The 66,895-nt window shown below is 48.3% G+C and overlaps 1 protein-coding gene and 1 pseudogene across 1 annotated transcript; both read right to left on the bottom strand.

The window, feature by feature from the left end:
• Positions 1-33,586: 33,586 nt before the first annotated feature.
• Positions 33,587-34,584, bottom strand: LOC130866583 (calcium-binding protein 39-like; annotated as a pseudogene).
• Positions 34,585-36,490: 1,906 nt separating this feature from the next.
• Positions 36,491-44,786, bottom strand: Ckap4 (cytoskeleton associated protein 4). Its single transcript, XM_057758236.1, has 2 exons — positions 44,086-44,786; positions 36,491-39,108 (listed from the first exon to the last, which is right to left on the bottom strand). Exons 1-2 carry the CDS (start codon positions 44,515-44,517, stop codon positions 37,807-37,809), a joined length of 1,734 nt encoding a protein of 577 aa, XP_057614219.1. The 5' UTR covers positions 44,518-44,786; the 3' UTR covers positions 36,491-37,806.
• Between the last annotated feature and the right edge of the window lie 22,109 nt (positions 44,787-66,895).

Below are 66,895 nucleotides of genomic sequence, written 5' to 3'. Positions count from 1 at the left end.
GGGTGGATGGGAGGATGGATGGTTGGATGGGAGGATGGATGGATGGATGGTTAGATGGGAGGATGGATGGATGGATGGTTGGATGGGAGGATGGATGGATGGATGGATGGTTGGATGGGTGGATGGATGGGTGGATGGGTGGATGGGAGGGATGTATATAGACTGGTAGATTGATGAGTTGACAAATAGAAAGATGAAGTAAGTGATTTTTTTCCTCCCTATATCATTACTCTATTTTCTATCCTGGAAATGCATAACCCAAGAAAAGATGTGAAGATGAACCCTGAGAAAGATGAATCCATAGAAATCTTCATTGGGAGCCGGGCAGTGGTGGCTCACGCCTTTAATCCCAGCACTTGGAAGGCAGAGCCAAGTGGATCTCTGTGAGTTCAAGGCCAGCCTGGTCTACAGAGTGAGCTCCAGGACAGCCAGGGCTACACAGAGAAAACCTGCTTCCAAAAAAAGAAAGAAACCTTCATTGGGTTGTAACCTGACCACTTGGCCCCCTGGGGAGTTAATCAACAGCTGGGTTCTGCCCTCTGATCCACTGGGCTCAGCAACCTAGCCTTCCCAGATGCCACCTTCTGTTCCTTCCTACCCAAGATCACGTGCCCACCCTCTCTTTCCACCATCCCCACATCCTCCCTCCCTCCCTCCCTCCCTCCCATTCTTTGTCCCTCACTACTGCACTTCCTACCCTGTTCTCCATCGCTCCCTTTGCTTATCTGCCCTCCTGTCTGCCGGGAGCGGGGGTGGGGTTGCCCACGACTCTGCACTCTCACTCTCCCTGGCGGCTGGTACATGGTACAAACTCAATAATTTGTGGAATGAGCAGGTGGACAAATGGACAGTTTGAGTTCCAGTCGCTGGTTCTATGACCCAGGAAGTGGCTGAACTTCCAGTTTACTATCCATAAAGCAGCTACTGTAGGAGCAGGCCCCCAGGGGGACCTGAGAGAGCCTGTAAGGTTCATAAGGGTTGTGGACTAATTAAGATAATGCCTAGGAAGTGCATAATAGCTGTGTGGCGAGCACTGACAAAACAGTAGTTGTCCCTACGACTGTTTACATAACAAACTTGTTATTATATTCATCTGCCGAATTCATGACCACCATGTGAAGCGGTGACGATTTCCCAAGGAATATTGTTCCAAACAAACAAACAAAACTAGGTCAGGAAAAAACAGGCTCAGACGTGGCTTTGCGCCAGGCTTGCCTGTGTTGATTTACCTGTGTTGTTTCTGTTTGTATTTGTTAACCATGGGAGACGGGTCACTCGGCCCAACCCGCTCAGGTTCAGGGTGTCTCCGTTTCAGGTCCTGCGTCCACTGTGTTTACCGTCACTAAGGAACTAAGGCCTTCAAAGTGGGTAAGAAAAGGAGGACATTCCAGGCCGGTCAGCAGAGCAAAACCCTAGGTCCACCTGCTCTGAGAGAGGTCACTCCGGCCTGAGATGGCCTGAGCCTGGCAACTGGGCTTGAGCAGAGCCAGGCTACCCAGAGGCCAGCTGGCTGGGGATGTGAGATGCCTTCCCAGAAGACGGAGGCGCATGCCCCCAGATTCCTCTTAAGGGCCTGCTTCTCCGGCTCCCTCCCCCAGCCTCATCCTTTGGAGCCCGTCATGTGTGAGCCACATCCCCAGTCTGTCCCCTGCTGCATCATCAAACATAGTGAGTATCTTGTGATGACAGGCATGGTGTCGGACCTGGGGTAAGAAGACATAGAATGGCTCTCTGCCCTCCTGGGGTTTCTGACACCGCCGCTGAAGTCAGATTTTACAGTTTACAGGACGCCTTACTACCAGTGATCTTTTAATACTCGTAATGGCATTCGACAGGGGACTTGATGTGTTTATCTCCCCCACTCCTTATAGATATGCAAAGAGATTGAGAGACCACCCTGAGGTCTGGCAGCTTAGAGATGAGGAGCCAAGACTCAGTTCTTTCTCTATTGCCTGGCATTTAAACATGACATCGCTCTTACATAGAAGAGTGTTCAAACTCAACTTGCAGGAAGATAAGGGCCATTGAAATGTATAACAGTGACCCCAAAAGAAAATGCAGGTTATACATGGTGAGGAGAAAAGTTCCCTCCAGGACAGGTGGGGACAGGTGAGGATCTTCCAGAAGTGGGGTGGATGGAGACCCTTGTTCCAACCATCTGGCTTTCTGTCTCCTTCAGTACAAGCGCCCTCCTTAAGATTCCTGAAACATCTGACATCAGTGAGCACGGACTGCCAAAATTAGCAAGTTGTACAAAGAACTGAGAGACACACTAGACTGGATGACATGTGCCTGCCTACATGGCCACCACAGTCTCCCCAGCCTGCACGGGTTCTGAGCCTACACCTCTTCAAATCCAAATTCTGAGTGTTGAAATTCCTTTACCAGGGCAAATGTCTTCCCACAGCGCCACCCAGTGGCCAGGCCTTTTTATACCACAAATTCCCGATTACATGGGAGGCCATGGCTGGTTCACCTCTCACGACTGAGTCCAGGCACAAAACTGACAAAAGAAAGCAGTCGGCAGAAGAAAAATGGGTGGTAATTCAGGGGAACCCCAGAAGCGTGATGTCCTCAAGGTGGGGGTAGGTAAGATTAGCTCCCCAGATTTACAACTGAAGGAAGGCTCACTGCCTAGCTGTGCTTGAAAATCTACTCGGTGGCTGGGGAAAAAAATCAAATAAGAACAATCTTTGATGATTTCAATACAGATTTCAGAGGCAGGAGCAAAAGTGTATAGGAATCCAGCCCTGTCCACTTACTTAGGAACGTCCGTGAATTCTTCCAAGCTCCGGAAGCAGAAACACACAGGCTTGGAGAGCCTGCACACGTGTCTGTCACGGTCAGAAGTGTCCATCCTGTGATGGGGACCGAGAGCTTGTGTGTTGAGATGGGGAGAACGATATGAAGTGAGGGGGCCATATCCATCACTAACTGATCTTCAGGGTCAGACAGAGTCCTAACCACCTCATTCATTGAGTGGTAATAATAATAGTAAAATAGACTCAAAACATTCCACCAACAATGTAGGACTCTATGCCCCATGTCCACTATTAGATTAGAGCCAAGTTAGAGTTACATTCTCCTAACGCTTGTCAATAACACAGTTTCTTTGGGCCTCAGTTTCCCCTTCTAGAAGCAGGGATAACAATAACCCCTTGTGAGAGCAGTCTAGTTTCAGTCTCCAGTGTCCTTTTGACCTTGAAGTGGAATACGATGGATGCTCAACCTGTAGGATAGAAGACCACAACCCGGGAAAAAAGGACAGGGCAGAAGGCTCAGCCTGGCTCCTACTTTTGGAAACAGAACCTCTGCCTTATCCCATTGCTCTTCTTGCAAAGAGATTGATTGGATTCTTGAGACCCTGGCTTTCCTGGAAGGGCGCTTTAGGAAATCGAAGTTTCCAAGGGCACGTCCACTCAGCACACCCGTTTTCCTTGCTCCACGGCTCTCAGCCCTGACTTCAGGTTAACTTGTGCTCAATCTTCTGGTTCAGTATCAGCCACACCTATCAGACACATGGCAGGTAATGACAGGACTCTAGCCCCAAGGATCAAATCCCCATGCCAAGCAAGAGGGGCCATGGGCACGTCCCCAGGGGGTCCAAGAGATGAGGTCAGAATCTGCTGCTGAGGCAAGAGACTAAGCAGCCCCTTCCATCCATGCTAACCACAGCACAGATCCAGCAGGGATTCACAGGGATCTCGGTACCTTAACCTTGATGTCCCAGAAGGGCTCACCAGATGTGCCTGGGTCACAGCTGGACCTGTGCATCCACCCAAAGGACTTCTGGTCAGTACATCACAAATCCTGTACATCCATGTTATTGCTGCACTGTTCGCATCGGTCGAGATATAGAACCAACTAGCTTCCAGCAACGGAGGAACGGGTAAAGAAGGTGCAGTGTGTAAGGTCAGAGGGATGGCTCAGGGGTCAAGAGCGCTTGCTTTTGTGGAGGACTTGGGATCAGTTAACAACGCCCACATGGTGGCTCTTAAACATCCCTAACTCCCGTTTCAAGGGATCTGATGCCCTCCTCTGACTTCTGTGGCCACCAAGCATGAACGTGGTGCACATACATACATCCAGGGAAACCCTCGTACACATAAAAACTAAGTGATGGTTTGTGTAAAGAAAATGTGGGGTTCTTTTTTTCAGCCATAAAGGCAAATGAAATTATGTTCTTTGAAAGAAAATGGATGCAAAGGGAGACAATCACATTAGGCCAGCCTCAGAAAGACAAATACATTTTCTTCTGTCATTTGTGGTTCCTAGATTTGATAGAGTCACATGAAGTCATGTGTGTATATTCAAAGTGAAAACAGTCATCTGGAGGAACAAAAGGCACGTATGGGAGTGGGGAGAGGAGAGGAAAAGCAGTGAAGCAGTGTGGAGAGAATGGGACAATGGCAAAATGTGCTGCATATACAATATATTCTTTAAGAATTTTTAATATTTAATGTGTTGAATGCCAGGGTTATTGACCTAGCTTCATCTCAGACCATTGCATGGCTGTATTGCGCCTGAGCCTGAAGCTGCAGCGGTGGAAAGTTGAGATAATCACAGGAAAATTCCAGTGTGGAGGAGACTGTCGAGTAAATCCAGCCCCTCCGTGTCTACTTGCGTGGCCTTGGACAAATCGCTTAACTTCTTTGGGCCTCAGTCTCTGCCCCTGCCAAATGGGAATGACAGGTCGGTGAGATGGCTTGGCCGTTCAAGAGCCTGGCAGTTCCTTGTACTTCAAATCAAGCCTTCAAAGAACCCCTTGGTAAATATGAATGAAGGAATGTGTCCATGAATGGAGGGATGCACAGATGCATGGATGGATAGATTAGCAAAAAAATAAAGATAAACTTTAGGAGAACTGTACATTCTTGTGTCCAACTTAAAGATGAGCAAAGTGGAGGCCAGAGAGCTTACATCATCCATAACAATGTGGAATTCAAGCCAAGGGCTTGCATCTTAGTTTATTTGGAGGCCTCTGTTTGCCCAGCAATAATTAAGTATAATCATCAGAGACAGGAAGGGGGTGCAGAAACATCCCTTTCCTGCTTCCGTGTGAAAGCACACTCTGCAGATGGGAATGTATTTTAATGCTTTTTAAAAGTCTTATTTGTTATTTGTGTGTTGTGTGTAATATATATATATATATATGGCAGCATGTTTGTTATAGCACACACATGCAAGTCACAGGATGTAGTGGGCAGTGACTGTGGTCTCGTGACTGATACCTGCAGACAATGATACACACCCCAGAATCCATCCTATTTTAGCAGAAGCATCTGGCAGGGCCCCTTTACAAAGCACCCAGTCAAAGTCACAGGGATCTGAGGTACCTAACAATCATGCTCCTTGTAAGCTCTGAGGCTGGTATCTATCGGATAAAATCTCTCCAATCTTCCTTTCTTTCAGTCTCCCTCTCTCTCTTTCACGCACACACGCAAGCACGCACGCGCGCACACACACATCTTCAAACCTTAGAAAAAAATCATCCAATATAAAAATTGCCTAGGGTGCTGGGCGATGGTGGCGCACGCCTTTAATCCCAGCACTCGGGAGGAGGCAGAGGCAGGCGGATCTCTGTGAGTTCGAGACCAGCCTGGTCTACAAGAACTAGTTCCAGGACAGGCTCCAAAGCCACAGAGAAACCCTGTCTCGAAAAAACCAAAAAAAAAAAATTGCCTAGGGTGTCTAAAGCCTTCTCGTTAATATGCACAGACACACAAATGTCCCTCGGTTTTCTCCAGGGTTCCAGGACCTCCTACAGAGAACAAAGTCCCCTCAGGCATTCTCCAATGACCTGTGAAAAAGGCATCGTCTGCATTTAGTCTACATCCATTCTCCAAATACTTGAAGCCATCTGCCAGTTACTTCCTGAAGCTTGATCAGACTGTAGTCGTTCTACTACAGTGTTTAGAGACTGGAAACAAGAGAGCTGGTTGGGTAGATCATTTTAGACATTTGCAGTCTAAGGTCAGTTGACTCTGCAGATGCACAACCCACAGATTGAGGACTGACTATATTCCTTTAGGATTCAAAGGCTTTATTAGCCCATTAATATCTAGGAAGGTCCTAGCAAGAACCCTGCACTCTAGGATCTTAGCAGAGCAGAAGCGGAGCCCCTCATCCCTAAGGGAAAGTAGATGAAGGGTGTGCATAGACCTTGCCCCTGCCCTCCAATCAGATGCTATTGTAGGGTCTTGCTCTATAGTAAAGATTTTCTCTTCCATGATTGACTTCCAGATGGTTCTCCCTCATGTTCCGATTGGCCATATGCAAATAAGGAAGTCCTACTATGCTGTTCCTAGACAGCTTATCTAATACCCAAGCTATCTCTGTCTCCCTGCCCATTTCTTGCTTGTAGAGCCTTATAATGTGAGGGCTGAGAAGATAGCAGTGGTCCTTGGGAGGCATCAGGGAACTCTCTGATGATGAACTAGGACTTCAAGTTGAAATAGTATGTCCACCCAAACTGTTCAGCCCAGAGTGGGCAATAAATATTCTTTTTCCTCAGTTGACTTGGATCATATTTCTACATCACCTCCATACTTCCACATACCCTGTCCTTTCCTGATTTTGCTGGGGTTACCTGCCCAGCTGCGTGTCCTTCTAAATGCTGAGCCTTTGAAGCCATCATATCTACACCTCTGGTGCTATGGAAGCCATTGGCCAGGTTGGTACTGAGTAAATATGAATTAAGCTAAGTAGCCCACCAGAAGTGTAATTACACACACACACACACACACACACACGTGCAAGAGAGCGGGGAGGGCGGAGCTAAAGACCAAATTTTATTTTAGAACAAACACACCAGAATGCAGAAATCCAAAACCAACATGTCCAGTTCTAACTAGCCAGCAGGAAAGGGGTACATGGGAGGGACCTTTGGGGTAAAGTCTTTTCAGTGTTGAGACTGTTTGACAGTCTGTGGGGGGTGCCTTTTCCTTGAATGGGGGAGGAATTACGGAAGAATGTTTTCAACCTCGAGGAACTGAATGCACAGGTGGAAGGCTGTTACCGTAGAAGGAGAGAAGCCTGGAGGTAAATTGTTTTGCAGTTACATCAAAGATACAGGAGTCTTCCTCTTTTTCTTAGCTTTTTTAGGTTTTTGCTGTTTTTTGGTTTTAAAGCATTTAGATTATTTCCTCATGGGCACAGATAGCTGTCATGGTTCTGGATATCAAGCTCTCATTCTATCAGTTTAAAGAGAAGGGCCACAGATAGGCCAGAGGAACAAGGGCTCATAAACACTTTCCATATGGACAGATCGGAATCTGGCCACACAGCTGCCCAGCAAAGGAAGCTGGGAATCTGGCTTACTCTGGCTGTATAAGACGGGAAAGAAGAAACAAAGGCTGAAGGACAGCTGCTACGGAAGTAACAAAGTTTCTCTGAGTTATCTTTCTGTTAGAAATCAAAATTCAGCTTGAGGTGGAGTAGGGAAGCAGTCAGTGAATCCCATAAATAACAACAGCATACTGGGTACCAACTATTTACACGCTTTCTAGTAAATCTCTGGTATGCCCTGCTATCATCCATCTCAACATCACTGGACAGCAGCACTGTGAGCCTCCTTTTCCCCCACTTTGAGAAAGCTGAGATCCGGAATGGTTAAATTTTACTCACTCCAGGTGAAACCCTTCACGAGTTTAAAGGAAGCTCCTTAACCCCAGGGAGAAGCTATGGAGAATTCAGAGAGGACTCTCAGCCCTGGCTCATATCCAAGGCAGAGGTGAACCGTCATATTCTGCTCTCCTGTTTCCTGTGCCCGGAGCCACTGGAGTGTTCGAACAGCTTGTAGGGCCGGCGCCATGGCTCAGTGATGGCTTAGCCAGTAAAGGCACTTGTTACCAAGTCTGCTGACCTGGGTGGGATCCCTAGAACCTCCACTGTGTTAGGAGAGAGCTGATCCCAGCAAGTTGTTCTCTGGCCTGGGCATATAGGCAGTGGGACATGCGAGTGCATACACACAAATAAATACAATAATTGTAACAATTGGAGAAAGATTAGACTCCCAAGGGACTTCCATCTACCCCACACCTACTGCCCCCTTCTCTCTGCTGTGGGGCTAATAGAGCCAGAGCTGGGACTCTGACCACTCTAACGCTAGGCTGGGCCTCCTGTCTTCAACACACCAATAAAATAGACCAGAAATGGTAAAATCATAGAAAGGGGGGTTTATTCCGTGTAGCCACTTGGGAAGAACAAATCAAGAGGCCCAGAGAACCACGCGAGTCTGTCTTCCTGGCTGAGACCTAGGTGTAATTAGAGGACATGATGCAGGTCTCCCTGAGCAATCCTGTCCAGGTGCGGCCCCACCCATCACTGACCCATCATTGTCTTAACTCCACTCTAGCCTGCAGGACATGATGACTGGTCAGGACTGTGTGAAATTCCTTCCTGGGGGACGAGCTCCCCTTGAGCTGGCACTAGGCTTCAGCATCCACACCACTCCCACCCCCACCGCCGCCATGAGATTCCTGGGGAAAATTCCCAGTTCCTCGGGATCCATTGTTCCTCAGGATCAATAGTCCCCTAGCAGAAAGAAGAGGCACAAATGAGTCTCTTCAGAAAAGGACAATTACAATAGTAACTACTCGGTACCCTCGTCATAGTTAATCTTGATACCATTGGGTAGCCGTTATTGTCAGCCCTTTGTCCCATCCCCCACTTTGAGGAAGCTGAGGTTCTAAAAGGTTTTCACAAATAAATATATGACTTTTTCTCTGTATCAATTTTCTTCTTGTTTTGTTTGTGTTGTGCTGTTGGTTGCTGTTGTTTATGAGACAGGCAGGACCTCACTGTGTAACCCTGGATGGCCTGTAACTCCCTACATAGACTCACAGAGATCCCCCTGCCTCTGCCTCCCCGAGCACGGAGATTAAAGGCATGTGCTACCATGCTGGGTCTTTTCTCTATATGAACAGAAGCCTTGATTTTTACCTGTGTGAATGCCAACTCAGAGAAGACTAACTTCCCAGGCCCTCCTGAAGCTGCTGGGTAGCCCTGTGGCTAGATAAACAATGGGGAGAATTCCAATTCCAGGACTGTGGACTTGGGGATAGGAGTAAACCATCAGCCCAGCCCAGGCCTCTGGTTGTAGTGGCATTTCGCTTGTATTTTAATAAATAAAGCTTTCCTGAAGATCACAGAGTAAAACAGCCCCACTGGCCAGCCTTACAGACCAGGCGGTGGTGACACACACCTTTAATCCCAGTAGCCACACTAGTTGCCATAGAAACCGGGTGGTGCAAGCCTTTAATCCCAGCCTATAAGGGAATATAGAACAGGAGGAGACAGCACTCAAACTCAGTCTCATTCTGAGATTCCTGGAGGCAGGATCTCCATTACAAACTGAAGTCAAGGTAAGAGCCAATGGCTAGCTGCTTTGCTCTTTAGATCTTCAGGTTGAACCCCAATTTCTGTCTCTGGGTTTTTAATTAATAATGCTACACCTGGTGCCGTGGCTTTATCCTCTCCACTCTCATCATAACGGAAGCTGAAATGGCCGATGTGATGGCTCAAACTCACAATCCGAGAGCTGGGGAGTCAGAGACGGGCAGATCCCAGTGGCTCACTGGCCTGCCCACCTACCCTTAGGAAACAAGCCCCAGACAAATGAGATACCCTGTCTCATAAAACCAAGTTCACACACTGCCTGAAGAAAGACAGCCAAGTCTGTCCTCTGACCTCCACACACGTGTGATGCACCTGCACAAGCATGAACATGCATCCACATGCATAAATATAGATTGATGATGCTTCATAAGAAAATAAGCTCACTTAAACCACTGTACCTGTGGTCCTGGTCAACCCTGTGAACTTCTATTCTAGAATATCCCTCGGGTACACTTGGGGGTAGCTACCCAATGCTTTTGACTGTCTACTTCACCCATAAATATTTGAATGTGTGCTCCATGAACTTGACCTGGCAGACGTGTGAGTAGACAATCAAGTCTGTGAATGAGTCAGCATCGAAGCTGATCATTTGGGTCGGCTGGTAGCTGACCTCGGATACAAGGCCAGAGGGTTGAAGGTCCACCTCACCCAGATATCGGAAACCAACAACACAGCCTTGTACGCTAAATGGACAGCTGTGAATTTTAGCAGCCATGTCTGAAAATCCTTTGTTTCAAGCTCACAAAACTCTGGTTTGTACACAGTGGTGAGGGCAGCGAGGAGGGGGGCGGTGGAGGACAGACCCTTGCAGGGATGAAGAAGAGAGACAGCCCACCTACCGCCCCCACCAAAGAAGCTACAGAGCCCAGTCCTGCTCCTTCCCCTCTGCCCTTATTCTAGAGGTCAGTCACTTGACCACAAAGAAAGGATCGACCATGGCCCCGACACTGAAAATAAGCCCCACACGTGAGCAGGACTCTCATTCCAGTCCCCAAAAGTATTGACACATCAAACCACCAACCTGAGACCCGGCTGGCTTTACCAGGAAGTGACTATTGTGTAGCCCAGAATTAGAACACGGCAAAGGAATGTTCGGTGAAGAAAACAGTACCAGGAAGGCTCTTGAGTCATTCCAAAGGAACGAAGCCAGTCTGTCCAGAGTGGCAGGACCTTGGTGAGGACACTGGTCTGCTTTTCTGTTTAGAGATTAGCACTTTTCAGCCGCCACAATCCTCTCAAACCAAACCCCGCCCTCTGCCCAAAGCTTCTGCTTTCCCTGCGGGTCATTCCCTTAAGCTAAAGAGAACTTCTGGTGGCCCTGGAAAGAGAAACAGTTTATCCAGTCAGCCTCTTCAAGGCCTTCTTCACAGCTGCTGACACACACCGCAGTCAGTAGCCCCCAGGTGCACGTCCTGGAGTCTGCAGGGCAGACAAGCCTTATCTTTGTTAGAACCCTTTCTTTATTCATTCTCTGAAAGACTTCTAGCAAGCTGGCCTACTGGAAGACTCCAGAAATAAAATGATGAAGAGATACAGGATGTAACCTCCAGAAAGACAGACAGACACACACACACCCCGCCGCACCGAGGGGCAGAGAATCTTCCTAAACCTGGGCTTGGGACTTGGGCGGCTGGGATTTGAGCTTTCATATGTGAAGAGCCCAACATAAAGCTGAGCTCAGGAACATCCATAAATGGGATCTTCTTCAGAAAGATGAGACTCACTAATAACTAATAACAATGTCGTAATACTTTGCTTTATTTTTTCTATCACCTTTCGGTGATAAAAATCTGTGCAGCAAAATTTACCGTCTTAGCCGTTATAAGTGCACAGTTCAGGGACAGTGTTCGTTCATATCGCTGGATGCCCTTCATCACCTTCCATCCCTCTTCCCCTGGTCCCCGGCAACCACCATTATGCTCAAGTCTCTGTGGTCTAACTGCCCTACATATCTGAGATAAGTGGCCTCGGTCACTATCTGTGCTTTTGTGCCTAGTTAACTTCGACAAAATCCCCTTCCTGTTGACGATGGCACCTGTATAGACCACATCTTGTTTGTCCATCCACCCATCCGTCTGTCTGTCTGTCCATCTGTCAGCATTTAGGCGATGTCTATGCTGTAGCTACTGTGAGCCATGCTGCTGTGTAGACATGTGTGCCCACACCTCTTGTGGCTCCTGCTGTTGGCTCTGAGATACATCCATACCCAAAAGTCAAATTTCTGGGTCATGTGGAAATTCTGTTTTAATTTTTTTCTTTTGAGACCCAAAGCCCCATTTTCTACAGTGGCTACATGATTTTACCAGCCCACCTGGCAGCACAGAGAGGGTGTGATTCCTCTGTGTCTTCATTAACGCTTTTTTATCCTCTGATTTTTGCTATTGCTGTTGTTGTAATAATGAGTATCCTAATGGGTTTGAAATGGGAGTCCATAGAGTTTTATTTTTCATTCTGCACTTGACTAGTTATGTCTGGGTTATTAATAGTCCTACCCCTATGGCTTTAGTTCTTCATTCTGCACATGATTAGTTATGTCTGGATTATTGTCCTTTCCATTATTGGCCACTTGTAGACGTGGCCCTTTCTCTGAGGAGAAACATCTGTCTGGGTTCCTTGGTTTGGCCTGTGGTGACCACATACTGTTCCCGTATTTCCTGTCAGGCTCTTCCACAGTCCCACGGGGTCATTAGTCACTTAAATTTGCTAGAAGCAAGTGAGAAATGTCAGTCTAATGTTTCGGCTGATGAAGTTGAGTCTTTTTAAATGATTTGTCCCAGTGTGCACCTGGCGGGGGGGGGGGCAGAGAAGGATCTGAGGCAGGCTTGGCTGGTCTAAGCGACCCAGCAGTTCAGACCACAGGTTCTCGGAGAAGGGGAGTGGGGGAGCTAGGCTGTGTGATGTTTGTGAGCTCCTAGACCTCTCTGGGCCTTGTGCCATGATTAGCGACAGGGAAGGTTGGAAGAGACAGATAAAGAGTCTCTCCCAACCCGATCTTGCTAGGACCCCCTCATTTACTTCTCCCTCTCCTCCACTCCACTCCACCCCCGTTACCCCCTCCCCTCCCAAAGACACATCAAGACAAAGACTGGGAGTTAGTCCAGCTCAGCCCGGGTACTTCTGGGAAGGACCGTAAGCCTGCCTCTTGCATGTGGTCTATTGTGGCCAGCTATATTGGGTACTGGACGGCTACCTCCTCCCAGGTCATCCAAAGGTTCAAGCAGGGATAAGAGGCCTGCCCTGCACTCTGCCTGTTCAGTCTCTCAGCCCTGCATCTAGGATTAGTCCAGGCTCTTCACTGGCTCTCTGGTTTCAAAACAAAACTTTGAAAGAAAGCTGCATTCAGGGGAAAATCCCTGGTTAAGAGGCCCCTGGGAGCGTTTGGGTAGCACCGTCCCTCAAGCCTCAGCTGTGCATGACCTGGGACCAAAACAGCCTTTTAATGTCAAACGCAATCACGGTAAGGACACCTGGGTTTGGACTGCTTTATTAACCTCTCTAAGGTTCTCATCTGGGCTTGATTCAGCCTCAGTCAACTTTATAAAACGGGCAGAACAAGGGGACTTCAGATAACCTTGTGATTGGTTACAGATGTTGAGATTGACAGCCAGAGGCAGGAAGGAAGGACACAGAACTGAACTGAGGTCTGAGTCAAAGTTCAATCCACTCCATAGCACCAGTGCCCCCGGATGCCAACTGCATGCCAGCCTCAGAGCCTGTAACACCACCTCCCAACTTGTGGGTAAAATCCCCACGTACACGTTTTAGGGATATGCAGACAGACTTGGGGTGGGATGTGAGTCATCCTGGCTGCCTAGGATAGCTGAACTCCCTGAGACTCAGTTTCCCTTTCCAACAAGATAACACATGACTTGTCAATAAGTAAGTACGGTCCGGTGTGTGCCATGATTGGCACCCAGTGAGCACTCACTCTTTGAGTGCTTTACCTCCACAGTGCCTGCTGTGACACACTTAGCTTTTATCTCCTTCTTTTTTTAAATCTTAAACACCTTACCAGTTCACATTCAAAGCAGTAAAGATTCCAAATACTTTAAGATTCATAAGATTTAAGAGTTTTTCTTCTTTTTTAGTTAAGTCTTCCCTTTAAAAATATCAGAACTGAATGGATTTGGGGGGATGGCTCATCGGTTCAGAGCACTGGCCGCTCTTCCAGGGGACCGGAGTTCAATTCCCAACACTCCCATGGACTCTAATAACCATCAGTAACCCCATTTCCAAGGGATCTGATGCCTTCACACAAATATGGAGGAAAGATACAAAAGATAAAAATAAATCTGTCTTTAGGACTGGAGAGTGGCTCAGTGGATAAGAACACTGGCTGCTCTTCCAGAAGTCCTGAGTTCCATTCCCAGCAACGACATGGTGGCTCACAACCATCTATAGTGGGATCTGATGCCCTCTTCTGGCCTGCAGACATCCATGCAGGCAGAACTCTGTATAAGTAACAAATAAATATCGTTTTTTAAAAGATCAGAATTGATAATCCCAAGACTTGGAAACAGAGTTTGATGGCACAGAAACTGAGGGAGCTGAGAAGTCGCGCAGAAAGAAGTCTGTATCCTCTGCTTAGGTACCTTTTCCCCACACGGTTTTGATAAGTGGGGTCCATTAGCTCTCGGAGAATCTTATTTAACAGACTTCTGGAGCTGTTCGTTTTCTAGGAATAGTCACAGCAGTCTCCTGTTGTTCCTAGGTGCTTCAGCAAGCCCGTGTCTGCTCACACACACACAAGAACCATTTAATCCTCAGGAAGAAGGGGCATAGGGCAGACCGCACACAGGCACTCGTGCACACACGCATGCACGCACATACGCATGCACGCATGCGCGGTGGCACATGAGGAGCCCATGGCTTACCCCCTCCAAATCAGCCCCCTCTCCCCACCCCTCACTTCCTCCTTGACTATACCTTTCTCACTCCTCAGCAGCCAGCCTGTCTCTCCCTGTGAGAGCCACTGAATCCAACACGAGGCAGGGTTCACTCTTAGGAAATCTGCACGGAGACTCCACCAGCCTTATTCCCTCAAGGCTTCTCACCCACGTTTGTGACATGCTGTAGACAACGCTGACCGGAAGGTTTCGCTGGCAGTCATGTGACCCAGACGGTCTCACCTGGAGGAGAAGCTGCCTTCTCATTCCTGTATCTACAAGCTGGTGTCTCCTTGAACAAATCCTCAGCATGTCTCTACTTTCAGACGTCAACGAGGAATTGAGCAAGCTGTACCCAAGGGCTAACTAAGCACAGGGGTGCCCACCATTCCTCCACAACAAAACAATCAGACTTCATCATTTCCTGAAGATGGAGGTTTGGAAGTCCAACTGGCTTGCTAAGAATTCTGGCTCTCCCACTTCCTGTGTGATGATAAAATATTACCTGACCTCCCTGTTCTCCAGTTCCCTCATCTGTCAAACAAAGATTAAGTCATAAAGGTTATTTTGAATGATGAAGTGATTTAAATAATACCTGGCACACTCTAGACTTGCTAAATGTTAGTTATCAACATTCCAGACAGAGATGGCCCCTCCCCCACAACGCCTCTTCCTGCCTCCATCCTCCCATCCCTCCTCACTCTCCCTTCTGGCCTCAGAGTTCGAGTCCTTCAAAGAGGGGTCTTCATAGAGTGTGGATGCAGGCAGGAGAGGCTGACCTCACCAAGCCGGACAGGCTTATATGACCCACTGAATCCACGAAAGGTCGAAGGCCACATGGGGTCACCAGAGCCATTCAGGGACACCTGGCACTGTGCTTGCCCCAGGCTTTTGTGACTCTGAGCCTGTGTGAAGGAGGGGGTCTGTCTGCTTCGCTGGATCGGCCCCCACCCCGGGCCCCACAAAGACTGAAGCTGTCCAGAGCTGCCCCACGGGGCCTCAGAGACCATGGATCTCCTTCTCACATCTGGCCAGAAAGGAGCTGCAGACATGGCAAGCTACAACTGCTAAGCTGGGATTCTACCCATTGCAGGACCAAAAGCGAACAGTGGGGAAGGAAGCTGCTCCGAAGGGTCTCCACCGTCAGGACTGTCAATTCCCCCCCCCCCCCGTGTGTGTGTGTGTGTGTATTTTTTGCTATTACACAGTTCTAGCTGAGGCCATGCTTATCCTCCCTCTCGCGTGTTTGTAATTATTTTCTCTTTAAACTGTTTTCTTATCCAATCCTACCCCCACTTATACTGGAATCATGGACACTGTTCATTAATTTTCTAGTCCTCAAGGCAACATTTCACTGGCACCGCCTCCCCTGTTCCTGAAATGAAGTCTTGGACAGGCACTAGTGTTTGAGGAGAGCTCTCTGTGAGTTGCAGAACAAGGAAAACAAGGACCTGAGGTGGTAGGTCTCCATGTTTCTGCGGTCAAGGCCACGGGCAGAAGGATGCTGACCTGGGTCACACTCAGCATCCTGACTGGTTCCCATTGCATCTTGACTTGGCCAAAGCTAAAAAGTCGGTACTGGGCCAGCAGTTGTGAAATCTTCAACAGATCTCAGTGGTATTTTGTTCATCTATTTTTAGAAGTGTGTCCTTGAGGCTACCAAGAACTGGGTGTGTGTGTGTGGGGGGGGGTTCTGTGGTATTTTGCCGCCTCTTGTGGGTCTTGCCGTCAGGGAGTTGACCTTGTTTTTACTCTCCCTCAATAACTGACTACAGAACCATGTCTGGGTTTCTCTGAGACCATCTCGGAGTCCTTCTCCTGTGTGTTCCCATGACTGAACTGCAGACAGTGACACTCAGAAGAAATGGAGCCTGGCCTCAGGCACTGCTGTAGACTAGCTGAACATTTCTCTACATCCCCAAAGGAGATGCTGTAGACCAGCGAGCGCATCCTAACCCCCCACAGGTCTCTGCTTTCCCCAAGCTGTCAGGTAAGGGGGAAAGCCAACCTGGTGAGGGTTTTTCTCATCTGATACAAGATAACTATTGAAAATGTGGCTTGCATTCCCCACCTGTTCTCAGCTCTCCTTTTCTAACCACCATCATGAGACTTGGCCATTGGAACTCTCCGTTCCACGTGAGCTTGTGTTAGCTAGCTCGTGACACAGATCACTGTGGTTCAGGAACATGAGGAGAGTACCCATAGCTTGTGCTGAGTGAATTCTGAGAGTGACTTGGGTAGCTACAGAAGCATCTATGAGCCCTGAAATTTCCAAGGTTCATAAGACAGAGCAGCTTGGAAGAGATACTTCATAAGTTTCGTTCAATGACATGTCAAAGCATAGTTCTCTCTCTCTCTCTCTTCTCTCTCTCTCTCATTTGTGTATATGTGTGTGCATGTGTGCATGCATGTGTGTGTGTGTGTGTGCTGAACTAAGAATGAAATCCAGGGTTTTGCACACACTAGGCAAGTGTGCAAACCTTGAGTCCCATTCCCAGCCTTTGATTGGTTTTTTGTTTGTTTTGCTTTCTGTTTTTCATGGGGTCTCTCTGTGTACTCCAGATTAATCAAAAACCCATGGTCCTTCTGCATCCATCTCCTGAGGGTTCGGGGTTGCGATGTGCACTGCTACACCCAAATAAATCTCCAATCTTTTCATCCAATGAGAAAGTTCTTTCTCCTTCAGGATCGCAGGGTATAGTGGAAGGGGAGTTGTCTGGATTTCTCACTTTTCCCCATCCACACTCACTTGTTTCTTTAGGCTCCTCTAAGGCCAGGGCTAGGGACCCACCGAGCAGAGCAGAGAGAGAGAGAAGAGAGAGAGAGAGAGAGAGAGAGAGAGAGAGAGAGAGAGAGAGAGAGAAAGAATGGGAGAGGATCTTCAGAACCAAGGTCATCCATGCTGACAGTAATCCTCAGTCATGCCAGTTATCTAAATGCTGGCTTTCTCCCAAAAGACAGAGCAGCAGAACCCCATCCTCCCACGGGGTTTTAATTTGGATGAGGATTAAGTATTGCTAGCAAAAGTTCCCAGGTGGAGACAGGAGAGAATGCTTATTCCATGCCAGATCTTTGTACCAAGCACCGCTTAAGGCTTTGTTTTGTTCCTGTTGAACAATTAAAACTGAGACTGGGGAGATGGCTTCATCAGCAGAACACCAGCTGTGCACTCATGAGGACAGGAGTTCAGATTCCCAGCGGTCATATAACAGCTGAACACAGCGGCATGCATCTACAGCCCCAGTGCTGGGGCCATCAGGGAGAGGTAGATTCCTGAAGCTCATTGGCCAGCCCACCTAGCCAATCTGTAAACTCCAGGTCCAGTCTGGGATACTGAGGGATGAGTGGGGGCTTGTACCTTTAATCCCAGCACTTGGGAGGCAGTTACAGGTGGATCCTTGAGTTCAAGACCAGCCTGGTCTACATAGAGATAATTCCAGGACAGCCTGGGCAACATAGACTCTTTTGTCTCAAGAAAAGAAAAGAGGGGCAGGTGGAAATGGTGGAGAAAGAAATCAGCTTTGACTTCTGCCCCCTATGTGCAGGTGTCATAGATGCAAGCTTGACGGACAACTGTCACAGCCTTCCCCACACCCAGCCAAAGCTGCCTCTTCCCAGGAACTTGACTGGGTGACTAATTGTGTTTAGCAGAAGGCCAGATTGTATTAGGACAGCTGCTATTTGCTCCTTGATCCCCGGGTCGTAACTTGCAACTGTAAACAGTATCGCTGCTCTTCCTGGAGGTTCATTCCGGTGGCACTATGCTCACCTTTTCTTTTTAAGTCCCCAGTACGACTTTTTAAAAAATTTCTTTATCGTGTATACAGTGTTCTGCCTGCAAGGATGCCTGCAGGTCACTAGAGGGCACCAGATCTCATTACAGATGGTTGAGAGCCACCAAGTGGTCGCTGGGAATGGAACTCAGGACCTCTGGAAGAGCAGCCAGTGTGCTTAACCTCTGAGCCATCTCTCCAGCCCCACCATTCTCATCTTAGGAGTTATTTTTCTCATCACTGGGACTAAGTACCTGCCCAAGACAGCTCAAGAAATGGAAGGGTTGTGTTCGCTCACAGTGAAAGGTGTGGGCGCAGGAACACAAGCAGCTGGGTCACATGGCACCCATGGTCAAGAGGCAGAGAGCAATGGTGTCCAGATTTTTCTTTTTGTTCAGTCCAGGATTGGAGGGTACTGCCTGCATTTAGGGTTTCAGTCTTCGCACCTAAATAGACTCGGTCTCGAAACTCTCTCACAGACATGTCCTGTCGTGTAGATTCCATCAGGTTGACAGCCAGTATTGCCCATCATTCCATCAACCCTGCCGTTTCCGTGGGAGTCCTGGGAGTTGTCGACCAAAGCAGTCACTCCCTCAGCTTGTTCCTCAGCGGTCCCTCAAGCTGCCATCTAGACAGTCATGAATGTTTGGGAAACCTCACAGTTGCTCAGAGAGACGGATCCAGCAGCCGACACTTGGAGACTTCCAAATGCTGAAGATATCCTGACAACTCTTGTCCTTTCATGAGAATTATCATAACTGCTGTGGCCAATGCTCCAAACAGTGACTGTTTCTGGAGACTTTGCTTTGGTCATGGCATCTTTTGATGACCCTTAAATGATCCTATTTACAGTCACTCTAGATAAACACACACACACAGAGAGAGAGAGAGAGAGAGAGAGAGAGAGAGAGAGAGAGAGAGAGAGCTGCTGTGGACCTCTTCAACACCATCTTCAACTTGTTCCAGAAAGAACACCTCTCCTGCCCACGACCTTTAGGATAGATGTGTGACTGGCTATGCAAATAACACTCATCTTACCCTCCTCGGAACAGACTAGAAGACTTCCTCCCTACACACTGCCCTCACCACAGTACTGCAGCCTAGACCCCAATAAATCCTTACCTAAGTGCTTTGCTGTCTTTGTGTGATCGACAAAAAACCAACGATTCACTGGGCTGCCAGCTAGAAATGCCTAGATAGCTAAAGAGATCTGTAGAAAGGCTGGCAGCCAAGACTGAGGAGAAAACAAGGCACGAATAACTGAGGAGAACTGTCACTGTGAGTGACTGAGCAGGCCAGAGATAGCTGAGAGCTGGAACCACAGGAGACAGGCGCTAACCGTGGGAGAACCGGGGTCTGGCCACAGGAGGAGTTCCAAAAGTCACCAAGAGCTACTTACTACCGCTGACCATCGGGGATCCATACAAGCAGAGAATCTGGGGGCTGAGGCATGAGCTTCTGCATGCTAGCCTGTGGCACTAAGATCAGAAGGTCCCAACCCCCTATGTTTGCAGTTGATGTCATTAGAAAATCTGTCTTGTTCCTCTCTGTGATTTTCCATTCAAACAAGGAAAAACTGCCCTCAGCCAGTCAATAACGCAACATTGAAGGTGCCATCTTGGAATCAGAATCATAAAGTCTGCGGCGCCCTGATCTAAGGCTCCTTAGCCTCTAGACAGTAAGCCACATGGTTTCTGCTTATTATAAATTATTCACTCTGGCACTCAGGAGGCAGAGACAGGAGGCTCTCCATGAGTTCGAGGCCAGCGTGGTCTATAGAGAAAGTTCTAGGACAGCCAGGACTGGTACACAGAGAAATTCTGTATAAAATAATAATAATAATCCATTTTGCATTATTCTGTTACAGAACAAGACAGACTATGACATCTGTCTCAGGCATAGCAGCACAATGCAGACTAACAATCTTGGCCCATAAAATCTACAAGATCTCAAGACAAAAATTTCCAACTATCCTTTTCACACACTACTCAATAAGACACCAGCATGGTTCCCAACAACTCAGGGCTGAATCCCTAGCATGACCTCGTCATCCCTTATCGGGTTTGCTAAAGAAAGATGGCTACTGCAAGACATTTTAATTTCTCTCCTTTAGATATCATGAGATCTGCACCAGTTCCAAAGTCCCTTCAATTCCAGAAACATTATGGTGGCACTAGGGTGTGCAGAAGGTTGCTTGTATTATAGCAGCCCAGAAGCAGAGAATGGGGGAGAGAGACAAAGGACAATGTGCGCCACTCTGGGGACACTGGTGTCATACCTCCTTCAGAGATCCTCGACGTCCTATTTCTACCATTTCCCAGCAACAACGCAATCCATCAATGAGTCAATGAGTTAGCCCACTGATGAGTGTCTGCAGATGCATGCATGTGTGTGTATATGTGTGTGTGTGTGTGCGTGAGTGTGTGTGTGTGTGTGTGTGTGTGTAGTAGTAGTAGTAGAATCTAGAGGACAACCCCAGCTGTCATTCTTTAGGTGTTGCCCACCTGAACTGGAGAGATAAGGACACCAACTTCATCAACTTGTAAGAGAGTAAGTGATTAAGCGAGACACGTGTCAGGCATCCACCCCACTTGAGGGTGGATCGTAAAGAAAGGCCCAGGCAAATGTTAATCTTCTGAACCCCCTCAGATTTCCTGATGGCTTGCTAACAAAGAACCCTTCTGTCTCCAAACTCTTAGTGTATTTGCTGCAATTTTTTGAAGGAGAAAAAAAGAAGCAAGTATGAGACTAGAATTGTCGCTGTCTGAGCACATCTTGCTGTCCTGGGGCTCGAACACCCTCCTGTCATGTTTGATCCTTGACTGTCCTGTTGATGTAAGGGCTTTGATCCTTGCTGGGGTAAGGGCTGGTGGAACGGAAGATGCTCAAGCTGAGGTTTGGAGCACAGGGCTTGTCTAAGATCAAAGGGGCTAGCTGGCAAGAAGTCGATTTGCATGAAAGACCGGAATAAGCACCTTGTGGGAGGGAACTACTTAAGCTTCTGTGATGGTTAGAGATTGCCCATCAATCTAGGCATCAAGAGGCAATACAGTTTACCATGGTCAAAGCCAAGCGGGCCTTCCACTGTTTTACAGACAGAACACGGAAGAAGAGAAGTGATGTGGTCCCATCTGGATGTGTAGCTCCTCCTTTGGTGGCGTTTTTCATGACGGAAAAGAAAATCTCTCGCCTTAAAAGGGAACAGAGATGGTTTATTCTGGAGACATTTTAAGTGACCACAGGCCGGGAACACAGATTTAGGTCACCTCAAATTCCATGTTCCGATGCGGAGGCAGCTTAGGAAGTTTTATAGTTTCACAGAACAGAGAGACTGTTGCAGCAGGGTGTGGGAGTCGCTCCTACAGGCGGCAGATGCTCTCCGATGACATTATTAGCTTTCGGTGGGAGCTGGTGGTCAGCTAAGTTAATAGATTTCAAAAGTTTGGACTGTTAGTCACCGGATGTTAGTTCTGACACAGAGGTGGGTGAGGAACGGCTATTTGACTCTTCAGGGGGGGTGAAGCTGGATCAGGAAATCAGCTCCTAGACCTGCAGCGTTCTAACCGCTCAGCATCACTGCCATTTTCGTCAGCCCCTCGGGGTTTGCAGGCACAGTCTCCTTCCAGGAGTTTTCTCTCACAGCCTCCTGGGAGCTCCAGATCAGACCCCAGCTGTCAGATGAAAGCCGCAAGCAGTTCTAGCCCATACCACGTGCGGCTGCGGTATCACTGGCGGATACCCTGCCCCGCCCCCACCCTGGCTCCCTACACACACATCTGTAAGGTAGAACAGAATATCGGCTGAAGTCGTGTAGCTTTGAGACAGCTTAATCTGCAACACGAGACGTATCAGGGGCCTCTTCAGTCCACCCATCCCAAATCACCCATGGACAGAACTCAGGAAGCAAATATTACTCCGTTATTTTCAGTAACCTATGGCTAAAGTATGACATTTATCTTTCCATTTAGCAGGTAGGCAGCAAGCTATGTGAGCAGCACCCATGGCTCTGACAATGGGAAGAGATTCACAGGCTGGCTCAGACTTCCCAAGGCAGATGGTGCGTGAACATGCACACATACCTACTCATGCACGTACACATACATGCACACACATAGCTTAGGGACTCTGGAAAGACAGCAGACCTCTCAAAGGAGAGTTCAAGACCACAGAGGAACAGAACGGTTCTGAGTTTGGGTTTCTGTCTCCAACTGTCTCTAACTGTGCCTGGGATTCAGGAACGGGGGACTGCCCTCAAAACAGCCCGAAGAGTCGTCTTATTGAAATAACTGAGAACTTGCGACGGTTTGAGTGTGCCCCTTGGGAAAAGCCTGTGTTAGGTACTTGATCCTTAGTGTAACAGCGCTGGGAGGTGGAGCCAAAAAGGAGTGATTGGGCCAAGAAGGCTTAGACCTGGTGAACAGAAGGGTTTTTGCGGTGAGTTCCCTCACCCTCTTACATCTCTTAACCTCAGGCCATGGAATATCACACCAGAAAGGCCCTCCTCACATGCTGGCTCTGTGACCTTGAGCTCCCCAGGCTCCAGAACTATAGGCCATATATTTGTTTTCTTTATATATTGTCCAGGTATTCTGTTGACTGAGGCAGCCTGAGAGACCACTGTTGGTCTGACACCAAAACTCGGGCCGCTCTGGAGTCAGGGGAAGGGCAAACTGGTTAGTGACAAAGTGAACACAACCTCGAATTTAAAAGAGTGGCTGACAAGTCAAGAAGAGGAACTCTTTTTTTATTTTTTTATAACTTACTTAACTTTATGTGCATTGGTGTGAAGGTGTCAGATCCACAAGAACAGAAGTTACAGACAGTTATGAGCTACCATGTGGGTGCTGGGAATTGAACCTGGATCCTCTGGAAGAACAACCAGTGCTCTTAACTGCCGAGCCATCTCTCCATTCCCCCAAGAAGAGAAATTCTTTGACACGGTTAGAAGAACTTGGCAAACACGGGCTGTGTATATGAGAGGAGTGATGGTTTTCCTACTGCAGGGACCCAAAGATGTTCAACTACTGAACCGAAAAGCGCTGGAAAGAGGAGAGAGCCAGGATACAGGTCTATCAGGCCCCAAGTCCACCTTGGACCAGTCCCCAGACATTCGTGTCTTTGTTCATTTTGTTCCCTTTTGCAGAATGCCGGTGCCTCGTTCCCAAGGAGTGTGCTCCATCAGACGAAGGTGTTGGTCTGTTTCCACGATGTACCGCACAACCTTCATTTTAGAGTCTGAGATCGACCTGTGTGATCCCTGACTACGCTAATAGTCTCAGCACTCCATTATCTGGATTTAGCGAGCACTTACTATCTACTGTCATAAAGACCTGGCATTTAAGCCCGTTCCGTAGCCAATGGTTCTAGAAGATAGCGATGAGGGTTGTGGTGGTAGTTTGAAAAGCACAGATAGTCCAGTTAACTTGTCTGAGGCCCCCCAACTCCTAGAAAGCCCAGCCTTCTCCAACTCTCAAAGTCACATTCTTAAACTCTAGGTTCGAAGACAGATCAGGGGCCTCTCTGTGCCCTGCTTTCTCTTAATGCGTCACGGGATCTAATCTCAAGAATCAGGCAATAACTGAATGAATACAAGGACAAGCAGGACATCTTTGTTTGCTGCTGCTGCATCCCTAGCTCCTGACTCAGCGCCGGGTATGTTGTAAGACGCTAAAGAATCTGTTAATGGGCTGAAAAAAAAAAGAAGCACCTTCATTTTTACCCTTAAGGTCCTGAGATGCTGGGGCAGAAATGCAGGAAGGAAGCCATCTTGTTCAAGAAGGGGTCTCGCTTCCTGGTTCTGAAGGCTTCGGTCTTCCTTGGCGCCACCACCAACAGCCACCTTTTAAAAGGCTGACAGAATCCAAGTTCTGACACCCCCTGGGGTGGGGGCCCAGGGGTGGAGTCCGTGCTGCGGTTATCACCCAAGTCTGACTCAGAGACCTGGTCTTAAAATGAGCCCAAATTCACCCAAAGCAGACAGCATTCTCGTTAAAACAATAAAAATGAGTTGCAAGACTCATGATGACATATTAGCAACTGCCCAGGCTGTTATCTATGAACCCCCTGCCAACCTGCCAGCTTTGGAGCAGGGCTCTTCGGTGTCGCCTGTGATGGAGAAGGAAGAAGTAGGAGTTCAGATGGAGGAGGAGGCCTGTTCAACACCCCTGGCACAACCCCTCTGGTTTTGTTGGACGTCTTGTCCCAGTGGAACCACACAGGCAGCCACTCACTCTTCCCAGCGTGGTCAGAATCAACCACAGGGTCTCCTAGTGCCTTTTCACCCCCAGGTGCAGTGCCCCAGGTGGGCACATGAACAGGAAAGGGTGGGGTAGGAAGGGAAAGACGTGGAGCAGGCAATTTGGGTTTATTTTGAAATCAAACAACAGAGGCCATGATGTTAAGTTAAATAATCGCTATAAAGGGCCTGGCCCAGGGCCTGGCACACGAATAAATGCTCTAGAGGGGAGAGTTTCCCCTTCCTTCTGCGAACTACAGCAATACCCGCAGAGATGTTAGCTTTGGCAATGCCCCGTCCCAGAATGCACTTGATCTGCTGCTGAGCAAAGCCCCAGACTTTCAGCTGCTGCATTCACTGACCCAGACAAGGCCAAGTGTCAGCCAGGATGCCCAGCAAGGCTGTGTCAGTCATTTCCAGAGAACATCTATTCCAGCTGGATCTTGCCTAGATTTCTAGTTATGAAGTATTCCGAATATCACATCTGGTCCCAGTTCTCACGTATTTAATATGCACATGTTAAGTACCTATTGCATACCAGATTCTTCCAAACATCACTGAAAGGCTAAATGGAACCAGGTACGGTGCTATTTGCCTGTAAGCCCAACTTCAAGAAGCTAGGGAAGAAAGATGACAAGTTAGAGACCAGCCTGGGCTATATAGCAAGTTCCAGGTCATCCGGACTACATAAGACTCTGTCTCAAAATAAAAGAAGGAAAAAGGAAAGAAAACACAGTACCATATACAATGACTACATGAAATGAGATTTTTAAGAGGGGCCAGGAAAGGCAAGGCAGGGCAAAGGAAGGGGCTGGGGCAATGACTCCATCAGTAAAGTGCAAGAACCTGAGTTCAAATCTCCAGCACCCCCACAAAAGCCAGTCATAGCTGCGTGTGTCTGTAAGCCCAGACAACGAACCCAAAAGTCCTCCGCCAGACGATACAGCGTATTTGAGGAACTGTGTTTGGCGCAGACTGCATGTTAGTTCCTGCCCCAGATGCTCTGTCAAAATCCTAACCCCCAAGGTGACAGCAAAAGGAGGCAGAGACTTGAGGAGGTGATTAAGTCCAGTGGCATGCTGTGACCTTACAGAGGAGTTCTATCTCCCTTCCATGGCGTGAAGACATACCATGCAGCTTCCATCTATGAACCATGGCCTGGCAGAAAATCTGCAACACTTTACACGGGGCTTCTTAGTCTCCAAACTGAAGACTACATTTCTGGTTTTTGTAAACTTCCCCAGGGCACGCTGTTCTATACCAGATAGAATCTGACATGGGCTATGACCATGTCTGAGGCTACCAACCCCCAGAAACAGACCCTGAGACAAGGATTCAAACGGAAATCATTTATTTAATTGTTGATCCCAGGAACACTGAAAAAACTCAAGGAAGCCAGACAAAGGAAGAAGGCCCCGTGGGCAGGTTCTCTGACCATCAGCCTCCTGCTATGGGCAATGGAAACTATCTTAACAGGGATATCGGAGAATAGGCCCCACAGTTTACCCCTGCAGGTATCTGTTTCCACGAGGGGGCGCCTTTGTCATGGCTCAGAACAGACTAAAGCTGAGGCATGGACAACACCTGCTGCAAACAGAATGAGGCATGGTACTAAATAAATGGAAACTTGCAGTAAGTACTAAGTATGAGTTATAGGTCCAAGGCCAGCCTGGGCTACATAATGAGTTCAAAATTCAAAGCTATCTCGGTTGACAGTATGGGCCCCACCGTGAACTAATCACAGCACGGGGTTTAGGGGATCCACTGTGAACCAATCACAGCACAGGGTTTAGGGGCTCCACTGTGAACTAATCACAGCACAGGGTTTAGGGGCTCCACTGTGAACTAATCACAGCACGGGGTTTAGGGGATCCACTGTGAACCAATCACAGCACAGGGTTTAGGGGCTCCATTGTGAACTAATCACAGCACAGGGTTTAGGGATTTGTATCACTTTTTGTTTGTGTCTTTAGAGGACACTTAGGATTGCTAAGAGCCATCCTTGTTTTCTTCTCTCTTTTTCCTTTTTTTTTCTATTGTTGTTGAGACAGAGCTTCACTATGTAGCTCTTATATGTCCTAGGACTCACTGTGTAGACCAGGTTAGCTTCAGACTCACAGAGATCCACCTGCTTCTACCCCCTGAGTGTTGGGATTAAAGGCGTGTGCCACCACGCCCAGCTACTCAAAACATCTTCAACTCACAGGCTCCTTTCAGGCATGCAATAGGACTTCACATCAGAACCTCACCGCAGAATCCTTCCATATCCCCCTTCTTGCCCTCTGTGTGACTGCCGTCAGTACTTCCCTCCTGCATGCTATAAACACGGTGATGAACTGTGGCTGTAAGCAAAGGCATGTTATAATTAGATTCGCCTTGTTAAAACCCACCAAGGCTCTGCGTGCATTACAGGCTGGGGTAGACAAGAACAGTGTTTAGGAGGCAAGAAGAGCTCAAGCAAGACAGTAGTCAGGAGAGCAGGGACCGCTCTCAGGAGACATCTGCCAATGGGATTCAGTCACTGGGTGTGGGCAGTGTCGGGGAAGGAAGGTTTCTGACGTGAGATGCTGGCAGACGAGGAAGCTATTTGCTCCCATAAGGTTCACTGGAGAAGAAGGCTTCAGTGGAATAAATAATGAACTCACACGGAGCATGGTGAATTCCATAAACTTGCACCATGCGTCAGACTTAGTGGCAATCTACACAGAATAGTCAGAAAGAGAGTGGAGGGCAAGGGACTGGGTGCATAACCAGGACCAAACCCGCGGGTCTGACGGGAAAAAGATTGCATAGATACCAAGGGGGTGTGGCCTAGGAAGAAAGACAAGCAGGCAAGGATGAGACAGGGAAGGGGTGGGTACCTGGAGTAGGAGAGTTAAAGGTTAAGAGAGATGAAGGTGGGAAGATCCCATCTTTGGAAATACTGGTGACCTGGGAAGAATCATCTTGTAGCAGAGAGCAGAACCAAGAATAGAAGAGACAGGTTAGTGACCCACAGAGGAGACACCTTTAAGATGGGCACTGGAGGTTATTTTAAACGCCACCCTGTACAGCCTGCCTGTACTATGTGACAGTACGGTCCTACTCCTGTATTGCAGAGCCTGCACTACAGGACCATTCGCGAGCCGGGCAAGGGCCTGGAGATTTAAACACACAAAGACACACAGAGACACGGGTCATCCTTGAAACAGGAATGTCCCCTTTATTGTTCAGGGGCAGCTCATATATGGATCCTTAACTGATAGCCACGCCCCAGCCAAACCCACCAGAAACCACTCCCTGCCATCAGGAACTCCTGAGGGTCTCGTGCACAGAGCAGCTGCAGGCTGTCTAGGAGCAGAAGAAAACAAGTTGTTTACAAGAAATTCAGGATCTGGGGGTTCACAGCTCCCAACAGGTAGGCTTTGAGACTTCAAATATTCAACCCAGGCCCAATCTCTCTCTCTCTCTCTCTCTCTCTCTCTCTCTCTCTCTCTCTCTCTCTCTCTCTCATCTGCAGATCCCAAACGAGGAACTCCCAGCTACTCACCAGCATCATGTCAACCTGAATGCCGCCATGCTTCCCCCAATGACAATAATGGACTAAACCTCTGGACCTACGAGCACCAGCCCCAATTAAACGTTTTCTTTTGTAAGAGTTGCTGTGGTCACAGTGTCTCTTCACAGCCATAGAAACCCTAACAAAGACAGGTGATCATTGTCTTCAGTTGCACACCCACTGATGAGCCTTCTAGGCTTCAGTACAGCCACAGACCACCCTGGTTAAGCTCAGAGTCAAAAAATAAAAAATAAAGGCAGGAATAAGTCAGTAGTAGGGAAGGGGATAGAAAGGGGAAGAGAGGGGACGGGGCCACAGCAATCAGAACAGACTGTAGAGGAGTATGAAATTGTTCAAGAACAAATTTAATAAGGGTTTCCCAAGCGCAGTCAAGCACAGCCTGTGGCTGTCTGGGCTGAGCTTGGAAGAGCTTTTTCACTGCTGAGTTCACTTTCTGTCTCTGCCAAGGGACACCCCAAGCCACCACAGGCTCAGCATCAAGCCACTTCTGGAAGGAATTTCCATCTCCAAAGGAAACCCACCCTACTATCACAAACTGTAGGGATGGGGAACCACCAGTGTGTGACGTCTGCATTTTTAATGCAGTCTCTGGAATTAAGCATGTGCCTTCAAGGAAGGTCAGGAGGTCACACCCTCCAGCTAGACTCCCAACCTCAACGAGCCTCCTGACTCAGACGCCTGACTCTGGGAGAGCCTGTTTAAGATTCTCCTCACTGCTGGGCTCACTGAAAAATGTTTGAGCCCCCTACAAATAAATTCCCAGCATGCCCATCTTACGCCTGGCCTTGTTTCTTGATTCCTTGGAATTCTTGATGGAGTCCCATTTTATTCTCTCCGTTCAGGGTTACAGAACGCTCTACTAGAAAAGATCTTGAGGAAAATCTCAGCCAAGTACCACATCTTACAGGTCACACAGATTTCCCAACAATGTGGTCTTTAATGCCAGCCACCTGGCCCCACCTCTGCTCCACAGTGCCCTCTCCTGGAGACACATGGAAACAGCAGCTTGGAGGCATTTGAGTTATAGGAATCTTACCTCCTAAAGGCTTGCTTGGGGAGCTTGTCTCCTAGCTCTTTGCAGATTTCACTTTCTCCTGTATCCCATCTTGCCTGATGGAGCCCCTGTTTTCCCCTCTGAAGAATGGAAGAAGATAAACAATATGGAAGCCAGTAAGAACCCAGAGTCTAGGTTGGGCTGAGGACTCTTAGCTGGTAGACCCTTGACTTTGGAGTAGAAACCACACAGTACAACAAGAAAACCCAAAGGTCTTTGATATACAATGCTGTGACATCACAGATCTTAAGAAAGCCTCACAAAGCTCAAAGCTTCCATTTCTTAGAGAAACAATTTCCGTGTTTTCGCTGCAGAAACTAAGTACCCTCAGGAACCAAAGACCTCAATGGGTTGAGAAATCGATGTGAATGAGCAGCCAGAGCTGTGAAACCCTAGGGGCCTCAAGTGTGCAGGCTCACGGCTCCAAACACACATCCCGCTGACCTACGCCAGGCAGGTTTTTTTTTTTTTTTTTTTTTTTTTTTTTGGTTTTTCGAGACAGGGTTTCTCTGTGGTTTTTTTGGAGCCTGTCCTGGAACTAGCTCTTGTAGACCAGGCTGGTCTCGAACTCACAGAGATCCGCCTGCCTCTGCCTCCCAAGTGCTGGGATTAAAGGCGTGCGCCACCACAGCCGGGCGCCAGGCAGGTTTTTTGCAAGCTGTGAATTCCCAGCTCCCTGCACCATGGTCAATTGTTAAGCACTGTTTTACTAAGTATTTTATTATGTCCTAAGCAAAGCGATTTCCTCAAACTTTAACAGCAACACCATGAAGTCAGGCACTGCTATCGGCTTCACCTACATTTGTAGGTGGGGAAACCGAGGCACTGAACAAGAAGCTTTTCTGCCAACAGACTGGTTGGAGTTTGAACTCAGAACCCAGTTTCTTCACTACCAACGTGGGGTACACAGTGTGCATGTAGGTTTGCATCCTAGATGTATTAGGAATCAGATTTTGTCAAAGACAACCCATTCCTTGGGACAATCGACTGAGTTGTGTAAGATAACACATGGGTCCCACGGGGTATGACATTTAATACAGATTCACGGTTAGGGAAGGTTATTATTGAAGTTGCTGATCTAAGAGTCACCCACCGCCTACCCTTCTGGACCAGGAGGGTGTCAGAAGGAAAAGAGTCCTTGGAACCAGTGTTCCATAGATTCATGTGAAAATGAATGGGGGGGGGAGGTACATGTGTTGTAAAAGTGCACTGTAGATCTTTTTAAATTGTAGACTTCAGCGGTGTCTGTAACAGTTGATGCCGGAGTTGAAATTAAGATGTTGTTTCTGTAATCCTGGGATCAGACACTAGATGGCGCCACATTCTCTAATGCCGAACCACATAACTCCCCTGCAGAAAAAATTCAAGAGCTTGAACGTTAGATTTTTTTTTTAAACTGGTGTATCAGACATCTTCCCAAGGTGAACAGACTTCACCCCAGTCAATAACCCCAATTTCACCCAAATAAATGAGAAGATATTTGTTTAGTACTGTGTATCAGTCTCTGGTGGGAACAGGGCCTTGATTCAGGCAAAAGTCATTCAGTCCCTTAGAGAGATGGCCAATCCCTCCCCCTCCAACCCTCCTCCCCAGTCCTCTACCATCTTGCCCAGACATCCACCCCTTCTCAGCCCTCCGCCACCCTTCCCAGTCCTCCCGCTGCCCCCAGGGAACTCCAGAAGAATCAGGGCAGGTCACAGAGGCAAGGAGAGACGCAGCGGAGGGAGACCGTGGATATAATTTTCTGTCTTTATTTTTCAGAGAGGAAAACTGGTGGCGGCCCAGAAAAGACAGTGGATTACCCAGGGCGGCACAGCCTGGCAGACCAGCACCCTTACCCAAAGTCCTCCGCGCCGTCCTTATAAGTCCACTTGGGAACGCCAACCCCCCCCCCCACCTCCTCCGAGAGTCAAGCAAGCAAATGAGAGGCGGGCAAAGTTCTAATTGTGTGCGTTTCTAAGACTGAATCACACGTGCTAACTCCGGCGAAGCTGCACCCGACCGACAGGTACCGTGAGCTCCACAGAACAGCGCCACCTATGAACACGGGTGGCCGGGCTTTCGCCACAGGCCCATTGCCCAACAGGACTTGCTCAGAGGTGTCAGGAACCAACATGCTGGCCTTGCACAGCCCCGAGGAAGTGCCACACCTTCTCGCCAAGAGCAGCTGCTCTGAGCCTCTGCTCGCTCCTAGGCATTTCCAATCTTGGTTTAGGCTGGGATGGAGCCAAAACAAATGATCGGGGAGGAGACTAAAGCCCTGTCTCCTGAACAGGTTGGTTGGGCCACTTGGGTGAAAAACTTTCTCTCTGAGGCTGTCCCTACCCAAATCTGGGGGGAGGGGGAAGAGGGGAAGTTACACCTGAGCCTCTGTAATCTCAAGTGTGCAAAGGCTGTTTGTTGCACAGTCTGTACCTATCACAACACCTCACAGGATTGATGTAAGTAGACCATCGTAGATTCTCTGATCTACACACTATAAATATTGAAAGTATGTGTGTCCTCTGTTTCTTCCCCTTAAAAGAAAAGGGCCAATCATCTTGACATACAGTTGTAATCCTAGTATTAGTCTAAAGCAGGAGGATTACTGTGAGTTCAAGACCAGCCTGAGGCTACACAGTCATACACAACCCCCCCACACACACACACACATGCACACAACAAACCCTTTAATTGTGGAATTTTCCTCACATACAAAAAGGATCATGGGGATACTTAAGGGCCGGAGAGCTAATTCAGCTGTTGAGAGCACTTGCTGCTCTTACAGGAAACCTAAGGTCAGTTCCTAGCACCCACACTGGACAGTTCACAGCCACCCATAACTCCAACTCCAGGGAATCTGACCCCTTCCGGCCTCTGAAGGCACCTGACCATGTGGTATGCACACACAGACTCACACAGAGAGAGCTCTAAATAAAAATGTGTTCCTTTTTGAGATGAAGTAATGAAGACATATTGCTGTCTGTAGCAACTAAGGAGAAGGTGAGTGAGTGAATTATTATTTTCAGCTTCCTATTTTCATAATAAAACTTTGGTGTGTGGGGGGGGGTGGTTTACCACTTACTATGACCGGGAAATACTTTGAACAAGTTACTTAACCCCTTTGGGGGTTAAGGCCTTTGGGGCCTTCTTCAACTGTCAAAAGGGGTGTTAATCATAGTGCTGCCCTTATGGCTGTGGTAAAGCCTTTAGAGAATGACTAGCACAATCAGTACTCAGAAAGGATTATTACTGGTTTTGTTTTGTTTTTTGTTTTTGTATTGGTAGTGGGGGGTTTTGTTATTGTTGTTACTGTTGTTGTTGTTGTGTTTGGTTTTTTGAGACAGGGTTTCTCTGTGTAGCTCTGGCTGTCCCGGGAACTCACTCTGTAGACGAGGCTTGTCTCAAACTCACAGAGATCCACCTTCCTCTGAATCCCAAGGGCTGGGATTAAAGGCGTGCGCCACCACCACCCAGCTGGAAGTGTTACATCTTGATATCTCCTGGGACCAAGCTTGACGACTTGTCTGTAGATAGAGAGGTGAAAGACAGGCCTACCAGACGTGGAGGGAGGGTGCCATTCGACAAGAAGGCAGCCCTGCAAGCCATCGTAACACAGCGGGAAGAATGTCTAACCAGAAGCTTGGGGTGTGCAACTCTGGGTGGAGCAATTCAAGTCAACATAGGGTTTACGGGCTGAGAGTGTGATTGGGAAAGGAGGAAGGTACAAAGGTGTGGAAGGTGTCACAACAAGGGTGCAGGAAACCAGCCACAAGCTGAGTTCCCAGAAGAGCAGGCTGATGGCAGAAGCCAGCTGGAGAAAAACCTGCTTCTAAGCCATACTGCAGTCCAGTCATGCATGCAGCCAAAGACAGGCATGGAAAGATTTAGTAGGGGAAGGACGAACAGACTTGTACTGGGAAAGGCTGTGCTCATCATCCGTGTGGGGTGTTCCCAAGCAAAGACAAGCCAGAGACAGTAAGGCCAAGCGAGGAGGCTATTCCTGTCCCCACAGCACAGGCCATGATGTCATTTCTATTCAGCCATTTCCTGACTTAGCTCCTGTCTCCCCACTGGACCAAGATCACAGTGAAGGCAGCAACCCATCTGTCTTGCTGTCTCCCAAAAGTCTCCTCCATGTCCAGCAGAGTGGTGTTCTTATGACCTTATGACGTTCCACACTTGAGAAGCTGCTAAGTTTCAGTATCAATTTATTTGCACGTCAACTTTATCCTCCCCAAAGATCACTCTGGATACAGTTCCCCTCTGATCTCCAAAAAAATCCCTGTGCACACCACGTTCCTCTGGCGACGGCGATGATCTGGCTCTGGGATGCCAGGTGTACCTGTGCCACAGTGCAGAGATCTGCAAAGAGGAGGGGCGATGAGCGGTGTCAGCTGATGACATCAATGCCATTTCCCTAGACCACTTTCATGCCTTCGTGAACTCAGCCATGTTCAGAACTCTTGTAGCAGAAGGAGAATGACACAGATCAAGGGGAAGACCACGTGTGCGCTAATCTGTAGGCAGCAGCAGCTACATTCTCCAACCTGGCCTGAAAAACAGAAAGGTGAAGTGAAAACCGTTCACTAAGCAGCAGATGGGCAGTGGCGTTCCCCGTGAATTGATGAGCGTGTCTGATACTGAGTAGCTAGCAGCAAGTGCTGCGGTTGATGGGATATTGCGGGAGTTTATTAGCAATTAGGCTTCTTGCTGAGCTGCTCTCTTCATAATCCCTGATCTGTTTGGTTAACTGCTTGTCCTCCGTCCAGTCATTCTGAAACTTGCTGAGGAACTCAATGAGTTTGGTCTGCTCACGAGGAGAATGTCCAGAATAGGCTATGTCTTGTTGGGTTTGGCCACAAACACCTTGAACACGTGAAAGGCATTAAACCGGATTTTTCGGCTCTCATCTTGGAGGAGGGTCACCATGAGCTTGAGGTTCTCAGGTTTGCCAATGGACTTTGTCAATCGTGAAGTTGTGTCTAACAACAGTTCACCAAAGCTGCAGTGACCGTCTCTTTGTCACATAACTCTCTGAATGAAGTAGCTTCTCATATTCACTAAAAACTCTGTCATAATGCCGTTCCAAAAAAAAAAATCTGCACTGAGCAATTTATGTCTTGTGAGTAAAGCCTTGAATGTAGCAAATGCTTCTGAAACTATGTCAAATATTGACACTTCAACATATCTAAAGAAATCGTAAAACTGTTCCAACCACAAAATGATTTTTGCAAGTGACTCGTGTCTGATGCATTCTCTTAACATTATCCCACAAATGAAAGTTATTTCTGGAGACTCACACCCTTCCAATAACATGAACAAAATATTATGTTGGGTGCAAATGCATTCAACAGGAGGAGTTCTTGCACCAATTTGCCTTCTGAGAATAGTGTTGAAAATTTGAGCCACGTCTTTTTTGCCCTCAGAGCCAAGGGGCTGTAGATCAGCCACCGGAGAGCTAAGTCCACTATTGTACAGTTCTGAGCCAGCCGAACTACTGCTTCTGTCTGAAGCTCTTTTTCCTGTGCACCATACAGAATCTCTTTCAAGGCAACCAACTTCTTAGAAGCATTTTTGGTAGCCTTTTCTGCTTTTTTGTCAGAAATGTCTTGCTTTTCCAAAACTGCCAAGCTCTCCTTCAAGTTCTTCACAATATCTGCCGGAGATTTGTGAGACTTTCCAAACGGGAACCGCATGAAGGCAGCACCAAAGGCTCCCACTGCACTCTACCTGCTAGATGGGGCTGGGCGGGGCCAGGGAGCTCCCTCTCCGTGTCGTCACCACCTCGGGATCCCCGCGGTGCGCCTGGGTGCTCTGGCCCTCTTGTCTTCCGTTGTCCCACAGCTGCTCCTGTCAACGGGCTCCCGCGGTGCCCCCCCCCGCCCCCCCCCAGCGCTACTGCGCTCGGTCTGGCTGCAGCCCTGGCTTTGAGGCCCAGTACTGCCTTGGCCTATGAGATCACCTCAGCTTCGCTCAGTCCACTTTCTTATAGAACCCCGGACCACCAACGGGCTGGGTCCTCCCCCATCAATCACTAATTAAGAAAATGCCTACAGCTGGATCTTACGGAGGTATTTTCTCAACTGAGACCCCCTTCTCTCTGATGACTCTAACTTGTGCCAAGTTGACATTAAACTGGCCAACAAAGGGGGGAAAGAAGTGGGAAGCAGGTAAATACCTAAGCTTTGACTTAAATGATGTGAGGATCCCTGGTTCCCCGTTTACATGCAGAGGGCCTAGGTTGGTCCCAAGGAGGTCCCCTGTCTGTCCAGAATCTGCAGGTGCCCGGCTCTTACAATCCCTCCTCCCTCTCTTCAACAGGACTCCCAGAACTTGGCCCAGAGCTTGACTGTGGATCTCTGCATCTGCTTCCATCAGTTACTGGATGACGGCTCTCTGACGACAGCAATCAGGGTAGTGACCAATCTGATTACAGGCCAGTCCTGGAACCCTCTCCACTATTGCTAGGAGTCTTAGCTGGGGTCAACCTTGTGGATTCCTGGGAGTTTCCCTTAACCCAGCTTTTTCATAAGAGGGCTGGGGATCCAAATCCAGGTCCTCAGGCATGGGCTGCAAGCAATTTACTGACCGAGCGCTCTCTCCAGCTGTGTGTTGATACGGTTTCCTGGTGACCCTGATTCATCTTAGGCTGTGAGAGCCAGTGGTCTGAGCTGTATCATCTTACGCTGATGAGGAAAAGGGGACCCAGGTAAAACAGAAGATGGGCTTGCCTGGCATCACTGTCAGGCCGTGGGTGGCACTGGGACAAGATCCAGACATCTGAAGAAGATACCAGGCAGCTGGGGTCAAACTGAGACACCACTGTGAACCACAGAGGTGAAGACGTCAAAGCTCCCCAAGACATCGCTCTCCACTGAGCTCCAGACTGGGAGTCCCCTGTGGTTGTGTTGAACTTGTCCGTCCATACTAGGTTTCATGGTCTAAGTTGATGAGGATTACTGACCAGGTCTCTTCCTCAAGAGGGCACCAGATCTCATTGCAGATGGTTGTGAGCCACCAAGTGGTTGCTGGGAATTGAGCTCAGAACCTTTGGAAGAGCAGGCAGTGCTCTTAACTGCCGAGCCATCTCTCCAGCTATCTCCGGCAGCACATATACTACCCACACCTACACACAGGTACAAAATAAGAAACATCTGTTTTATTAGGTGGTAGATGGGAGCCCAGGGGTTCATAGGAAATGCCCAGGGGTGCATCAGCCATCTAAGATACTTCCAAGACAGTGGCTCACCCTGACTACACACTAGAACCAGCTAGGAAGTTATACGAAGACTAGAGCTGGTCTCTTAAGCCCTCACCCACTTCCCCGAGGAAAAGGCTAATGGGTGTCATGTTGTGATCATCAGCAATGGCTAGAAACCGACCTTTTTAGAGGCCGACAGAACATACAGACCTGGGGCAGCGGAGCCTGACAGGCTGTGACCCCTGACATTCACACGTGTGCCATGGCACACACCACCTCCCCCAAAGAGTAGCTCTTTTAAAACTTTACATTTTAAAAAGTCTTGGAATGGAAAAATCTATTGATCTTCTAATCCCGAGTACTACCCGTCCATGAAATACATCATCACCGCTGAATTCATAACAAAGCTCAAGGGTTTATTAAGAATTAAAAATACTGTAAATAAGCCGTACAGTTCATTTCACAGTAAACTAACAAACCTTGTTTTTCTTTACAGCTTTTTCTTTTTTTTTAAATTTTTTTCTTTCCTTTTTTTCTGGGGGGGGTGGGGTGGGAGGATGGGAAGGGCAAGGCAGCCAGAGACAAAACAGCCCAAGGGGCAAGGGTACCGCCAAGAAAAATGACAGAGATGCAACAGACGTGATCCTCACTGACAGATGGGGTCAGGCGACGGAGACCTCTTCAGTAATACTGTGATGAAATAAAGGATCTGGCCCCCATCTCCCACGGAGAAAGTACAGCTCAGACATCACAACACAAAGGTGTCTCCTCTAGGACTCCAAACTCACCTGGTTACCCCTCCCAACGTGCTGACGCAGGTGGGTCACCAGGAACAGAAGGGCCCTGGGCCTCAGGGTGCTGTTTCTCATGTTCGGAACCTTCTGAGTTTGCATAGTTACTTTGCTATGGCTAGAATCAGGATTGGAAAGGGACCGCACCTCTGAGAGTGACCCTCAAGCAGAAGGCTCTGGGGGCTTTCTCCTCCTTGCCTTCAGAGCTCACATCTGTGAGTTTTTATCACTTCTTTTTTTTTTTTTTATTTATTTTTTTATTTTCGAGACAGGGTTTCTCTGTGGCTTTGGAGCCTGTCCTGGAACTAGCTCTTGTAGACCAGGTTGGCCTCGAACTCACAGAGATCCGCCTGCCTCTGCCTCCCGAGAGCTGGGATTACAGGCGTGCGCCACCACCGCCCGGCTGGTTTTTATCACTTCTAAGTGGAAGACAAGAGACATAAAAAATCTGGCCGAGCGTATTAAAAAAACACGTAAAATTAATTTTCCTTAAAGAAAAATGCCTGCCCCCCTCCCCATTTTTGTTGTTGCTGTGTTTTATTATAAATCAGTCAGCCAGACAGGATTTCTTTTTTTTCTTTTTTCTTTTTAGGTTAATCTGTTCCCTGTTAATCCCCAGTTAAAGCCATTGTCCTCTCCCTAACAGTAGACACATTCCCCCTAAAAGTCACCAGTTCTGCACAGGGCTGGGCCTTTAGGAAGCCAAACCAAAAGCAGAAACAGGATTTCAGGAACCAAAGGTGAGTGAATGGCAATAACTGCACATAAATTAACCGGGCACAGAACACGTGTCTACTGCTTCCCGTGGGGGAGGGGGCAACAGGCTGGTGGGAGAGCGCCTGGGAGGAAACAATCGTTTTTCGTTTTGTTTTTGGTCGTAAGAAACCGGACTATAAATCTGTGCCCTGCACACGCAGTTAGTTTATCTAGATCTTTTCATGAATCTTTTCAACTTTCACAAACAGCCTATCGAGGTCATTCCTCAGGTCATCCAGCAAACCCTTGGCCGACTCCAAGTTGTTCTCATTTCTTTCGATTTTGACAGAGTAGGCAACCAAACTGTCCACGGCAGTCCTGAGCATTTTCAAGTCCGACTCCACTTGGCTCACAGAGGATTTCAGGCTGTCCAGGGAGGAAAGCCTGTCTAGGAAGTCCTGGGGAGGCGTGGCCTGGGCTTGGTCCTGGCTGAGCAGGGAGTGCACCTGTTCTCGCAGAGACTCCACAGTGCTGGGGAGTTCGCCCACGCTGTGCTGCAGCTCCTTCACATCTCTGGCCATGGTCAGCTGGGCCTCCCCCAGGCTCCTCACTGTACTAGCCAGATCGGAGGAGGACCCCAGGCTTTCCAGCTGCTCCTGCAGCATAGCCAGACGCTGCTCATACTCCTGGCTCTTGGACAGGAGCGACTCCAGACTCTCGGTGTGGCGTGCAGAAGCCACCTGCATAGAGTACACACCGTCCTCCACATACTGGAGCCTGGCACCTAGGCCCTCAATCTGCCTCTGGAGTTCATCCACCGCTTTGGAGTCTTTAAAGACGATGGCCTCCTCTGCCCCATGGGCCTGGGCCTTCAGCTGCTGCAGCTCCCCTTCCAGTCTCCTGATGTCCTCTGGGAGGCGCGAGGAGGACTCTTCAGACCGCAGAAGCTTCTCTGTAAGGGCCTCCAAAGCCAGGCGTTCTGAGTCAGCCGCCTGCTTGAACGCCTGTTGTTCCTGCTTGAGGCTCACTAGCTCCCGGACCTCTGTGTAGACATCAGACTCCATGGTCCGAAGGGAACTCTGCAGGGCTTCAATGTCCCTCTCCCTGGACTTCACAGAGGCCTGTACCTCCTTCAGGGCTTTCTCCAGAATTTTCAGGTCCTGAGTGCGCTCGCCCTTAGACTCCTCCAGGGAGGCAACTTTCATCTTGACGTCATTTATTTCCTTCTGGCCCCTCTTCTGCACGTCGGTGAAGATGGCGATGTTGTCATTGATGGACTTGGTGAGCTCCGTCAGGCGCTCCTCGACCGTGTTCTCCAAGGATGTGAAGTCGCGCTCTCGGGCGTCCTTGACCACGTGGATTCCGTCCGACAGGTCTTTGAGAATCTCGTTCTGCAGCTTCTGCAGGACCTCGCTGATACGGTTGATCTCACTCTCCCCTTCCTTCACGGCTTTCTCTGTGAGGTCCTGTTTGTGCTGCGAGCTCCTCAGGATGGACTCAAAAGTCCCAAACGTGGCTTGCAGAGACTGTACCTACGAGCAAATCCAGATGTTAGCCACAGAGAACAGCTTCTGGCGTGTTTGTATACCCATTATTTTCTGCACTCTGTTGTCTCCTCCTCATCAGCACTCTCCTTCCAAAGGTAGTTGTGTGGTGGTTGCCGTGGTAACAAGTAGGCTCATTACCCAACCCGACCAGGCAACAAGGTCCATCTGCCTCTCTCATTGCCTACCTCTCATCCAACATGGCGAGCGAGGGAAGGACAAGAGCTAGCCAGGCTGATGAGGTGAGCAACACCTTTTTCCACTGGATGAGGGAGGCCTGGAGCTGCTCAGACCAGCACCCAGTAATGAATGGTCAACACCCATCCATCAGTCAAGACAACACGCAGGGAGACAGCTGAAACAAGGCCAGATCCCATTCTGAAGACATAACTCAATCCCCAAAGACAGCTAAACCTGTGAGTCTACTCTTGAGCTTTCTAGTTTGGGTCAATCAGCATTTTTGGTCTCCTATTCTCTCCTCTCCTCTCCCGCTACTATTTTAGGGTTGGCTTTGTAGCTCCTGCAATTGAGCATCACACGTTTTCTTAGGAAAGAGCCTGAGGCACAAAGCAAAGAGACCAAGTCCAGGTCGATGCCAGCCACATCCAGCTGTGTGGTTTTTGGCAAGCCACTGTCCACCCTGGATGTCAGGTTCTCCCTGGACGTCACTGCCCTCCCTGGACGTCAGTGACCTCATTTGAAAACACAAGCAGCGGACCGGATGATTCCTTAGGGCGCTCTGGCTTTTGTGAACACGCTGTGACCTTTGCTGCTACACACCCATTCTACACGGACTCCATTCTGAGGCACAGTGCGGGCCTCCTAAGAAGCCCACCCAACACACTGAGCAGCTGTGCTGATCAAAAAGGTAGGCCTTATCCTGATGTAGCACCTGTGACTTTGGGGGAGTGGTGAATATAAGGAAAGAAGAATAAGGCCAGCAGTGTGGCCCTGATTATGTAAGTCCCTAGGCCCAACTCCCCATTTCTGGAACGTGTAACAGAGACTCGTTATGATGCCATGAGGTTATTACCAGATAAACCCAGTGTGGAGGCATCTGCAGGATAAATGATGTCGTTAATAGTCAACAATTAAATGTATTTGTAAAAAGGGAGGAAGACAGATATTCTAGATTAAACTAAATTGAAGAGTTTTCAGGGGCTGGAGAGATGGCTCAGGGGTTAAGAAAACTGTCTGCTCTTCTAGAAGTTCTCGGCTTAATTCCCCCACAATCGCATGGCTGCTCACAATGTCTGTAACTCTAGTTCCACAGGATCTGATATCCTCTTCTGGGTTCCTCAGGCACCAAGCATGCACACATACATACATGCAGACACAACACCAAACACACAGAACAAAAGTAAATCTTGAGGGGGTGGTTCTCTTGATTTAAAAACAGTATAAGAATGTGAAATCGGGTAAACACACACACACGGGCTGGGACTGGGCATATAGCTTAGCTGGTAGACTGCTGTAGCCTTCTCAAGCTCCTAGACTCAGGAGCAAGTACTTAATAAATAAATTGGGTCTGGTAGCCTATGCCTATGAGGTAGAAGTAAAAAGGTCAAAGTTCAAGGTCATCCTAGGCTACAGAGAGAGGCTGGCCTGGACTACATGAAACCCTATCTTACAAAGAAAAATAAAGTAAATAAGATAAAGAGCCATACACCTGACTGATTGTCACCATGAGAACTAAGTGAGTTTGAACACATAAAGCGCTTAACTGTGCCTAACTCTTGGATGCTCAATGCATAGTGGCTATCACCTTCATCACGGTTTGGCTTTATCCTAAACTCCTCAGACACTCGGGGAAATCCTAGCAGTACCTTCCACTCAACGCCAAAAGATGAGAGGAGAAGCTAAGGGCACAGTAAGGATACACGCAGGATACCCTAGCCACAGAGCGTCGCCCCCCCCCCCCCGCAAGCTCTAGGAACTAAAATCATATTCATATCCCACGTCCCAAGTCTGAGGTTTTTTTTAAAAGATAGATTAGAATGGGGTTCTCAAGGGCTCCAGAAAGTAGACAATTTCCCTCCCCAGCCAAATACAACCTGAGACATAAAGAATACGGAGAGAAGGCAGGAGAGAGGTGACCTCTAAAACTAGGTTAGTAAATCACAATGCCTTCCTGTTCTAAGCACAGCACTTAAAATAGAAGCATGAGTGGGTGAGCCCAGCACCTGCAACATGGCAGGGCCACTCTCCGTGTTTTCTCAATGGGCCAAAGAATGAGGGAATTCAGAGCAATGCCTGATAAAGTTTGGGTGGGCCTGGCTCCTATTTAATCCCAGGTTGGCTCTTTACAGATGGCTAGGAAGTGATTTGGATCAGAAACCATTCCCAACCCCCAAAGGAAGCCAGCGTCTCCTCTATGGAGGGCACTGTAGGCTGTTCATCTTCGTGCACAAAGAGTTCATAACAATTAATAGTGTTTGGAGCCTGCTCTTCTGGAATGCGTGAGATGTCCACCGCGAGGTAGGTGGAAGCGGTGGAGCCAAGCACCAGAATCCCAAGACGTCTAATTTAGGAGCTGAACTATCCCCAAGGATGCCTAGAGGGTTGCCACCACGGAAAGCAAGCCATGGCTCTTCTTCACAGACCCAAGATGAGAAATGAGAAAATCCAAATAGAGACTCACTCCCTACAAATAGCCCATCCTCTCAACAACCTACTCCTACCAGCCTGAGCCACCCCTGCTACTGCTTTAGGGAGCCTTGAGATGGACCAGGGCAATGGGGGTTTGTCTAGGGCTGTGGCCGACCCGCCCACATGAACTGTGGTATAGCCACTCACGTACACGGTGCCTGAAAAGCAGACTGATAACACATTACCTCTTTCCAAGGGAGGTCACGGCTTCAACAGCTTTGGAGCCGTGAAGATTCCTGCAAAGTCTGTGCTTGCGTGTGCGTAGTACATATCTGTGTGGATGTGCTGCGGGGCGTGGATGCGCATACGTATGAAGGCCAGACGTTGACACGGCTCTTCACCTTACTCTTTGGCACAGGGTCTCTTACCGGAGCTGAAGCACGCTGATTTGGCTGGCCTGGCTGGCTAGTGAACTCCAGAGCTATCTTCCTGTCTGTTCCTTCTCCGTGTGGACTTCCAGGCCCAGCTTTTTACATGGGTCCTAGGAAGCTAAACTCAAGCCCTAATGCTTTCCTAGCAAACACTACTGACTGGGCCATCCCCACATCTCCTCCCCCAGCCCCAAGTCTTTCAAATCTTGATGGTACCAGAATGAGAAACTGAGGCCCAGAGAAGAAGGTGACAACAACTATGACTACAGGGAAGGGGGAGGGGACCAATCGAGAGACAGGAAGGCAGCACAGGAAATACCCAGTTTCTGCAACCTGGATTCAAGACATCCTCCATGTGGGCCTCAATTTCCAACTTCTGTATTTCCTGAGTGTCGCTCCGTCACAGAAACGCTAGCCACCTTCTGTCTTCCAGGCGTGTTCAAGTTTGTCCCCTTACCTGTAAGCTCCTTACAGTCCCCCTCCCAACAGTTCTGACGGCTCCACAATCCCAACCACCCAGATACAGACCCAGGGAAGTTTCACAAGCTCTTCCTTCCAAAAGCGTGTGCAAGTCACCCACCAACTCACACCTACTTAGCATGTCTCTTTACACGCTTGCTCTGTGCCCTGTTCTCCTCCATATCCTCCCCAGGGCCCACACACAGCCATGCAACAACTATCAGGCTTCGATAAATATTATGACTGATGAGCAGGTGGGTGGATGGAAACGGGGAAGCAGGAGCTGGCGACCAGGCTCCTGCAGGGTGTCTGTGTCTTTAGGGTGCTCCGGTATTCCGCTGGCACAGCAGAACTGCCTACTCGACTCCCTCAGAAGTCACCTCCCTTGGCCTGCACCACTTCACAGGCTGACTCACTCTGGTTGCTCTTCCCGTCTTCGGAGGAAATTCCTAGCGCTGCACACTCAACAAAACTAGGGACTTGGCAGGGCAAGCAGCATGCTGGGAAAAGGAGGCGGTGGTTCCGGGCTCAGAAGTGGCGGGATTTTTTGTTTCCGTCCAGCAACTGAGTTTCATTGAGCAAGGAGATGGTGGGGGCGGGGGTTGGGGGGACATGGGAGGAAAGGGGGTTACCCTCGTGCTGGAAGTGTGGAAGCTAAGCAGTTTTGTCCTGGGAGTTGGGTACAGCCATTCCTTAAACAGCTAGCTAGGGGTTTTTCATCACACGGTGGGCCCAGACTTTCTTAGACAACCTGTAACTTAGTCAACTGGGATTTTTTTTGGTCAACTCACTCTTTATGTCTCTGAACCTCAATATTCTGGTCTGGAAAATGGAATCGGAACTGTGAGTCCTCCCTTCCTCCCTCCAGGGTTAACTCTACGGACTGGAAAATAAAATACACGAATCTGCACACCCCATAGATGTGATCTTTGGCCTTGCGTTTCCTCTCAAGCTGGAGTAGGCTACTTCAAAGGCCCCCACACGGGCCCATTGGCCCAGCTAAGGATAGACACCATTTCATCTGAACTTAGCTAATGACTAAGCTCACCAGCTTTTCCCTCCCCCAAAGCTCTGGGTCTATTAAAAACTGGCTCGGATGACTCCCACTGGCAGAACCGAGGTGAAGCCTTGACCAAAGGCTTCCAGGGATGCGCTGGCTTCCCTTCCAGCTTCCTTTTCAGGCAACTCTGCCCACTCAGCGGTTCCTAATGCAAAAAGAATGGGCTCCGTGGAGCCTGCCTGCTTCCTTACAGGTCACAGCTAATGTCCTGTGACAGGCCCTTGGCCCACCCTCCCCCGATGGTCTGGCCATCCTCGCAGCTGCCGTCCCTCTCCAGGATCATTAACAAAGCGGGTTTGGGGCCGCCCTGGCTTCTAGGGATCTGGGGTCCCACCGCTAGCCACAGGGCCTAGGCAGGAAAGGACGAGGGCCCCTTCAAGGAGGGCAGGAGTGGGGTCCCGACCCGACCAAAGCTGGGGTACCCACCTTCTGCTCGACGCCCTGCAGGCTCTGGCCCAGCTCGTCCCTCTCACGGGAGAAGTCCTGGTGGCCGCGCCGGACCTGCTGGACCTCCTCCAAGACATGATGGACACACCAACCAGAGAAGGCGGCCGCCGCCACCAGGGCGAGGTAGAAGAGAAAGTTGAGAAGCCGGCCAAGCCTGCGCGAGCAGGACGCCGAGGACGCGGCGGCGGCGGTGGAGGAGGCGGCCGAGGACCGGCCGCGGTGGCCGCCCCGGTGCGCCTGATTCTGCGGGTGCTGCTGCGCCGGGTGCGGCGCCGGAGGCTGCGGCTGCTGCGGCGCCGCCGGCGGCTTCTTCGCCACGTCATCCGCACCGCCCGACGGGTGGGCGCCCTTGTCCGAGGGGCTGGCGGCGCCGTGGCCGCCCTTGGAGCCCCTTTGTTTGGCCGAGGGCATGGCGGCGGTGGTGGCGGCGGGATGGGCGAGCGGGGCGAGTGGAGCGCACGGCCCGGGACACTGGCTCCGGCTCCCGCGGGGGCAGCGCTGGCAGCACGCGGACGCGGCGGCGTCGGAGCGGCCCGGAGCGTGAGGCGGCGAGCAAAGAGGCCGGCCGGGAAGGAGGAGGGGGCCTGGCTCCGCAGCCGCCGCCACGGCGCCGACCCCGCCTCCCGGGAAGGGAGGCCGAGCACAGCCGGAGCGCCTGCCACGCAAGCCGGCCGCCGCCCCTCCTCCCTTCGCCGCGACCCCACCGAAGGAGGGAGGGAGGAAGGGCGGGTGGGGCCGGGCTGGGCGAGGCTGGGCGCGGCTGCTGGGGTGGCCTCCTAGTGCCCAGACTACCCTCGAGTGGAGTCAGCGGGGCTGACCCTGAGCGCTGTGCTGAGCGTGAGCCCCACTTGGGCTCCACTTGAACCCCACTTGGCCACGGACCGCAGGGAGCATGGCTCTGAAGGGTGGGGACCCGACGCCCCTCTTGCCTACGGCGAATCCGCAGTCACCCTTCCCCCAAGGCCATCGTGCAAGCCCGCGACCAGGCCTAGTCTCTTCCCGAGGGTTTTTAGGCTCGAAGGACTGCACCCACGCACCTTGGATGTGGACTGCAACTCGTCCAAGGAACTGAGTTACTGAGTGGCTCTCTTGGCCGGGCCAATCGACTGTAGACAAACCCTCTCCCCAGCCCGTTGACTTTGTTTTCATTTGGGGTACCATACAGTCTCACCACAGCTCCTGTTCCAAGCAGGCTCTGGATTGAGCGAAGAGAAGCCACCAGCACCCACACTTAGCGGGACACAGGTCAAGGTTGTTATTTCCACATTTGTTTAAAAAAAAAAAAAGGTATATAACAATGCCAGGACCGGGCTTATCAGCTTATATGGGTTCGCAAAAGCCTTGGAACGCTGGGATTGTATTTGTCCATTTTATAGGACAGAAACGGACGGATCCTCAGCCCCAATAGAATGCTTCAAAGTCACGCATAACCAGGCTCTGAAACTACTGCTGGCGCTTCTGAAGCCTGAGCGATTTCATCTCTAACTGGAAGGGGAGTGAGGGCCTGGGAAACAAACTTGCTGCTCACGATCAGCTGGGAGCCATTGGTTCTCTAGTAGTCAGGGGCTCGGGTGCTGGGGCTCACTCACCCCCTACACCCGTCTGACTTCTGATGCAGTCCTGAGGTGTGCCTGGCAGAAGTAAGGAAGTAAGTTTCTTCTGTCTGTAACATCTTCCCAATCTGCGTAAGAGGGGAAAGAAGAAAACAAAACAAAACAAAAATCTTCCCCGTCTTTAAAGTCCTGTTCAAATGCCACCACTCCTATTCTTTGGCTGTCTTATGCCAGTACCTCTGTTGGCATAAGCAATGGCAAGGAGACCTTGTATGTCTCTTGTGCTGAAGGCCCACTGTGTGCCAGAGAGATGCCTGGACACTGCTAGAGACACCTTCCTTAAGGACAGCCATTGCTCCTCAAGCTTTTTATTGCTTACCTTTAAATTCTGAATGGGCACATGTGTGCCCACGATCTGCAGAATGTCTGGGGAGCATGCTAAGGGCCAAACTCTAAGAACTGAGAATGTAAATATGAAAAGAAGTTGGAAAGCCAACCTTGAGCCGTACACAGGGTGCAGAACGAAGAATAATTTGGAGAAAGGATTTGCATAGTGGGAGAACAGGAAACCTATTTCTGAGGCGGAAGTGGGGTGAGCCTGGGACACCTGTCTGGACTTGAAGGGTGTGTGCTGTGCGTGGAGATGAGCTGGGTGGAGTGGCTGCGGATTGCAGAAGGCAGGAAAGCAAGCAGAGGAGTCGCTGTTGTGGGGGGAAATAACACAGAATAACTAAAATTTGCACCAGATCCTGCTCTAGTGAATCATCTGCTCTATCCAGAAGAGAACACCCCTCCATGGGCTGAACAGAAGGATCTATAGCAGAAGCCTCCTGCTGCAACAAAGCACAGGGTTCCTCAGCCTACAGGACAGAGGGACAGATGAAGACAAGAAGCTGGGTTGTCACAAGATGTTCAAAACTACCCTGATTTAAAAGAACATGAGTACCGCCCTGGGCAGTGGTGGCACACGCCTTTAATCCCAGCACTCCAGAGGCAGAGGCCAGTGGATCTCTGTGAGTTCAAGGCCAGCCTGGTCTACAGAACAAGTTCCAGGACTGGCTCTAAAGCTACAGAGAAACCCTGTGTCAAAAAAAAAAAAAAAGTACCTAAATACAAGCGTGCTTATAATTACCGATGTACAGAGACCCTCCTTCACTGTCTGTGTTAAAAGGATGGGGGAGGGTTGGTAATTCAGGGCACCCTGCTGGAACACAACCAAAACTCTGGCCTGGAGGCAGCAGCATTATCTGCTTTTTGAGCCATGGCTTTGCCACCAAATTCTGTGACCTTGAGGGCTACCTTCTCTGTGAAGCATTTATCTAAAGCTTTCTTACTGTGACATTAATATGTTCCTTGGAGAAAACAGTCACTCACCTGTTAGTGAAAATAATCAATGAGATTTAGCTTTTTTTTTTTTATTTTGTTTTGTTTTGTTTAAGGAGTTACATGCACAGGGCAGAGGTGGGAATGGAATATTTCTCAGTTTTTTATCTGTTGAGCACTGGAAGGATAGTGACAGGCTAGAGTGACGGTCCTTACAAGCACGAGGACCCGAGTTTGATTCCCAGAGCCCATGTTAAAGGCCACAGCAAGACTGGAAAGAAGACCTGAGCTCAAGTCCCGAGGACCTACATAAAACTCCAGGCCTGACTGCAAGGGAGTGGAACCCCAGTGCTGGGGTGGGGCAGGTGGTAAGGAAACAGTGTGATTGCTGGGGCTTGCTGACTGCCAGCCTAGCCCCAGGTTCATTGAGCGATGCTTGTCTCAAGGGAATGAACCCTAGGGTAGGACACCTGAAATATTCTGGTTTCCACATGCGTGCACATGAACTTGTGCACTGGTAGGTACATATACACGTATAACACACACACATACACACACACACACACGTACACACGCACACATACACACATACTTAAAGTCAGGCTTCATGGCTCCCTGGCTAGCCAGCCTACATTACATGATGAGTTCCAGGCCAGTGAGAGACCCTGTCTTTCAGAAGAGAAAAGAGGTAGATAGTGTCTAATGAATGCCTGAGGTTTTCTCTGGCCTCTATGCTCATGTGTGTGCACACATGTGCACACACACACCACGCAACACCCAGATGCACAGGGCAGGGGACAGTGGCTCTGGAATAAGCTGACTTGAACTCACATTCGGTTTCAGAACCTCCTGTAGAACACCATGTCCCTGAACTTCAGTGACTTCATCTATCAAATGGAACAATAAGGCTGGGTTTGCCACATGATGGGGATTGCGGGAGTCAGACCATACGATGCTGACTTCATAGCAAGTGTCTGAAGAAAGGGTAGCTAATGCCATTTGCAGAGGCACATGGGACAAGTAGTGCTTCACAGAGCTCCTGTGTCCAGATTTCAAGGATTTTCTTTCATCGTCTTTTCTGGGAGCTCCCTATGCTGTACGTGGCTCACAAACCACAGGCTAAGATGTGTTTAACTTTAAAAGCAGGTAGTGTTTTCTTCTGAAGTAGGGTGTTTGGTTACACCCTTAGGAGGAGGGGACCTGCCTGGAGCCATCATGGAAGCAAACTTGAAGACACTAGAGGTTCTGGAGATTTCCATCCTGCTGGCTTCTTCTTGTCAGCACAGCATGCATTCAGGGGACTTGCCCCTTTCTGTTTCCTGAGTGTCTGAACTCCTTCATCCCTCCTTTGCTTCTCTACCACAAAGTGTGTAGGATGGGATCAGGAATACGGAGGAGGAGCCAGACACATCTCTTCCAGGCACCCTCATATTGCAAGGACTAAATTATAAGGTCAAGTTCTGAGAGCCTGGAGCCTTCTTGGTTTCCCGCATTCCAGCCAGAATGCCTGAATGAAAAGGGCCCAGGAATGTCAGCTGCTTCCCCTCTGCACTGAGATGATAAAGTCCCCAGAAGCCAAGCCACAAGTCCCCAGTGCTTTACAGAATCGGTGTGGTGCAAGGCTACTTCATGATTTTCCCACCCATCGCTCGATGCACTGGGTTAACAGACCTTTTTGGCTTTTCCTTTACATTTTACCCAGTATCTCCCACTTCCCCTGGGCTGCTATACCACTGATGTCAAAGCTTCTCACAACTGGAAAATTGACATAACCCCCAGCCTGGCCTTTCTGTTTAAGAACGTGATGTCCTGTTGTCAGTGTTCCGCACAAGAGTCAACCCAGCGCCACTAAACTACAAGTCATATTGTGTCACACGCCTTTCCCAAACCCTCCCAGGGTGTTCCAAGATACCTGCTGTTCACTGCCACACAGCGGCCTCTATCCTCAGTATGCCAGATGCCTTTTTATTCATTTTAAACATATTTAATTATTCATTTAAAATTATATTTAACAATAAAAATAGTGAACTCATAACATATTACACTACTGTGTAAAGGGGCATTTAGTTGTACCATTATTTTTTATTTTAAAGAAAAAACTTTTTCATTTTACATACCAACTCCAGTACCCTTCCTTCCTCACCACCATCTTTCTCCACCATCCCCCACCACCAGATATCTTAATCCCTGGGGACTTTTTATTCCCTTGTTCCCTTTTCATTGCCTGATTAACCTTTTTTGTTTGTTTGTTTGTTTTGTTTTTGTTATTATTATTATTATTATTTGGATTTTTCGAGACAGGGTTTCTCCGTAGCTTTTAGTTCCTATCCTGGAACTAGCTCTTGTAGACCTGGCTGGCCCTGAACTCACAGAGACCCGCCTGCCTCTGCCTCCTGAGTGCTAGGATTAAAGGCGTGTGCCACCACCGCCCAGCTTCCTGGTTAACCTTATCTCCTTGACTTTCACCTTTTAAAGACCACTTTGTCCTGAATAAACTTTTGTCTCTGGCATTCCTTTTTCTCGACCACGTACTTGTTTGTTGGTTCTTATCTGCTTCTTCTCACAAACTGAAGCTCCCAGCTCCACAAGTAAAACATTAGTTAACTCAATTTTGTATCCCCAGTGCCTAGACTGATGTCTGGTATATAGTAGGTGCTCAATAAATGTTACACTGTGGCATTGCTAAACCCCTTTATGTTGACTCAAAGGATGGAAAGAAAGCTGTGAAAATGTTACCTACACAACATGGCGTGGCCACTGCGCTCGTGAACTGATATCTGCAATGGTTACCTGTACAAGGTCAAGCGAGCCAAACTTTGGGCGTGGATGGGGAATGCTCTCCAAGCCCACCACTTAATGAGGAGCCATTGTCTGGTTGGGGAGGTTTCCAGGATCTGGTGATGACCTATGCACACATAGACAACACTAATCTGACTCAGTGGGTTTTCTTTTTAAGGACATGAAATATGAGTGGGGGATATACTGGGGGAATCTGTGAAAAACTGGAGGGCATAAAAATCAAAATACTTTGTATACATGCGTAAAATTCTCAAGTAAGGAGGAAGCTGGGTGAGCAGCAGCATTCATCTCTCCCTGCTTTCTGATTGTGGATACAATGTAACAAATGAATTGTGATACAGTGTAACAAACTGCCATCTTGACTTCCCTACTATCTTGCACATATAAACCCAAAACGAACCCTTCCTACCTTAAGGTGCTCCTGTCAGTTACTTGCGCATGGCAACAACAAAGCCTAATTAACACAAAGGGATTCCCCTGGGAAACAAGGGACTAAATAGCCGATCACATGAGGTACAAGACCCACACATACAAATCTGAAGACTGCAGGGACAGCCCCACAATAAGAGTAAATACTGTTCTTGCAGAGGACCTGAACTCAGTCTCCAGCACCTATGCTGGGTGGCTCACAGCTGTTTGTAGTTCCAGCTCCAGGTAGATGCAATGCCTCTGGCCTCTGGCCTCTTAGAGTACCTGCACTCATGTGCACACACCCTCACACAGATACAAGTAATTTAAAATAAGAAAAATCGCTAGCTGGGCATGATGGTGCACAGTTTTAATCTCAGCGCTTGGGGGGCAGAGGCAGGAGGATCTCTGTGAGTTCGAGGACATCTTGGTCTACAGAGCTAGATCCAGAATAGCTACACAGAGAAACTCTGTCTCAAAAAAAAAAAAAAGAAAAGAAAAGAAAAGCCAACCAACCAACCGAACAAACAAAAAAGATCTTTAAGAAACTGGAGAGCCAGGCAGTGGTGGCGCACGCCTTTAATCCCAGCACTTGGGAGGCAGAGGCAGGCGGATCTCTGTGAGTTCGAGGCCAGCCTGATCTACAGAGCTAGTTCCAGGACAGGAACCAAAAGCTACGGAGAAACCCTGTCTCGAAAAATCCAAAAAGAAAAAAAAAAAGAAAAAGAAACTGGAGAAATGACTCAGCAGTTAAGAGCACTTGTTGCTCTTGCAGAGGCCCCAGGTTCAGCATCCACATGGTAGCTTTCAACCAGCTGTACTACTAGTTCCATGGGATCTGACACATTCTGACCTCTTCTAGCACCAGGCATAGATGTGGTATACATGCACTCATATACAGAAAATAAAGAAATCAATTTTTTTAAATAAATCTTTTAAAAGTCAACCATATGGATACATACTGGAAGTGAACAGTAAACTTTTTTTTTTTTTTTTTTTTGGATTTTCGAGACAGGGTTTCTCTGTAGCTTTTTGGTTCCTGTCCTGGAACTAGCTCTTGTAGACCAGGCTGGCCTCGAACTCACAGAGATCCATCTGCCTCTGCCTCCTGAGTGCTAGGATTAAAGGCGTGTGCCACCACCGCCCAGTCGAACAGTAAACTTTTTTTAAAAATATTTATTTATTATGTATACAATATTCTGTCTGTGTGTATGCCTGAAGGCCAGAAGAGGGCAGCAGACCTCATTACAGATGGTTGTGAGCCACCATGTGGTTTCTGGGAATTGAACTCAGGACCTTTGGAAGACCAGGCAATGCTCTTAACCGCTGAGCCATCTCTCCAGCCCGAACAGTAAACTTTTTAAACAAATGAATAAAATATCTCTAGGGTCTTCCCTTTGATAATACATCACATTATTTAAAAAAAATCCATCTATCTAGGGTCTAAGACAACCACAAGGAAGAACAGCAGAGAGAAGGAAGCCAGCAAGGGCAACCTCCCAGAGCCTCCTATAGTGATAGGGAAGCTAGCAATGGTGCTGATGGGAGTGGTATGGGTGATGATGGTGGTGATGGTTATGAGACGTGGTGATGGTGCTGATGCTAACCACGACCATGATGACGGCGGACACAGTAGGGCTGCCAGGAAGCTGTACTAACTAATACATGCCTTTGTGACCTTTCACACTTCCTGGTTGCCTACTACATCCAGCGAGTCTACCTCCATGGCCTAATCTGCGCCTACAACTCCTCCCAGACTCAGAAAATCTCTAAGGTGGGTACTGCAGTACTCTACAGCTTTCTGATGACAGCGAGCAAGGTGGCATTGGTAGAGAATTGTGGTGGACAGCTAGAATCCCAGCACCTGCGCCTACAGTTACAATAGCACACACATGTAGAGACATGTAAGGACATGTAGAAGAAGGCGTAGCGTGTACATAGCTGGTCCAAAGCCTTCTGACCTTCGGACAAGAGCCCGATTCTTCATGCTCATCGGGAATCTCACAAGAAGGAGAGAAAAACCTCACCCAAGCCTGCCAGTGGAAATCCATTTCCACGCTGCCCCTTCTTGATACACAGGAGCCGGTAAGCCAAAGGCGGGGAAGGAAGCTCAGAGAACCATGGGCTGAGCATGGCCCTTCCCATCCTCACATCCAGTTCCTGCTCTTCTCCTTTGGCGTATTTCTGCCTTTGTGTTTCTCCGAAGTTGCCCTGATTTGCCATTCTTTTAGGAGTCCAGCTTGTTGTGTTTCGTGTCTCCACTCCCAAGCTGGATCCAGTGTCCCTCCAACCACACCTCCAGCTCTCAAGTCAGTCCTGGCACGCATCACAGTCTGACATAACTCCTGTTTACTCAATGCTAGCTGCTCCGGAACAGGGTAGACTGCGGCCTCTTTGTTCTTTTATCTCCAGAGTGAGGCGGCTGTCTTAGGTAGGATCTATTGCTGCAAGGAAACACCGTGAAAAAAAAGCAAGTTGCAGACAAAAGGGTTTATTTGGCTTACATTTCCATATTGCTGTTCATCACCAAGAAAGTCAGGACAGGAACTCAAAAAGGGCAGGAATCTAGAAGCAGGAGCTGATGCAGAGGCCATAGAGGGGTGCTATCTACTGTCCTGCTTCACATTGCCTGTTCATCTTGCTTTCTTATAGAACCCAGAACCACAAGCCCAGAGATGGTACCACCCACACTAGGCTGGGTCCTCCCTGATCAATCAATGACAATGACAGGTTTGCCTACAGCTGAGTCTTATGGAGGCATTTCTTAATTGTGATCCTCTCCTCTCAGATGACTTTAACTTGTAGCAAGTTGGCACAAAACTATCCAGAATAACAGCTTACCTGAATAATAAGGGACACTCAACATTGTATGTATGTGTGTGGGGGTGGGGGATGGGGTGGGGTGGATTGATGCATGGATAGATGGATATGTGGATGAATGAATGCATGCATTCATGGGTGGATGGATGGATGGATGGATGGATGGATGGATGGATGGATGGACTGATGGATGGATATGTGGATGGATGGGTAGATGGGTGGATTAATGGATAGGTGGGTGGATGGGCGGGAGGACGGATCAGTGGGTGGATAAATGTCATATATATTTGTCCAAGCTTCTCTAAATCATACACCACAGACTGGCTTGAATGGAGATAAAAAATGAAAACTGAAGGTGTCAGAGTTCTGGTTTCTTCTGAGGCCTCTCTTCTTGGCTGGTAGATGGTTACATTGTTGCTGTGTCCTCTTTCAGATCTTGCTTTGTGCACATTTGTCTCTGCCCTCTTTTGGTAAGGTCGCCAGTCAGGTTAAATCAGAACTCACTCTAACAACCACATTTTAACTTAAACAGCCCTTTAAAGATGGTCTCCAATGCAGTTACATTATATAAGGTACTAGAGGGTTTCAACACATAAGTGTATAAAGACAGCTCAGCTCACAACTGATGGATGGATGGATGGATGGATGGATGGATGGATGGATGGATGGAGCAGTAAATGACCTAAATGCTTACCTGGTTTTCAACATCCTCCACTGTCAAGTATTCACCCTTAAATTAAGGGAATATCAGGGATAAAACTTTGCAAGTTTAGTGGGAGTACACATTACATGTAAATGCAATGATTTTTACGAGGTTCAGACAATACATTATAAATACAGATTGTTAATTTAAGAAAAACTGAACAGAAGGGATAAGCAGACATGATAGATTCCTAAGAAATTTAGACAGAGAAGTAACTCTAAAAATCCTACTTCCTACACAGGGTTTTTATCCTGCCCTGCCTTGCTCAAGTATCTCCCACATCTACTTATTAGACTCAAACCACAACAGCAGGTGGGAGCAGGGGCCAGGGTGTGGGACTCCTTCGCCACAGTTGCCCAAGGTTCTTCATTCAGGCCCTTCTTCCAAGCCCTCCCACCTGGAAATCCTCCTTCTCTGGGAAAACTTGGTCCCAGAAAGCCCTCCTCTTCTCCAGGCCAGCTCCTCCACCTTGTGGGCCTAAGCAGAAATGGTAAGCATGGCTGGGTTTGTCTAATGCTGTCTGGAAGACACGGGGCATGTGGTTGTGGTTCTGGAGTAGCAGTTTTCATCATCTGTAAAGCTGTCTCACAGGACCTATGAAAAGTAATAAATATTAAAAAGCCCATTGTAAGGTTTACATATATATGTATATACAATATACATATGTGTGTGTTATATATAAATATTTCATTGAGGTGTGCCAACTGGTTGAGTCCAGGCCTCTCCGTTACTCAGAAACTACCTGGGTAGTTTCAGTTATTTTTTTTAAAAGTCAGTAGAGCCTCTCTATGCTGGAATTCACAGTCCCTAAGGCCTGGGGTACCAGTGAGGTCATAGGGAAGTATCTGTGAAGCATCCAGCAGGTTTTGTTTCAGAAGAATGTCTGTTATGGTGTCGCTGGCCTATTATCTTCTCTCTCCTCCAGGAAGGCCCTCCGGTGCACATTGTTTGCTGAGCTATCTCGCTGCTTATCCCTGGGTACTTACTGGACGTACCGAGGAAGCCTTTCTTCCATTCAATTCCTGTGCTGCCCGAACAAAGCTGAGTACCTGACCCAGGTGAGGGGATTACAGGAATGTACAAAATAGTCTACAGTCCCTGTCCTGGGGTTCCTGGGCTAGCCACGGAGATCAGGCAAGTAAGGAGGGTATCCTGGGCATCACTGCACGCTAACAGGAGTAAGAATGGTAAAAAGAGGGTACTGAGAGGGAATGGGAGTCACGACGTTAGATTATGTGATCAGAGAGGCTACAATGAGAACGGGACCTCTGATTTAAAAACCCAAGAAGCATGAGGTCCAGCGCCCTCCCCCCCCCCCAAAAAAAAATAACCTGCGGGGAGGGGAACTTCTGGGTAGATAACAGCATAAGCAAAGATCGTGTGGTGTGTGGCGCATCCAGGAAACCGAAAAGAGACCAGTCTAGCCAGTTTGTGTGAGCAATCGGTTCCATAAATATTTACTGTTTAGCAAGCAAAAGGGAATGAAGCCTGGGCACACAGCTCTTAGCACATGTTGCTAATGCTGTCTTTATGAATTACTGCCACCATATCTCTCCCGGCAACACAGCCCAGCACCCACAGCAATCCTCGGTACCCAATAAGAGCTCAGAAACCTGGGGAACCAAACCTCAGTGTCTAAGGCCATCATTCCCAGCCATCCATACCAGCCGCCTTGAAGCTCAGCTGCCTTGGGGTCGTCTCGTGTCCTCGGATCATACTCCCTTAACTGTATGCAAAGGCAGCGGGAGATCCCCTTGGCTGCGTGCGTACTCTCTCAAAGAGACAGAGGGAGTATAGGAGTTTGGATGGAGACTTCTAATCACTTTAGCGCTCTTTGGCTAGCTGGTGCCTGAGCCTTGGACTTGGCTTCCATACCAGCTCTGATGAGGTGGCAGCCAGGAGTAGGAGTCTGTTGTCTGAGACTTGGACGCACCTTCCAGGTTTCCGCCTTGAAGGCAGATTGACAAAGCAAGGGAAGGGACTCATCACAGACTTCCAGCTCTATTGAGCTTTGTAGTAACGTGGGGAGCTGTCCAGTTCATAGAAGAGATTGAGAGCCACTTAAAGCATCTTCTGGGCTCTTAGAGGACTTAGTGACTTGGGATAAACCTCGCTCTTTCCTCACAGGGAAGAGCCCATGTTACTATTTAACTTAAGCCTCTCTTGTTTCAACAAGCCCAGCTAAATCCCCTTATGCTTGCTTCAAGAGTATAAAATGCCATTCATCTCTTGACCTATTTCTCCAGTGTGCAGGGAAGGAAAATCAGACAAGAGGTTCACTGACGGGGGCTCCCATTCATCCTCTGCAGCTCAAGCCCGTCCACCAGCACCCAGAGATTTTTAAATCCCCATCCAAAGCCTGTGTTACGGTGTGATCAGGCAGGAGGAGGGCTCTTCTCCCTACTGAACCAAAGTTATCTTCCTGGTTTCCTGAGGGACCCCCCTCAGCAGGAGGTCTCCCTCCCCCCTTCCTCTGGCATCTCCTCGGCATCTATCTCTACCCAGCCAAAAATCTGCTCTCTAAGGAAGAAAACACTAGGCTCAGAGTAAGAAAGACTCTCATTTAGAGGACAGGCAAGCTGATTCCAATCAGGAGTCAAGGACCACACGTTTCTACTTTCCGGGTCCCTACTCCTTTCTGTCAGCCACACAGCCTTTTGGATGAGTTGACCTCCAAGGACTCTGGATCCACTGATAATCTCAACATCAATATTTGGTGTTAATTTAGAAGACTAGGCAGCATGGAGAGTCATTTTTAAACGATTACTGTATTCTCAAGTACCCCAAACAGAAGAGCTGTCGATAAGTATCTGTCAAATTGCAGAATGGGTATCAGTGCTCTAACGTGGAGGCTGGTGGATCCTGGGAGCGGGAAGAAGGTATTGTCATTCACCAGAGATGAGCCTTGACTCTGCAGACAGACTTCAGTGAGAAGTCTCACTAAATAAGTCATCCTCAATAAGAAGGACTTGGTCTGTGTTGCCTTCCTAACAGCTGGCCATGGCTAAGATTCACAGGTCAAGCTGCCCCGGGGCTGAGATTACATTTGTGACTAAACTAAGGTGCCCTGTCACAGAGCCAGGTTCCACCCCAGGCAAGCCATGGAGCTATGAAATCGAAGAATTATGGTGCTGTAAGCTGTGAGGCTGAGGCTTGCACAGAGTTCTGGTTTCTCTTTGGTACTCTGAGGCCAGAGGCCTCTATGACGCTATCAAAGCCTCTAGGACTACAGGGCTCCATAGACTTCTTTCTCTCACTAACGAATGGGTGTTAGCATGTCTTCCCTGCAAATACTTCATCTCTCCTCATCCTGAAGTTAGTTACCAGTCCAGTCCAGCAAGGGCCAAAGGTTCCGCAGAGGGGAAAGAATGCATACAGCTGTCAGGAGCTGAGCCAGGTGTTTCAGCTCTGAGCTCCCTTCGACTCATCACAAACCTGGTAGGTAAACACAATTGTTGTGGTTACAGAGAGACTCAGAAAGGACCAGCAACCCACCCAGCTGACAGCCTGCATATGGGACAAATGGGATTGAAACCCACCCTTACCCAAGTCCACACCTGGGCTTGGAGGTGTGATTGTTGTGCCAAGCTGCAGGGCTCTGTGTTCTCTCTCACGGTCCTTAAGGCTCCCTTCCCGTGTAAGGTAGGCTGTTGGCCTCCTAAATCTGTCACTAGGTTCAGTGTGGCCTCAACACTGCTTGTAACCCGCAGCCTACATGTTTGTCCATCTTTGTCTCCTGTGATTCTCTGCACTGGCAATGTCTGAGGAACTTTTGGATAAATAAATTAGCGCTCACCTATGTCAGACCACAGTGCCAAACCCATTCATGGTAAGACCCCAGGTATAAGTATTTCTTAAAAGCTCCTTAGGTGACAAATACGTCAATTCTTGGTTAAGAATTACCAAAACACCAGCTCCCAGGAAGCTTAAGCAGGAAAAAGACAAATTCAAAGTTTAAATGGGGGAACAGAGCCAGTCCAAAGTCAGCCTGGCGAACAGGAAGTTCCTGTTCCAAAATTTAAAAAGGGTTGGGGATATGGCACAATGGTAGAGTATTTGCCTAGCAAACATGAGGCCCTAACTTTAATCTTAGTACTATAAAAAAAATCGTAAATATCTACCCTTGGAACTAGCCACGTGGTTCAGTCGTTAAAAACACTGGCTGCTTTTCCAGGGGACCTAGTTGTATTTTCAATACCGACATGGCAGCTCAGAACCATCTATAACTCCAATTCCAGGGATATGATGACCTTTTCTGGCCTCTGAAGGTATCATACGCACACGTGGTGTGCAGACATACGTGCAATCAGAACACCTGGTACACACAAACTAAAATGACAAAAATATTTTAAGCTACCTTTTGTTCCAGATAAAACCATTCCTCACCATCTCCTACACTGCATTTCCTAAGGTCCACAGCGAGCTCTACCTCACTGGCCCATTGACCAGAATTCTATTTATTGGCATCTATATGGAGTGGAGGGGAAGGGAAGACATTGTTGAATGCTTGGTAAAGCTGCCAGCTTCAATATTTGGCTCACCCCAAACACACTATGTAAAACTTGTACATGCTTTATTATCCAATTCAATTTATTTCCAAGTTTTACACCTAGGAAAATGAGAAATAAATAAAATGAGTCATTTCTTAAAATTTTGTGGGAAGCTGGGATGTCTAAGCATAGATGAAAACGATTCGATTAAAAGGGCAAAGTAGAGCATATTCAACTACATAAAATATAAAATTAAAAATAAAAAAATATATAAAATTAGACTTTTTTTTTTTTTTTTTTTTTTTTTTGATTTTCAAGACAGGGTTTCTCCGTAGCTTTTGGTTCCTGTCCTGGAACTAGCTCTTGTAGACCAGGCTGGCCTCGAACTCACAGAGATCCTCCTGCCTCTGCCTCCCGAGTGCTGGGATTAAAGGCATGTGCCACCACCGCCTGGCAAAATTAGACTTTTGAATAAGGGGAAAAATCATCTTGGAAATTTATGCTCTAAATATGATAGCACAGAGGAAACGTATTTGCTAACATGCCATGCCACTGATGGGTTATTTCTGGCAGTTAAGGAGAGGCTCCAGTGGTTAAAAGTACTTCCTGTTCTTGCAGGGAATGGAGTTTGGCTCCCAGCACCCACACTTCCCTGGGTGCCTGCACGGGTACAGCAGAGATTCACACCCGTGCACATACCCACCCAGAGTCACACCAGTGCACATACCCACCCAGAGATTCACACCGTGTGCATAACCCACCCAAAGATTCCCTTTTTTTCATTTGAAACAAGAACTCTGTATCTAATGTTCTTTGCTTAGCTTTTTTCATGACCATTATTCTAACAACTTGTAACCAAAACTCCAAACGAAGACAAACATCCATAATCCATATTTGGGAATGTGGGTGTAGTTTTCTAGGCTACTTCCTGCTAATTGAGGGTGCTGATAATTTTTTTTTCTTTTTTTCTAAAACAGGATTTCTCTGGCTTTGGAGTCTGTCCTGGAACTAGCTCTTCCAGACCAGGCTGGCCTTGAACTCACAGAGATCCATCTGCCTCTGCCTCCTAAGTGCTGGGATTAAAGGCATGTGCCACCACTACCTGGCTGGGGGCGGGGGTGTTCTGATAATCTTATGGGGACCCAAAGAAAGTTGAGGATTATGGTCAAGTCCTGCCTGGAACATTCTGCGAGGCTGGATCATCTCAGCCAGCAGTCTTCAGGCTGTTTTGGATGCAGAACTCAGAGGAAACTGCAACAGTGGATTGCATGGATAGAACCAACTTTTAGCAGCATTACCGGGAGGTGTTACAAACTCATAGGAATGGCCTCGCTGGAGGAATGAGGTCACTGAGAGCATGCCCTTGAATATATCTTGTTCTGGTCCTTGTCCTCCTTCTGTTTTATTGCTTCCTCGCTCCCATGAAGACAGCATCTTCCTTTCCCACATGTTCTAATTGTCAGTATATTCTGCATCATCTCAGACCTAAAAGCGATGGAACTAACTGGCTTTGAACTAAGCCGAATGCATCTTTCCTTCTCCAAGTTAGTCCTCGGGTGCTGTGTCACAGTGTCCAAAGGCTGACACAGAAGTGCTGGCTTTGCCAGGCCAATACAGCTTCCTCACCACCACCAGGCTTTCTGTCTCAGCCTTTGTCAAAGGAAGACTAATCAACCTTCCCTAGGATTTTTCCAGTCCAGGATGATGACTTCTTCATCTCTGCCGGGACTCAGTGAGGAGGCTAACTCCAAAAACCCAAAAGCCGCCCGCTGCAACCTTGTGTTGATGTGCAGAGCATGACTCCACGGCAACGACAGGCTGGTTTGCAGAGAGAAGCCTACGGGGCTGTGCTTCTCTGAGTTCTCATTCTTGCTGAGGTCATTTCTGCACCACGTTACAAATGAAGGGGGCCTCCTCTTTCCACACCGTGACCAATTGAGTGAATCAGCCTTTGGTTTGCCACCCTTGCTCTGCTATAGTGGGTTTTCTCTTCTCTGCAAGAGCCTGTGGCTAACCTCTGGTCAGGGATTGCGTAAACGGGCCAATGACTTTGAAATAAGCCCTGGTGAAGTATGTAGCCTATGGGAATCTGAAAATGCTGTAAATCTCCTTCCTTCCTTCCTTCCTTCCTTCCTTCCTTCCTTCCTTCCTTCCTTCCTTCCTTCCTTCCTTCCTTTTTTTGTTCCTTCGTTCCTTCTTTCTTTCCTTCCTTCTCTCCTCCCTTCTTTCCTTTCTGGATAACCAGTTGCTAAACATCTCCCAACTTTGCTAAAGAGATCTTGGGCTAGATTTTTGTTCCTAACAATCCAGAGAATTGAGGATCAGACAGCCATCCATGCCAAGTTCACCCACATCCCACCTGAGACTGTCATGTTGCGCTACATACAAATGATGAGAACCTCCTCAGGGCAACTTCTATGTTAAAGGGTTTCCAGCTCCACTCTCAAAACAAAATTCCGCCTCAAAAATATACAGCCTGCTTGCAGTTAGGCACTTGGGGCAGCCTTCCCTGCTCAGCGCTGTCTGGTGCCCTGTTAGCTCCACAGAAAACATATTTGCCTCTGACTCCATCCTGGAGCTCAGGCAGAGGCAAAGAGGAAGCCTGCCTGCCTGCCACATGGGAGAAGAAAGAGAAAAAGAAATACCCAGGTTTCCTGCAGATGTCCGTGTTCCCAGGTAGCTCATCCCTGGGGCTGCCTTCGAGAGCTGGGAGGGAAGAAAAGAGTGTTTTTTTCATGCCCTGTGACTCCGCCTACTGGCAGAGAGGACCCAGGAATGCCCAGGACTTGGCTCAACCCCTCCTCTTGGAAAAGAAGCAAGAATGAGAGGCGGGAGAGGGAGGAGCAGAATCTGAGCATGGAGGCTTCTTCAGCTGTCTTCTGAATTATTTTTGGTGATAAGCGGGGACCACTGGCACTCTTCATATGGACCACATCCATGGTTTCATTTCTGGAAGCCGTTTCTAAAGAAAAAAAATATTAAAGGATTGTGTATAGACCTACTTATTGTTTAACTGCTCAGAACAGGGACGGACAACTAGAATCTATACAAATGTCTAGCAGACAGGAATGTCTGAGTGACTTCAACACAGCAACCCAATTTAATATACCGTGCAGTGGCCACAAGACAGAAACCCGCCTATGTTGCCCAATCAAAAACTTCAACTCAGGGGCCTGCGAGGTGGCTCAGGAGATAATGACGCTAGCCACCAAGCCAGGGTGTTATGGTTTAAGTAAAATGCTGCAGGTCCCAGAGTGGCGGCGTGGGCGGCGGGTCTACCACGGCTGGTTGTGTGGCGTGTCGGACCGAGATGGATAGGCACGATTGCAGAGTGAGGTTGAATATTTATTTAGTGTGTAATGGAAGGGAAGGGGAGAGGGAGGGGAAAGGGGGATGAGGAAAAAAAAACAGAGAGACACACAGAGAGAAAGAGAGAGAGAGAGAGAGAGAGAGAGAGAGAGAGGCCACAGCAGCTACCTGCTTGGGAGAGAGATGGAAAAGAAGAGACTTGGGCTGCGAGCAGAAGGAAGTCAGCTTGCTCAGTGGACAGGGGTGGGGGAGGTGCAGGGGGCGGGGCTTGACTTTTAAAGGGACAGGACAGACCATTACCCTGGCAATCTGAATTCCATCCCCAGGGCTGGCATGGTGGAAAAAGAGAAGTGACAGCTTCTGACAGTTGTCCTCCGACCGCCACATGCACACCCTCGCATGTGTGTCCCCAAATCCCCCCCACAGCAAACAAGTAAGTAGATAAAATGCAATGAAACGTTAGACTTGAATTTTATATTCAGAATGCCAGACCATACAGAAAGGGGGAAGCGAACCAAGCCTTGGCTGGAAACTGGAAAGATAACTTCAAATGTCCGCTGCGGTTTCGTTTGTGTGGTAAAGCTGTTGGGGTTTTACTTCTGCTTTTCTTGGTATTTTCTAAGTTGTGGTCAATAAACTTAAAAAGAAATGGGTCGTATTTGTTAAGCATTTCTCTTGTGCCCTTTAAGATGGTTTCTTCTGTTATCTCTGATTTACCCGTGATGATAAGGAGGCCCAGAGAACTTAAGTAACTTCCCCAAAGTCACCCGGCTGATACATGAAGGGGAGCCAAGATTGGAACCTGTCTCTATGATTTTAGAGCCAAAGTCTCCTTCCATTGCAACTTTCCCAATAAGAAAAGAAATTAGATAAGTAATTTATGTAAAATTATATATATATATATATATATATATATATATGTATAGAACTACATATTGAAAGAAAATAAGCATTTGAGTAGCTGGCTACCCTTCAAGGCTTAGCTCATTTTTGAGAAATTCTGCACTTGTTTTTTAATCCCTGTGCCCATATCTGCTACATTTGTATACTTTTATACTGTTCCCATTGACTGCCCATCCTCACACAGGGTGTACTTTTTTATACTGTCCCCCGTTAGTGGCCCTTCCTCACACACAAGAGTCACACATGTATACCTCAGAGCTATCGCGGACAAAAACAATACAGAGCCTATCACACTAAATCAAGAGTTACCGGGCTTGGGGGCGGGACAGATGCTTCAGCGGCTTAAAGCACTTGTTGCTCTTGCTGAGGACCTGGGATAAATTCCCAGCGCCCACGTGGTGGCTCACCACTACCTGTAACTACTGTTCCAGGAGCTCCAACATGCTTTTCTGACTTCTGTGTACACCAGACATGCACATGGCACACGTGATTCTCATGCATGCAAAATTTAAATATAAACAAATTCATAAAGAGTTTCTGGGTTTTCAATGTGTATACAAGTTATGTTTACCTGATGCCACAGCCCACTAAGTGTGTAATAGTACGGTGAAGCTCATAGTACAGTGTCCAAAGCTCACACTAGTGCTTAAATCATCACTAGAACTCATAGGAGCCTTTGGCATGTCCTAATCCTTTGCAGGGGGATCTTGACTGGGTGTGAGTGGCTACTCCTGTCTTATCAGGGTGGTTGTTGATGCTTGAGGTGGCTGCAGCTGTGGCTATTTCTTTAAATAGCACGGCAGTATGATCCTACTGCTGACATAAAGTATCTGAGAAGAGCAGCTTCAGGAAGGATAGTCTCCTTCGGGCCCACGGTTTAAAGGTACAGCCCAGATGACTGGGAAGTCATGGTGGCTCTTCCTCTCCACAAGAGATGTCTCCACAGCAGGCAGCGGGTGCTGCCTTGTGTTTTACCCAGGCTGGAACGTCTTTCAAAATCATTCAATTTTCTGCTTTTTCAACTAAGTTTACATGACACACTATACCAGCAGTTTTCCACCTGTAGGTCACAACTACTTTGGGGGTCAAATGACCCTTTCACAGGGTCAGCTAAGACCATCAGAGAACACAGATATTTACATTATGATTCATAACAGTAGCAAAATTACAGTTATGAAGTAGCAACAGTGTAACTTATGGTTGGGGGTCATCACAGAGTGAGGAACTGTATCCAAGGGTCCCAGCATGAGAAAGGGTGAGACCCACCGCTCAACACCCCTTAATATCATTTCCACAGAGACCTCTGAGCTCCTGTCAGAGTTGGTATTTTGACAATCACAATAGTAACTCCGAGACTCTGATCACAGATCCCCAGAACACGATAATATTGATGAAAACATTTGAGAGGTTTGGGAGTCACCAAAGCAAATGTAACGCAAATGAAATGAGTGCATGCCGGTGGGAAAATTGTGCAGGCAGACCCGCCGTGGTAGACGCGGGTTACCCAAACCTCTCACGTGTAAAATCACAGTTCACCCTGGCAACAAAAACCCAGATAACACTGTGTCAAATGAGCCGATTATCTGAGCAGACACTTTTCAAAATAAAAAACACGAATGGGCAACTAAAATGAAAAAAATACTTATTATTGTTAGTCATCAGGGAAATGCAAATCCAAGCCACAATGAGATTCCATATCACCTCAGAATGACTGAAAAAAAAAAAAAAGGCTGCTGGAGGGTAAAGGTCACCAGCTGCCTTACATAACTGTGCACATTGTCTTACATAGCTGTGCATACTGTATGTTGTTCTACTGATCTGCCAAGCAAGTGCCTATGGGTGCAGTTGTGGTGTGATTGTTATCGTAAACAACTGCTCTCTGGTTGGATCTGAGGCCTGTGCCGCAGGAGGGAATTCAGGTTTGATCCTGTAAATGAGGTCAAAGCTCCTGACTTTAGGTCATAGATCCTAGAGAAGTTACTATTGCTGCTTTCCTAAATGAACTAGGAATTCCTGGCACAAGTTAGCTAGCAAGCTTAGCCACCAGTAAGCTCTGGGTATAGTTAAGAGCTCTCCTCTCAATGTATGAGGTGAATGAATGACCAAGCATGAGTCCAGACATTCACCTTAAGACGCCACATGTATGCATACACATGTGCATATATACTCCTAAGTGTGTCTGCATACATACAAATACCAATGCACACACACGCATGCATGCACACACACCCCACACACATACCCATGCATTCACACACACACCACACACACACATATACATGCACACACACACACACACAAACACACACATACACACACCACTCCACACACAGACACATGTACACACACGGAAAAAGAGGTGGAGGGAGATATAATAGGAGGTTGGACTTCATTAGTGCACACTACATGCATGTGTGGAAATGACCTTGAATGTCTTTAACTTGTATAGTTAATACAGGTTAATAAAAACAAAACAATTCTTTCTGAAAATGTGTTTATCTTAAGAGTACAGTAAAGTGAAGTGTGACAAACAAGATGTACCCAGACCTCCTCTGGGAGCCACGGGGAGGGAAGGCCACCTTCTCATCTCTCTTCTCTCCTCCCTCCTCTCCTTTTTTCCCTTCCTGAAGCAACCTAGATATTAGCTGCAGTCTCTCCACATCGCGAGATAAAACACACTACTAGAAATTTCAAAACCAGAGCCCTGGGGAAACTTGAGGCCTTACCCAAGACCTCCATGAGTTGCTTGGAACCACGTTTTCTGAAGTTTGCTGTCCTGGATACTTCTGACTTCACGAACCTGTCCACGGAGATGATCTACCTTCCTGTGTCTGGTCCAGATGGAACAGCAGCCTTTCCTCAGTTTCTATGGACGCCCCCACACCCCACTTAGAAGGCAGCCTGCATATGTAGATATTATCAGAGACGTTGGGGAGCTGAGGAGAAACTCAGATGGCTCCAGAGTGAACTTAGACATCCTTGTGAAAACCAAACCAAAGCAAATTTGGTGGCATTGATGCTGGGAATGCTGGGAAATACTCTGCTCGATGGAGGGCCTCCCTGGACCCTCGCTCTCCCTCCCTCTCATTGACTTACACACACACACACACACACTCACACACACATACACACACACCATGCCTAAGTCAAACGTGAAGCAGAGACCTTCTTCCAGATTCTTTAAAAGGAAGAGGGGTGGGGCTTCTGACCTTGACTCTCACAAAGAACCTTGCCTGCCTCGAGTTCGGTTTCAACAAATTTCTTTACAGAAGAGCCTGGTGGCTGTGCTTGGCTTCATTTAAGCTTCAGTTTTTCTCACACAGCCCTTGGCTGGAAAGACAAACTGCTTCACCGTGGAAGTTCTAATGTCCATGGAGCACGTGGATACACACTAGCTACTGTAGTGACTGGTTAAATAGATCAGTCGAATCTTCAAAATAAGCGAGTAAGATAGTGTGTCAGATTTCCAAAGGGGTGGCATTATGGTAAAAATAAAACAGTGCCATTCTCTGAGTGGCTGCAGGGGCAATGGGCCACAAGGAGCAGTGGTGGTAAAATGCTACAGTTCCCAGAGTGGCCACAAGCCACAAGGGCCAGCAGGTCCCAGGCAGAGAGCGGTGTGGCCAGTGAGACAGAGACCTATTAGGCATGCCATGTTGAGAGGGTGGGTATTTATTTAGTGGGTTATGGAGGGCAAAGGGGGGAAGGGGAGAAGGGAGAAGAGCAGAGAGAGGGGCAAAAGACAGAGGGGGGAGGGAGAGGGAGAGAAAGAGAAATAGAGGGGAAGGGGAGAAGTAGGGGAAAGGGAGAGAGGCAGAAGCTGCCTCTTCGGGAGAGAGATGGAAAGGAAGGACTCACAGGCTGGAAGTGGAAGGAAGATCTGCTTGCCTCAGCAGATGGGGAGAGAGTGGGCATTTTCATTATGCAAAAACATCTGTCACAGTCATTCTGACATAAATATGTTACTGTTTATACAATGCACATGTCTAAAACATATGTTTTTACAAACCCAAAGAATTCTTGTGCGTTCCAGGGAGCCAAATTAAATGATCCACCTTGAACAGGTCAGATACACCCCTCTCATTTCCCTGGTCCTAAAATTTTTTATTTCCTAAATTTAACTTTGTCCTCTGCTCTGCCAATACCTTAAACAGAAGTAAGAGACACCATAAATTTCCATACCACAAACACCAGACAGGAGCAAAGAGACCAGCTACCCCAGGATGTAACTAGCACCCAACTTTCTCAAGTTCCCCCATCCCCCAAGATGATGCCCACAAATAAGCAGGAAGCAGTTTTGAGAATCCGCCATCCCAATCCTTTAACCTGCTGTGCCTAACCTCCCTCCTTTCAATTATAAAAAGGAGATGAGAATGTAATGGTCTCTCCTGTCCCTTTAAGAGACAAACCCTGCCCTCCCCCACCCGTCCTCTGAGGCAAGTAGATCTTCCTTCTGCTTTTAGCCTGTGAGTCCTCCCTTT

The sequence above is a fragment of the Chionomys nivalis genome, chromosome 25 (assembly GCF_950005125.1).
Source record: "Chionomys nivalis chromosome 25, mChiNiv1.1, whole genome shotgun sequence".
Taxonomy (NCBI): Eukaryota; Metazoa; Chordata; class Mammalia; order Rodentia; family Cricetidae; genus Chionomys; species Chionomys nivalis.
Note: the sequence above shows the minus strand (reverse complement) of the source record. Positions and strands in the feature narration are given on the sequence as shown.

Bases quoted from the DNA above. Each gene is read 5' to 3' on its own strand.
- Ckap4 (XM_057758236.1), bottom strand. From the start codon at position 44,517: ATGCCCTCGGCCAAACAAAGGGGCTCCAAGGGCGGCCACGGCGCCGCC. The intron at 39,109-44,085 runs GTGGGTACCCCA...ATTTGCTCGTAG, and splicing joins TGCAGGGCGTCGAGCAGAAG to GTACAGTCTCTGCAAGCCAC.